Here is a 72089-nt window from a genome sequence, read left to right on the forward strand (position 1 = left end):
GTTTAATTCAGCATTTTTTTCTCTGCTCATCATCTTTTTCTTTCCTACAAATGCTAAAAATCCTGCAAGTCTAATCCTGCAGGAGATACTGATGTTTGAATTCTGGTTTGAGAAGCACCAAAACCAGAGACAGGAAGAAGGAGGAGACTGGCAGGCTCAAAGCAGAAAGGCTGCTGGAGTTCTTTGTCTAAGCAGTTTGAGGTCTCACCATGTCCAGATACAGAATCCTCAAAAAAATCTATCTTCTGAATGTTTACATGAAGGGATGTTACTGATGATCTCTCCAATCTAGTACAATAAACCTTTGGAGGTGTAGTGTGTGTATAGCACAGGTAGTGGTTAATGTGTTTAATATACAAAAGTGTTGTTGCTGATTTTGATTGCTTTCAAATTGAATGGTTGAAGCAGCTCCATGAATGCAGGATAGAGCAGAGTATTCAGAACTAAAAGAAAAAAGTCTGAAGTGTCATTCCTGAGCTCAACATTTCCTCAAGTGTGACTGTGTTGCCTCTGACATGTGGGGTCTGGAGCTGACTTCTCTGTCAGGGAAATAAAATTCAAACTTTTCACATTGTGCAGGTCATGAAGCAGCTGTCAAAGTGAACCTCCAGTATGTGACAGAGGACGTCCAAAGCGGTTTAGCAAAAAGTGTCAAACCATGGTTCCATGGACTGCAGTGTCATTCTGTTTATTCAGCAATTTCAGTCCAAACTTAAATATCTTAAAACTACTGGATGGTTTCCTATGAAATTTTGTACAGACATTCATGTTCAATTATCGTCAGAAATGTCTGTTTTCTGTGTATGTAGCACAGATAGTGTTGGTTTCTAGGTGAGGAGTCTGAATGACTTTGGTCATTAGCTTTTATTCCAGCGCCACCATGAGTTTGACTTGTGATTTTGAATGTAATGGCCCAACAACTGTTCAATAGAAACTAATTAATTAACAATCATGTTAGCAATGAAAGACGTAATGTTGGAGCTGTTACAAATGTTGATCCCACCACTTTGGTGATTACCATCAGGTCAGTCTCTCTCAGTAACTGCCGTAGCAGATGGACGCTTTTTCCAGATGAGTTGGCAGTTTTTCCACAATGGACTTTTGTGTGGCTTTGTCTGTATCATGTTCCCTCTGTTCAGCTAGCTAGCAGGCTAATTTACTAACAAGTCAAATTAGCAGAGGGCAGGAGTAAAAATTCACTCTGTGTCAGGTTCCTCTTCAAAATATGGTGGAGGTGGTTTAAAATATCAGTGCTCCTCCTAGTGGCTGAAAGTGAAAAATTCTCTCCAGACTAAACAGCTCAACTATTGATTTAAGTTTTTCAATGAAAAAAAAAGAAAAACACCCCACAAATGTCTTCTTTAGACCCACGAATGATTATTTGATTATTCTGTTTTAATGTAATCGTAATAGTAAACTAGAATTAATGACAGAACATTATGAAATTAACTTGTGTTTGTTGACCACAGTAAGGTATTTACATGTGAATGTGATAATGCAAAGTCAAGGCCCAATACATCTTCACCTCCTGTGGATGTAGCATGATTGTCTGTTGTCAGTAAAATGGAGAGCTTTTTATAGCTTGATTGTATTTTTATCTTTGGGTTTTGTAAAGGATATCAGTATTTTCCTAATTAAAGTCAGTCTTTTTTATGATTTTGTTGGTATGTTGCATGACAGAAATAGGTATATTTATATAGACAGATATCCAACAACTAAAATCCACCAAAAGAATCTTTCTCGTTTTGATAATAGGTGGTTTTAATCTATCAGATAAAGCCAATCAAACAGTTAATAGTGATAATATTAATGGTAAGACAAGGAATTTTGATATGTCATATGAAATGTTTCTCTGGATGGTAATAGAAAATGTAAAGTGGACGCCAAAACAGATGGATACCTCCTACACTGAATCCACAACAAATTATTCAATGTTTTTGACTTGACTTGATTTTGACTTGAGATGATAAACATCTGTATAACAAAATCCTAGATGTTAGGGCAACAGTAGTTGAGACATGTTGCTGTGGGGTTTGATGGACCTGCTGATCTTTGTGCATAATGATCATGATATGTATTTATTGCTATCTATCTAGTTCTGTTGAATGGATAATTACACCATGTTACCACTGTGTTCCTGCAGGATACATAATGCCCATGTAGCAGGTGTAATCCACACACTATATGCACCTGGACTGTTTGCATCATATGCTCATTTCTTCTTCACTTTGTCTCTTTTGCTCACAGTGAAGTTGTTGCTTCTGTTTTCTGGGCTGCAGTGCAAAGCAGAAAGAAAAAAACCTAATGAAACCTACAGCACTTAGCAGCAGCAGTAGACAAATGGCCAAAATTAGAGTTTAAAATGGAAACACTGATTCATGGGTATAGCTGCGCCCTGTCATATATTTCACTACCATTTGTGCCTCATTGAATATTTAGGACTATATTTTCCCCCTATACTATAGTGTTGTCTCTCCCCAGGAGATCTCTGTGCAGGCTGGGAGCTGGCAGGCTACCAGAGAGAGAGAAAGAGACAGACACTATTTCAGTGACTCCTAATGAAGCTTAATTAATGTAGAGTGCAACCCTTTATAAATGATGATTACTATTATATATGTAAAAGACAAGAGAGAAGAGTTTAGCATGAAAGCAAACTTAAACTCTGTGATGCCACTGTGGAGCACACTGGATGTCAGCATGCATTCAGAGCATGTTTCATTTCTCCAGCTTATCAGATCAGGTTTGAGTTCTGTTTCTGTGTCTTTATTAGTCAGCTGTAAATCTCTCCAAACTCACATTAACTATTCCAGTAATAACTTAAGCTTGTTTGACTCTCATATTGATCATTTTCAAGCAGCAGCTAACATTTTCATCCGTGATACTTATATAATGTACATTAATACTACATTTATATTGCATACTCTTGATTTTATTATGGGATTATGCTATTCAGGCATATTGTGTCTGGATAAGAATATTAACTGCATCAGTGCACACTAATAAAGTGCAGGTGCTGTAAGCTGCATTTCTAACACTGGCTTTTCACCTGCACCATTAAAGATCTCCCCTTTGACCAGAAGAAACCTGCAGTCTGGTTCTGCTTGAGTTTCCATTAAAGGGGAGTTTTTTCCTTGCAGCTGTAACTCATGTGGCAATGTTGGGTCTATATGAAAAGTGTGGTAACTTCTGTTGTGATTTGGTGCTATATAAATAAAATTGACTCGACTTGGCTTGACATGGCATCATTAAAATCCCAGTTAACATAAGCAGCATTATAAAATGTATGTAAAACTATACTCACAGCAGATTGGGGAGTGACAGTAACAACACAGGACATAGCTGTAGCCATCAAGCTTGCATGATTATGACTCTTGTCAACATTTGGGAAAGACATATGCAGAGGCCGATATAAGGATACACAATGGTCCTGATGTAGTCTGCCCTCCAGTGTTTACCAAGTACAAATTTAATCATAAAAAAGACTCTAGCTCCCATTTAACATTTACAGAAAACACTGCAGGTTAGACTTTTTGTCTCTTGATTGCACTTTTTTTGTTTGTTTTGCTGTCACCCATGTAGTGTCACGTAAATCGTGTTTTTCTTTTGGTTACAGTTGTCTGTATCTCCTTTTTTTTCCCTTAAACTTACAGTAAAAGCTAACAGAGAGATGTAGACATCAGGGAAACCGAGGGAGAAAATCTTCCATTACCAGCATTAGAATTCCATTCCGCATTACTTGCTAATTCAATTACCATGTTCAGATAGGCTTAAAAAGATGAAATATGACACTGTAAAGAGATTCATATCATGTCATGTTACTGCTTTTACCTGGGCCAATGAATTTAGGACAAGACATTTCTTTCATAAAATGGATATTTAGTTCCACACTATTTCCTGGAAATCCTTCACGTTAGTTGTGTTAGATAACATAAAAAAGAAATTAATTGCATTATTTGTCCTACATTTTACATTTCTATTTGACAATGTGGGTGTCAGAGAGCAAGTGATAACCATGTTGAAATATTTATGAGTTTGATGTAAGGCTGGTGCAGGTAGAGATGTTTTCCTTACATCAAGCCATCAGATTTTGGGTGATTTGATGAGACTCTTCTGCACTCAGCTGACCACCTTTAAGTTCCAAGCCTTCATCTGTAACCTTCACTTTAACTAACATTTATGTGTATGTTTGTGCTTTTCCCTCAGAGCTGAGAAAGCGGGAGAAATTGCCACCATTCCATTGACCAGGGTAAGATTCTACACTACTTTTGGTGTGTTTGTGTTAGTGGGAAAGATGCTAGAATTGAGTATATTGAATATTAAAGCCTCTTGGATGATGAGGAGCAAAAAAAAGCTTTCAACTTGTAGCTATCACCTGGATGACAGTGAATATTTACACTAAAGGTTTGTTTAATAAGAGAATACTTGAAAATGACATCAAAACACGACTTCAAGGTTTAAATGAATGTGTCGGATGTGTTTACATGACACTCAACAAGTCCACAGTTTAGACATAAAGTGTCTTGTTAGCTGCTATCAAAGCGGTTCTGTTGCATTTTTGATACTCGTCACTCGTCTCTCTGTCGGAACAGTTCCACTTTAACAAATGTATCAGTCCACAGAAACTCTGAGAGATGTGCTTCAAAACGCTCTGAGTCTTCTTCTTCCCCTCTCTCACGCTTAGTGAAGCGTAATCTCCACAGGCAGCTGTTCAAATCACACACAAAACGTATTAACTTTATCTATAACGATTGATCAAAGCCCCTCTGAGTTTTTGCAGTTTCACTATGAGCATGTGGAGCTGCAGCGGGTGAGAAATCAAATACATGTTTTAAAAGATTTTTGAAATGCAGTTTTGTTCTTCCTCCTCGATCCTGCTACACTATTTTTGTCCATTGAATTTCTGATATTAGTTTGAGTGGTCACTTGAATGGATGTACCACAGTGTATACACAATACTGATACTTTCTCATGGCCACAGGCTGCAAAATGAATGAAAAGCCAATCTACAGTAAATGTACATGTGTGTTGAAAGCCTAAATGTTCTCTGAGAGATATTAGTTTCTATTGAAATCACTGCTGTAAAATATAATCAGCCTGTATGTGGATTCAATTACACAGGAAGCAGTGCTAATACCCTGCTAACAACTTCCTGGGTTGCTAATGGAAACATGCAGCAATTAGTTGTAGTGGCTGGCCGAGCCTGGCTGACAGACTAATTGCTAGTTAAAGATCATACAATGGAACCAGCCTGGCTTGAACTCTTGTTTTCTGTAGCTCAAGATCAAATTGCACTAGGCATGATTTTTATATAAAATCTGATGCACAGGCACAGTTCACCCTCTGACCCGCTCCATGCACAAGCAGTGACAGAAACAAAGTGAATTTTGTTTTTGGATGGATAGCTGAGAGTCTGCAGGTCCTTGTTCCAACCAAAGTGGTGATTTCACTGATGAGCACAACTTCAAAGAGGGAGCTAATCAGCGGAAAACATCAGGCGCTTTGGTCCGAACAATAACCTGCATAATGGAAGAGCACAATATCAGAGAGTGATGAAAAATGAATTCAACAGGTCTTCTCTGCTTAAATGACATCAAGCGGCATTTGATCATATCAGTGGAACAAAAGTCCTTTCAATACCATGTGATAGGTAGATTTCATGGTAATCCATCTAGTTGGTGTCGGGAGATGTCATGAAATCGGTTTAAACTTTACCAAACTTTACCAGTCAAAGGATAAATTCTCCAGGAATCATTAATGTACCAGACTTCATGGCAGTGCTGTAACCTCAAACCTTAAGTATTTGCAACATTTTCTAGTCCAAACTCGTTCCTTCCTTCCTTATTTGCTTCTCTCATTGTCTACATCCGCCCGCATCCATCACCCTCCCCACCAATCCATTTAGATTATTAATGAACGTTACAGTGCATACTCCTGGGTGGCTCAGCTGATCCAGGTGTTCATCTCCATCAGCATCACTGTGTCCTTCCTGGTGATGGGATCTGCCATGAAGCACACCAGTAAGTTTACTCTGCTTAAATATATATATGCCACTCGATGTGTACTTGATGTTACTGCCACAGAGACAGATAGGGTTTAAGAGTTGGCTGTGTAGTAGTAGTTAGGTTAGTGGTACGACATTAAAGTTCAATCGTTCATTTAGGTGTAAAGTTTTATGAGTGTAATGACTGTTGTGTTTCTGTTGAGCCACTGTAAACGTCTAATATTCAGGCAGGAAAAAACAAGCCATAGTTACATTTACGCCATCTAGTGGCTGTAGTAATTATGAGTCATGGAAGACATCACTATAAAGTGACTTGATAAGATGATTTAGGGGTTGTTTGGAGGAGGCGGTTGTTTGGGTGGATGGATAGATAGATAGTGGACCTTGCTGCAGGAGACAACCATTTCCAACCTCAAGTGTCATGTGTTAGACAGTTCTTTTAAAAATGATTACATTGTGGTGTTTACTGTTGCCACTATGATAAAGAATGTGTAACTTTAAGGAAGTATAAACCACCTTCCAAGCGATCATTTCAATCCGAACCATGTTTCTCCAACTCTAACCAAGTGGGTTTTGTGCCTAACCCTAACCAGATGTTAACCACACTGTTGTCACATTTTAACATCATTATTCTACAGCCACTACAAGGCATAAACCTTAATTATAGGACATTTTTGCCAGGCTGAATTTTAGGCCTGTACTGTGGTTGTTTTATGACGATATGTTGTTCTGTCAGTTGATGGTCTGGTGAGCTCGATGTGGAACAGCAGACTGGAGTGGATGTCTAAAGCCTGGGAAAGAAACCTGCCAGAGAAACGACACATCTGCTCCGCTAGAAGGTGGGTCGTCACCATGTGTGAGAAGGGAGTGAAAGCCAAATGTTGATGATGGTTTTGTCACCAGAAGACACGATGTACAATGGAAAAATGTCAGCAAAGATCTGACCACTTTGAGCATGTATGGGTGCTAATTTGTTGTCCAGGTAGAAGCGACCAAAACTGGGTGTTGATACAGAGGGGAAGCAGTCTGTGACAGTAATTTGTCTAAAATGAACATCATGATTTATTTAATCTAATATAATTAAATGTAGTTGTGTTTTTATTTAACATGATTACATTTCATAGTTTTAAGAAAATGTTGTTTAATAATTCTATTTTATGTTGGTTAAATTCAATGACATCTAATTAATTCATCTACATATATGTAACTTTTACAAACAAACAAATTAATGTAGTTGAATTGAAATTATATTATATAATACATTTTCTTTCAAATTATTTAATTTAATTAATTGTATTAAATGTAATTAAACCTAACCTTTATTTAGTTAAATGTACTTCAATTAAATTTAGTGTTCAAATCATTGCATTTACTCCAGTGTATTTAATTTTATTTCAGATAGTTTAATGTAATTTAATCTATTTGATAAACTTAATTAGATTTAAGTTATTTAATTTTAGTTTTTTTCTACCCCATATATTTCCGTTTAATTTAAATTTATCTCTGTTGTCCAACCACACAGATTAACATAGGAGGTTTTTCTATATAGACCCCTCAAAAGGGAAAAGGCCCAAACAGCATGTTCATCACAATCCAATCATGAAGCAAACAGATTGAGTCTAAAATAAGCAGGATTTTGGTTTCACTAAGAAATACTCGGCTGCCTTAAAGCCATTTTTTAAATTACCAAAAGTCGTCATTGTACAAATCATGTCGAGCTCTAGCCAGTTATTACTTGTTTGACAAATGTTACTGTCTTGTCATAATTTTGGTTTAAAGCAAACATAAAAAGTGTATTACACTACTGAGGACATTTCCTTCAGGCACAAGACTGTAAAAGTTTCACTGCTCTTACACCATATTTCCACAAAAGTCAGTCAAACTAATTTCACAGTCTGTTTACTGCCAGCATCTCGCTTTGTCTCTGCCTACTACTCACTCTCTTCTCTCACTGCTTTATTGTTTAATCTGCAGTGTAGAAGAAGAACATCCCTGCATGACGTATAACTCATCTGAAACAGTCCTCAGATGTTTACTTTGACTAATTAAATTGATTTCATGCTCCTTCTATTTTTCTTTCTTCCAGCCTGGTCAAAGGATTCATGTCGCTGCTCGGATTTAGTGTCGTCTTTATCGTGTCAATGTGTGATCCCAGGGTAAATGACTCTCTCTCTCACACACACACACACACACACACACACACACACACACACTAATGGCAGTGACTGAGGAAAATGAAGATTAATGATAATGAACCATTCGCCTGCAATTCTGCAAATCAGTGTTTTGTGTCTCCTTCAGGGTTTTGTAGTCATGTTGGACAAAGTGGTGTCGTTCTCTCTCAACACTGAGGTGGGACTGTTTGTCTTCATCATGCTGAGAGAGTCCAGAGAAGATCGATTCCAGTGAGTCCAAATACATCCGTCATGTTTAACATTTGAGAGATATGAGTGTGTTTGAAGTCAGAGAGTAGATGTTCATTAAGATTAATTTTGTTTAACACAAATATAGTAATATTACTGTAATTACTGCATTTGTAGTACTGTGAGTTCTGCTACTACTTCCTGAATAACATCATCATGGTTACCCCACTTTGACCCACACAGGAGCTACAGCTTGACTCTGTGCTCATTTGTTGTATAACAGCAGCTCTGTGGTTTGAGCTTAAGTTTTATATTCAATCCAAAACAGTGAAAAGTAATAATAGCACATGATCATCTCCTAATTTGCATACTTATTTATAGAAGATTAATTTTTTAAAATAAAAAATCACTTAAATGATTTCTTACACTTTTTGGTGTAAGAATTTCCATTCATGCATGTACTTTTTCAAATGTTAAATGGAAAGCATTTGTCAAAAGGACAATTATTTAGCTTTTTTCTTTCACAACTAAATTCTTCTTTTTTTTTTATTATTGTAACATGAATTTTCCACGCTACATCAAAGTCAAATCACAGCACAGAAAGGCAAAGAGGTGTATTGCATTTCATTGTTGTCCAGCAGAGGGCAACGTAGAGCTGTCAATACTAAATCTAAACACATTAGTTTTCATGAGGAGGTGCAGAGTAGTGTTTTCTTTTTCTACATTAGACGTGTTGTCCAACAATCAACAGTCTGACCACCTGGTGGTCCAATATTCACTCTTTTAGCAGCTTTGAAGCTATCAGTGTGAAAGAGGAAGCTGCGTGTTGTGATGAACCCACAGAGAATTATTACCAACTGTGATGTTGGTATTGATGTTGATTCTAGCATCTATCAGCTCTCTGGTTTAATTTTACAGTCCACAATATGACTGTTCTGATTCACTGTCACGGCTCTCATCAACCTTGTTTTCAGTAAGAAATCTGTAAAAGGTCACTGAACACTACCTGCTTGACACCAGAAAGCAAACAGACACAGTTAGGAACAAGCTGTTGATCACAGTGGAGCAGATATTTAGTTTGTTGGTGGAAACCTAAGCAAAGCTAAAAGGAGAGTGAATGTTGGAGTTACATTCACCAGCTGGACAAAAACACGACTCAAATGAACACTAGTTCTGAATCTGCTAGATTTATAAATAATAATAAACACTTTTTTTATAACCTTAATGTTTAGAAGATGATAATGTGTCAGCATTGTGTTTACAGTTTGTTTCCACTGCACATAAGTTAACAAAAGAAAGAATGAATGCAGGTTTAACTTCTCTGCAGGTCAGAATGTGTGTCAGTTTGACTTGCACTTCAGAAATATAGGTTTCTTGTGATTCTAAATATATTGTTTTAATATGGATTTTATGATTGCACTATTACATCAAACGGAACAATTTGAGATGTTTTATATACATGTCTTCCTAAAGTCTGTTCTCATTTATAACTGTTAAAAAATAAACTTGATGGCAGAATGTGCACATCTGAAACTACATGTCTGAACATTTTGGAGACAGGAGAATTTGATGACTCAGATGGTGAGACGGTGAATTGAAGCAAGATTCTTTAATGATTCCTTTCACACATTTAATTTCACTTCAAATCAAATGTTAATACTAGATCCACTTTATCTCAAAACATTCAAGCCAGCAGCATTTCTTGTGCTTGTATTGAGTCATAACTATTCCATCAGCACCTTTCAATTTGTAAAGATAGAAGCTCAACTCAATTCTCAACTAATTACATTAGTGATTTATTATTAAACTATTCATGAAATATTGAGCACAATGCACTGTCTTACCATCACACTCAGAGGAGAGGGACAGTGTCTGGTGGTCAGCTGTGGAGCAGCACAGGATGCTGTCAGGATGTGGGAGGAAGCAGGATTCAGGAAAGCACATTCACACTTATTATCAGGGAAAGGTCAGACTGTTTCCTTTTCACCTCGACAACATGAACTAACTGATGAAATTATCATCATCAGTTGTATAAATCCAAGATGACTTTAAATGACTTTAGAGAAGTGCAGAACAGAGTGCTAACAGATTTTTAATATTGTCTAATAATATTTATCTGGCTTTGCACAGTGAAGCTCCTCAAGAGCACCAAATCACATGGCTTTAAATTGAAAACAGGTTTTCATTATAAAAAACTTCCTCCAGGACGCTTCTCTAAAATGGAGTCACAGAGGGGCAGTTCCAGAAAATGTGGGCGTCCACAGGACCTCCAGCAGACAGTCTGATCACAGTTAGTTAGTTTGTGCTGTAGAGTACAGAAGAATCAAATTACATTGTTCCAGCTGAATCCTCTCCAGGAGGGAAGCTGGTTATTAACCACTGCTGTCTGTAGATCCTGCCCCATTCTTCCACTGCTGTAATGAAATTACACTCTGCTTCACATCATGCTTTAATATTCAGAATATGGTCTCTTTAACTTTTGAAGCACAAAATATAATTCAAATATTACATTTTGGCAAATAGCATCTTTATAAGCTTTTTGAAAAATGAAAAGGATTTTTTCTCATCATGTTGTCGTATATGAGGAATTTCCATCCGCCCATCCATCCATTTTCTGCCACTTATCTGGGGCTGGATCACAGTGGTATTAGGCTGAGCAATAAAACCCAGACATCCTTCTCCCCAGCAATGCTCACCATCTCATTATGGGGGATCCCAGGGTCCTCTCCTAGTTGGAAGGGCCCGGAACACCTCTAAAAGTAGGTGTCCAGGAGTAAACCACCTCTGCTGGCTCGTGGCAATGCGAAGGAGTCTCCTCCAGATATCTGAACTCCTTACCCTATCTCTAAGGTTCATGGGTCAAGGTCACCAGACACTTGCCACCTAGCTCCCATCCCAGACCTGGCTTCTGGAGAGTATCCCAGTCTCTCTCTTCCAGGCAATGTTCTCACCTCCCTAACATGTTGCTTCATTGTGATCTATGAATTGTTTTAGTCTGCTCCTCACCTGGGACCAGTTTGCCTTGGGAGACCCTACCAGGGACTATTGTCCCCAATAGCATAGCTCCCAGGGTCACAGGGGCACACAAACCCCTCCACCACAATAAGGTGATGATTCTCTGAGCAGTTTTAGAGACTGCTTGCCAAATAAAACCTCTGATTTGTAAATACCTAAAGTGATCCTGATTCTGCAGATTAAAGTTATCCTTAATGTCCTGGAAGCTCAAAAGCTTCACATTAAATAGGAATTTCCATCAGAATCAAAAGTGTTTTCAGTGTCTGCACTTATCAGCACAGTTCCTGCATTTAATATTGATATATGATTTATATGTCTATTGGTTTGTAAAGATCTTCTATTATCATTACTCTGAACAGAACAAATCCTGTTTAGTCCATATTGATTATTTCCAGTCAAATTGTTTCAAGTCTTTTGTCAATGATTGAAGTAAACGGTTCATCAAGGTTTAGCACCCTGTTGATCTGTAGTTTGCACAGTCTCATTTATCTATCCCTCCCTTTGGTGTAACTGAAATAATCACTTCTCTCCATGAAGCTACAGATTTCCCTTCTGTCAGAGCCCGGTTGAAAGTTGTCTGTAAAACAGGTGTCAGATCCCCTTTCAGGCTTTTATATCACTCCCCAGAGATTTATTAGCTTTCAGTTCATCTATAGCTGAGTCTTCTGGTGTTATCTGTGTGATCAGTGCTGTATTTTCATCTTGTGTAAGGGTTGGCATGTTTAATGATTCAAGCAGTGTCTCCACTTTCTGTTCATTGTCGACCTGAGGTTGTGAATATCAGTTTTGAAACAGTTTCTTAATGTCCTTCATTAGGTGGTGAGTGTCCTTAGTTTCAGGGTCATGTATCTTATATATCATGTTATCTAAGCATTTTGAAGTTTATTGGCCAGTAGTTTTGTATATTTGCTACCACCGTCAATGTACTTTTGTTGAGTGTTGATTTCTGGTGGATTTCTTGTCATTACTTCTAATTGAATCTTAGCATTTATTGAGTGCTTATGATCAGATTCCAGGTTTTCCAGTTCACCCTGAAGGGTTTAGAGTTGCTCTGCTTTGTTTCCTCAGGAAAGCAGTAACCTTTCCTGTCATTACTGCTTTACAGGCAACCTGAGCACAGGCATTGAATTCTATTCTAAATATTCTGATATTTCTTTTGTGAATTGTTGGATCTTCTACTTATTCAATATACTGGAATTGAATTTCCATTGTGTAAGACTCAAGGTTATTTCCTTTATTTTTTCATGTGTTGTTCTGTGTGGTGTCCATTCTTCTAACGTTGAGGTTTTCTTTTGAGCCCCTGAAGCTCTCACACTCGTGTCTCCATTTTCCGCCATCCTTGTTACTATAGAAACACCTTTTGTATGTTCTCCTCCATACTGGAGCTGGGTCATCTCTAGCTGTGGCCAACTTGCAATCCCCACTCCCCCAGCTTTCATGCTGCCTCCTGCATGTCTTCATAAGTCTGGAGATCACTGCTCCAGTGCATTCAAATCCTCATGAACTGAGTTAGGAAGTGACAGTCTGTCTCTTTGAGTGCTTAAATTGTCCCATAGATTCTGAACTTCTCCATCACTTTGTGGCCATAATCATGGTTGAAGAAAATGTGTTTATTTATGTGAACCACCTCCTTCCAGCCCAACTTCAGGACGGGTTGTTGAACATCAAACTGCAGATATTGATGGACTCTGGACTAGCATGGGGTCTTTGCTTCTGTGTCAGAGCTCTATGACCATGTTGAATTTGGGGGGACATGCTGTTGTGTAACAGTGTTTGCTTGTGTTTCCACATCTGACATGTACTCCTCCTTGGGCTTTAAGCCTCTCCCCATCCTCAGATAGCTTCTGGTTAAGCTCGTGTTTTAGAGATGTCAGCTTCCATCAAGTCCTTCCTTTAAGCCTTAAGCTTAGAAACAGCCATGTAAACATCATTTTGAAAGTCTCAGAGGTCTCTAGAGACAGACAACATTTCACAATGGAGCTTGCCTCCAGGCTCAGTGGCTTCTTATCTGCTAGCGCAATGCCATTTTCTGCATCTGGGGCTCCATCTGGTCTTGTTTTAAAGGATAGTTGTTCAGTTACCTGCTTAATCAAACTCTTCTGACCTCTCTGTGATTTCCTTCTACTCATTTCTCTCCTCTCAAAGTTTGCAAGTTATAATTTAAAATAGTGGTTAGTTTTTAGTTAGTTGTGCAGGTGTGTACATATACACTATTGATTTGGATCCTATGCACTGTTTTATAAATGAGGCCCCTGGTGAGGTTCAAGTGGGTTAAAAAAAGAACCATTGGACAACATTAAGAAAAGAATCTGCTGTTTGGTTATTGTTATGCTCTCTGAATCTGCTATGTAATGATCGTCTGTGTTTTTGATTGACGTCTCCTCTCTCTTTCTCCTTGTCTTCTAGAAACCTTTCAGTCCCTCTCCCAGTAGGTGACTGTGTTTTCAGCCTCACTTGGCTGCTGCCCACATACTTCCTGTTTGCAGTCACCTACGACGTCCTGCAGACACTGGCAGACGTGGCTCATTTCCTGCCTCTCTACGGCCACAGTCAGAGTCCATACAACCACAGCGACAGTCTGACAGGGAGCTCAGCATCAGCCAATCTCTCCGTCCTGCTCTGATCTGCAAGCGGCAACATAACAGACGGACACATAGGACTCTATATTGCCAAAAAATTAGACGCTTAGCAAGTGCTTTTTATCTTTTTTATTCAAGCTTATTATACAATTTGAAAACTTGAATCACACATTTTATTTGTTTTTGTTTTTTCAATCCCCAAAACAGAAACTGTCATGTGCCATATGATCTCTACCAGACACCAGGGACCAGTTGTATAAATCATGCATAAGCACAATATCTCTATAAGTTATGTAGACATACTTATGAAAGTGATTGCTGAGATCTCAGAAAGTAGCATCAGTGAAAACTGCTCCAACGGGCCAACAAACACAGACAGGTTGTAAACTATGATGGATGTTCATGAAGGACACATTCTACTGTTTGCCTTCATTTCCTCCACAAACCAATTGGGCATGTTGTGGGTTTAATACCTCTGTGCTTGTACTTGTTACCCAGTTAGAGTATTCATTCTCTAAAATGCACTCTGACAACAGTTACTTTAGTGAGTGAATCATAAGTAATATAATCAACGACTTGAGATTGAAATTAAAACCCAAGTAGGTTGATCTACTTTAGTTTTATCAGTTCACATTGGAACAGTATTCTTGTAGTATTTAAGTTTTCATTTGATGCTTTATCATGAAGCACTTGGTGGTGTCTGTTTCAATTTGAGTGCTGTAAACTTAATCATTAATTATGATAAATGAATGCTACGTGATCTATCATCACTCTCACCTGGTCGGATTCTTGGTTTAACTCTACAGTCTGGTCCCAGTTAAGCAGGAATCTTGGTAATATTTTTCTTTTTCCACTATGGGTCTCAGTCACAGATCTATTGTATAGATATGCAATGAATTGATTAAGGGCATGTCTGCATTTATTTACACAGTAAGGCCAACTGGGAATGACAATCAGGCTTCACAAATGTGCACAATTTCACAGTGATCTGAGATGTATAAAATATAATGCATGTGTGTATGCATGGCTTTATAGATATATTTATATTTATATGTTTGCGTTTTAGTCTTGAATCTACAGAGTTTTATACATCTGGCCCCTGGTGTTGTAGAGCTCAAACTATAAGAGTATGAATGAACTGACATTTGTTTAGATATATATATATTATTACCTTTAGCAGAGCAATATTATCATAAGACTAGAACATTTAAAAGCCGTCAAAACTAATTACACCTTAAGAATATTTCCAAGCGGTCCCTAAAAGGACCTAGAGCCTTATGTTCTTGTTGTAAGCATCATTTGTATTCAGAATCTAAACCATTAATACAGTAATGAACTGTAATGTACTCTGATAGATGCTTTTCCTCTTAAATGATTTAGATTTACCAGCGCATTCCACTTCACTTAGTCTCATTACTCATTTGTTCTCATCAAATCCAATAAATGTATAATTAAAATGTATAATTTTGCTTATTTCTGTGACACAGAAGCTTCACAACTCTACAACCTGTGACCAGAGACTTCATTTAGGATACAAAAATCCCTTTTCTTTCACTTGAAATAATCCCTGCTGTGGAAACCTAGAATGAGAATGAAGCATGCTCATTAAGCTTCACGTAGTAGCTTGCTGTGCAGCACAGAAAGCACCAGCATGAGGGAGGGAGGGAGGTTCAACTCTTTGAATGTTTTATTGGTTTATTTAAAGCCATTGAAGTTGAAGATTTCTTTGTGTTCTGACATGAATAAATATGTTAACACGGAATTATGATTGTCATTAACATCAGAGTGACTCCATGGTATTCTTTCTGCACACACACACTCACACACACAAAAATAAAAACTCAAAACTCTTATCAAAATATATTTTATTCTGGACTTTTGTTTCACTGATCTGACTTGAACGATAACAGATCGATGTGATGCGGAAAAAGAAAAGAAAAACAAAGGCTTTCAAACCCCGTGGGAGAGATGCTGCTGGGCTGACATGATGCTCTGTTATGGCGGCACAGATAAAGGCTGACTCAGCAAACTTTGGCCAATCAAATAACATGACAAATTACTGAACTGTGTGTGGCACAGACTCAAGGATGGCATGAACACATAGGACATTTTCCCTGTGTGCATACACTCATTGAGGCTGAAGTGCTTTAAGTTACAGGAAGGAGAAAACAAAGGGTGCTCAGAAGGAACACATGAAATCTCCAATTTATTACAGGGGGGTACAGGAGAAGATCAAGTCTACTAAACAGGCTGATTTGAAGGCAAATGTTAGGTTTTTATGTACATCTTGCAGTTCAAGTACGGTGTTATATTTGTCTCAATTTTGAGAGCACAAAGCAGCATTTTGTGCACAATTTATTTTTGGAGGGAGTGTTTCCCTTTCCTTGACAATTAATGAACCTAATAACAGATCCATTTGGAGGCATTACACTGTAAGCAAGTGTCTAAAGGTTTGAGAGTAGACAGAGCATAGAATCTGAGAGACCAAATTAATAAAACTAAGATAGAGGTTATCATGTGTACAGATTAAATTATTCTTTACATGATAAATATGTTTCTAAAAATTATAATCCATGTTTGTGCTTAAAATGTGCCCTCAGAATTGTGACAGAGATATAATTCCATACGAGACCACAGAGATCACATCTGCCCTACAGAGCAACGTTCTCCTCAAAACATCTGTATGACTCCCAACTTTAACAATGAAAAAGGGGGGGGGGGGCAGAAAAATTCCCCAGAGTCTTGGCTTGATTGAAAAATTACAATTTTATTCAATTTTAAGAGTCACTTTTTTTGAATTGTCTTTCTATGTAAGCCAAGAGGAGTTTCAGGAGAAAATAATTTTCTCCTTTGCACATTTTTTGGGACAATGCTTCCCAAAAAGATTCAAGCAAAAGAAAAAGTAAAACATGTCTTTATTAAAACATAGACAAATTTAGTGGTAATTTTTCTCCTGGGAAATCCCTCCCAGTCAAGGTGCCTTCAGAATGACAGCTCAGCTCAGTGAGCTTTACATTACAGGGTCAACCTTTACTATTTGCAATAGCATCAGAGTATGAAAACAAAATCTTTCAATTTATAGAACATGTAAATTAACACTGCCAATAAATCATCAATTCACATTTTTTTTAAATCTACAAAGAAATTACAAAAATGTAACTTTAAATTTTTCTTTAAAAGAGTATAAAATGTCTCGTCAGTGGGGAACATCTGGATAAAATTTGAGCAGAACTCGGGTGGTGAACAATCGAGAATGAAGGTGAAAGGGTCGATGAATTCTAATGTCTGTTTTACTGTTTTTAATTGATCAAGACTATCATGTTGTGGGAGTAAAAGACTGTACAATTGACCCTTAGCTACTGCAAGTCTTTGTATGTGTGGTTTGTTTATTTCCTTCAAAACAGCATACATATAGTTAAGTTTTACCCCACATAGTGAAAACAAATCAAAACAGACAAAAACTAAAATGTTCCCATATTGCGTTAATGTTGGATCTGCTGCTGCGTTTGATTCCCAAAAGTGTACTCATGAAAATTCAGTTCAGACTGTAGTTTTGACCGTTTTGCGATGTAAATCTATCTCGACAAACGTTAGCCTGTTTGACAAACAGCTCCTCCCCTCCACTCCGCGCCAGATAAATTTGGGTGGCCACGTTATTAAAAATAGTAAAAAAGAGTTTCAATTATAAAAATATTTTATAGGGACAGAGCGATTTTAACATCGATCAAGCTATTGTTTGAATTAAACCTCAAAGAGGGCAGAGCCAAGAGATCAGGCTTTTCTAAAGCACGTTAGCATACTGGCTAACGGTAACATTTGAACAACAAACCCAGAACTTTGGTCAACAACAAAAAAGAGAAAACAAAGGCATTTTTAAAATGAATTCAAACATTGTTTCACATTCATTCATGACCAGGGTAATTGTGACATACATATGGCTCCTTTGAAGTTGGGAAAATTGGCTAGTTAAGTCAGCTAGCTTAGAACAAGTAGGCTGTGTCCTACAATACTCCCCATTTGCTATGTAGTGCATTATACTTATTATTAGTCATCTGAATTATGTATGTCCAAAATGTATGCTCTATTTAACGCCTTAACAAACGTGGAAAAGTAGTGTACTTAATGTATGAAGTAGTTTTAGCTAACAATCCACTAATAATTGCTAATACTTTCCCATTTGATCGACACATACATTAGTCATATTATTACATGTCAGTCATTCAATCAATCAATCTTAATTTATGGAAACTATACATTTTACAATTGATTCGCTATTATATAATAAATAGCAAATGAGGGAGTGATTTCAGACACAGCTTCACGCCATATTCCTGAATATTGCTCAAACGTAACTATGGTGGAAGAAGCTGTTTGGCCTCGTAATTGTAACTCAGTGTCAGTAATATGGTTGCAACATGACTGCTATATTAAATCAAATATTATAGTTTATTCAGCTAACAAATAGGAACCATTCAACTATATGTATTTGGTTTCACTTGTTAACAAACCACTACAAATGTGTAAGCTATACATTTGATTTAGCCTATCTGAGTAATACGTGAACACTTCAGGTTGAAATAACATTATGTTTTTAAGTTCTTCCAGGTCTGACATGATTGTGTAAATGCATTAACAGAGCAAAGCTTTTAGAATCTAACATAAGCTACTTCCTCTGTTACTCAGGGGTTTCTCTTTGGCTTTGCCCTCTGTGGTTTAACTCAGTATTTTTGCCTCTGAGAATATCACATCTCCAAAAACCTAAAAATAGCACAACAATTTTAATGGGATGATCAGTTGATATTTTTCACTGCCACGCTTCAGGGCATCATGCGCGTTTGTCGATTCGAGGCCTTCGAGAGTGTCGATGAATCAAATCACAAATATTTGAGGTCTCACCAAAGCAACGAAAAGGAGGACACTGTTCAGAGTTATTTATGTACATTTGTATATGTTTTACAAAGGTGGAAAAGCACTGCTGGCTGAGATGGGACCTGACTTCCTGTTGCATCATTATCTAAAAACACGAAACAGCCTCGGACGTTGGGCGAAGTGGAGGGAAAAGTCAGCTTCTTGCCAATCAAGATGGGGGGTCCAGAGAGAACTGCAGGTAAATCCATCTAGATCAAGTAGTGCACAAAGGAACTGGTTTTTAAAGCATCTAGATGTACACAGGTGATCCAGAACATGTCCTCTGGAAATGACAACACCTGAATTACTGCATTTCAAAGGTTACTTCAGAAGCCATTACTGGAACACGTGGAGAGGGAGAGAGAAAAAAGCCTTTAAGTTTGCCACATTGGTTTGAAATCATGATGAGGACACTGTACTTTTTGAGAAGTGTTTGGTGTGCATGTCCGAGTAAGTATGTACTTCTCCACTTAATAAAACTCTGACCTGACCGACTGTCACCCCAGCCCTCCCCCTTCCCCTCCCACCAAAGATAAAAAATATAAAAACATTGAAACAAGAGATCCGAAAATTTAAAAAAACTAAGTGCCATCCTATTTTTATGGTGGTGAAGTTGATATGTCTGCACAATGAGATCCAACTAGTAACAAAGATCAACACTTTTTTCATTGTTTTTCATTTTGATGACAATGAGCATGGTTTAAAGATCAAAAAAGCAAAATAGCTTCCAAATTTTGGTACATATACGGATCTGTAACTTTTTTTTTCTTTTTCTAACAGTTTTTTTTTTTCTTTTTTTCACTGCGTCCCTTCTGCATCTCTGTAAGAGTCTGCACAGATAGAGAGGGGCGCGTCCGTCCGCCCATTTTGTCTGTCCATCTGTCCGTCCATCTGTTCATCCCCGTGTCTGGACCTGCTGTGTCGGGTGCTTGCTTCCTGTTCCTGTTTCCTGCTTCCTGTCTCTGTCAGTGGGCGGGGCCATAGTCGTAAGCGTGAGCAGGCCGCAGGGCAGGCAGGGACAGTCATTTGGCTATGTACACATTCATGGTCGGTCCATGGCTTCCAACAGCAGCACTATTTCCGAAGGTCTAGTACACACACCTGAGGAAGAGGAGGAGGGAGTGCTGTCTCAGTTCTTCACAATGATATGTTTCAAAATAAATGTATACATAACTGTGTGACTTACAGATCCGTCTGATGCGCTGGCTCCCACTTTGTCCCCTGCTGCGTTCCAGCAAACCTCGAAGATTCCCCCCGTCCCTCTGTAACTGTGGACTAAGGCTCCTGTCTGCAGACACAAGATGGAGAAAGAAAACATGAAGGGAGAGAAGATAGAGGAGCAGTGAGGTATCAGTTCATTACTTTTCTCTCTATTTGTTGAGACCACAGCAGGAACCATAAAGTTACTGGTCTTCTTTGGCCACCTGGGGGCAGCACAGCAATCTGTAAACACTGATAGCTTATTTTATTACAATGTGTCCTGTGTGCTCTCAACTCTGAACAAGAAGCTCAAGTCGGCACAGTGTATGTAAATGTATCACAAAACCAGCCCATCATAGACTGGGAGGAAGCACTTCTGATTGGCTGCTTCCACAAGAGGCAAGCGAGGGAATTTTGAAAGTCATTCTTGATCAGTCATTTTCAAAATCCCTCAATTGTCTCTTGATTTGGATGCAAAACAGCCAATCAGAATGGCTTCCTCCCAGTCTGTGATTGGCTGGTTTTATGGCCAACTGAGATGAGTGTGTCTGCCTGTCATCACACAGAACAAATGATTGTTTCCTCAGATGAATTTTCTGTTCAGAATATAAAGAGTGTGCTTGTAAGAGTCCCACTGCATGCTCACTAATGAGGCACAAAACTAACACCATACTTTCCCACCATGTGTTCAAACCACCAGCAGCTAATACTCCAGAGGGAGTAGGTGGAGCTAATGTAACTGACTCAATCTTCAGTTTATGTGTTAGTGAGGTCACATCACTGCCTTCATTTCTCTGCAGCATTCTAGCTGTGTGTTGTAGTTGTTAAATGGCTGCAGGTCTCTGTGGCTGGCAGTCTTGAGCTGTGGTTGAGTGGTCAGTGCAGTTGTCTGTGATCTGGGAGATCCAGGTTCAAGACCCAGTGTGGGAACACTGTTTTACACTTCTCATTTTAAAGTTAACTGGAAACAAGGTTAGTGCTATTTTCTTCTTACCTGTGTATTCCAGATGTGCACGCATTTGTCAAAGGAGCCGCTGGCCAAATGCCGACCGTCAGGACTGAAAGCCACGCTGTAGACTGGCTCTTGGTGTTTTGTCAACGTGTGGATACAGATGCCTCTCTCCACGTCCCAGAGACGAACGGTGGAGTCAAATGATGCACTGTGGAAGAGACACAGACAGACAGGTTATATTGCTGCTGTTATGACAACTATGACAACATACATTTCAAACACAGACCCATGAATGTTTAACATATTGCAAGATTAAAAAAACGACAGTATACCATTTCTTTTTTGTTTTGTTTTTCTAACTAGTGTTACACTACTGATGCTGTGTTAGTCACACACCTGGCTAGCATGAGGTTAGCGCTGGGATTGTTGGTTCCAGGGCCGGTGGGACTCCATTTGATGGTGTAGATTTCTTTACTGTGGGCCTGCAGGTCATGAACACACGAGTCCTGCTTCATACTCCAGATCTGAAACACACAAATACCCAGATAAAAAGTCAAACACTCTCTTAAAACAATCCAAGTGACAATTTGGTGATGACGGCTTTCCTTGATGCTCACCTTCAACGTCATGTCGTCTGAACAAGAGGCGAGCAGGTTCCCTGTGGGATCCCACTTGATTGCATTTACTTCATTCTGGAGGGAAAGAAGAGAGAGATGAAGCGTTGTAGATAAACCTACAAATATACAGCTAATGAAAGTATGTTCTCACCTACACTGGATTAATTAATTAATTTGTATTTATTATTTCATCTCAAGTCCGGCCTGTTAAACTTTGGGAGAAAGTACGGGGGTGGGACATTGGAGGGAAGAGGGGTTGTTGCTGTTCAAGTTTTTTCAAAGTGCTGTATGAAATGCAAGAAAGGTAAGAGTCGCTTTAAGAGGACCTTCAACTAAGAGCTGAACATGACGATTCTCCCTTCATGAATCACCTTTAAGTATAACATATATAGTGTCACTGTGGAAAAACTATCACACACACACACACACACACACACACACACACACACACTGAATTTTAGCCATGCTGAATAATATGTTCCTGATTTCTTTCCATGAAGTTTTAATAGAAGATTGTTACTCACAAAAACTCAATTCAAGTTTTTTCTTTTTTGCCAGAAAATAACTCACTGCACACACACACAGCAGAGCACAATGAGGACAGACGTTTATTGTCTGATCTGAGTTTCTAGTATTGAATTGCATAGCTATTATTTGCACTGCCAAGTTTTGTGCAATACAATATATCATCTGATTTCATCAAGGATATGCTTAAGAGCTCCCAGAAGCCTGTTAGTTGTGTGTCTAATAAAATGTTTCCTATCCATCTCAAGGTTCTCCATACCATTACAAATGGAGCAAACAAAAGGAAGCACAATTGTTAAATAGCTTGCTCTTAAGGTCATATGGATTCAACCTAATGGCTGATTTATACTTACAAACACACTCTTTTAATTCTCCTATGGGTGCTCCGAGCCACCCACCCACACACACACACACACACACACACACACACACACACACACACGACTTACTGTGTGTCCCTGGAATGTTTTGATGGGTCTGTCTTGTCCCAGTTTACAGACATGGATGCACATGTCTGTACTACAAGAGGCGAATGTATTGTTGCTCTGCCAGTCCACATCTAGTGCTGGAGCTGTGACACACACACACACACACAGAGAGATAGATGTTAGCACATAAAGAAGACAGCTTCAGCCTGTGTGAGAGGAGGAGAGAACAGTGAGGATGTGTGCATACCTGAATGGAAGGGAAACTGCTGCTTGGCTTCTCCTGTGTGAGCATCCCATATGATTGTTGTCTGTCAGGACACATGTAAGAACAGTTAGAGATATATCCTCAAATGTTTAATGACAGCTCTTACTACAACTTATTCAACATTTACACTCTTTTATAGTTATGATTGACAAGTTTACCTTGTCTACTCCTGCACTAAGGATGAAATTGCCTTTTTTATTCCACTTCAGGGCAAAGATTGGACCTTTGTGTTGGCCAAGTGTGCTGGCCAGGTTACCTGCAGGACAAAACACACAGAGAGGGAACAAAGTCTGGATTAAATACTGAGTAACAACTACAACAAGCCACAAAGGGTCCCAATTAAACAAGATGGGCAAATCTCTGATAGAAAATACAGTTGCAATATGCAAACATGCCTCTAGGTGGCAGCATTGCCCAAGGAGAAAACCTAGCCACACTACAAGGTATTACTATGGTTCCCAAGCAAAATATATGTTCATTCTGTAATATATATCATTTATTATGTTCCCATCCCAAAATCTGATATTGCAGTTTTCTCACTTGCTTCTATTTAATGAGATAAAGTGAGCTTACCATCTTTCGTCCATATTCTAGCAAAGCCGTCATATGAGCCTGTTGCTAACAGTGTGCCCTCGCTCTGTCAGAGAGAGAGAGAGGGAGAGAGAGTGTAAGCATGTCTCAGAGTGTGTGTGTGTGTGTGTGTGTGTGTGTGTGTGTGAGTGAGACAAATCCAATTTCTACTAGTTTAGAGCTCCACGTCCTCTCACAGGCTGAATGAACAGAGTTAGATTTGCTGTGATGCAGCTGCTCTTATAAGAGGAGGCCTGTGTTCTCCATCAGCATGGAGGCTTTCCAGGAAATTTTTGCCTCTGCCCTTGGCTCAGGTTCACAGTCCATTGGCTCAACTAAAGGAAAATTCCACTCCCTGATACTCTTCCACTGTTAGATATCATCAGCAGTTATGTTCACATCGCTCGAGGAGTTATTCTCTGATGATGAAGCATTTGCTGTAATTTGCCTTTCTGCTGCAACTGTGTCTACATGCAGAATCTGCTGTTTCTGCTTTTTCAATGACATTATTAAACAGCAGTGTATCACTCACTGGATGATATCATTTAAAACTGTGAGATGATGCTTCTGCTATTCCCACAACTTTCACCTGCTCCTGTATTTGGAGTGAATACACTGACTCTGTGTGTGTGTGTGTGTGTGTGTGTGTGTGTGTGTGTGTGCTTACATTCCAGTCTAGCGAGGTGACGTCTTTGTTGCTGGGAACGTCCTGTCCTCCCTCTCGTATGCAGTGTCTCAGGACCAGCTGTGTGGAGCTGCTTGTACTGTTCTCACTCAGGTTCCAGATCCGAGCCGTCGAGTCACCGGACCTGAAGGACACACACGAACACACGCGCACACACACACACACACACACACACACTTTAGATTGTCGTAGTGGTCCATCTGGCACAGACATCAAATGAATCATGTTTCCATAGAGATCACTGGTTAAACTGATATCACACAGAACTGACAACTCATACTCCAGTTGTATCTTCAGTGTGACATTACCTCCACTGTGACTGATTCAGTGGGGAAGGTGGAGGGGGTTCAATTCAATCACCAGTAAATGCTCCAGCTGGTGGTGACGTGGTGGGTGACATACTGCTATGTTTGGTTTTGGCTCGTCTGTGTTCAACATGGTGGCTGGATCACAAGTTTCTCATATTACAGAAACATTGGGAGGACACTAACAGGCAGTGTGGTAGCAGAATTTTGATTCATATTGAATCTGTACTGCCACAGCTTGACAGCTGTGTTAGTTCCTCCTGGATCAATCGCTTTTTCAACAGAGAAACTGCTGTTTAATGTCATGATGTCAGACCAGAATCTGTCAACTCTGTTGGAGTGGGTGGATTTAAAGATCTGGACCCAGACTGAAGGATTATTCATTTGTTTTTTATTGTAACTTAATAATTATCACATTATTAATAACAATACTTGTCTAATATCCATATGTGGCAAACGTATAAAAAGTCCATGCATTAAACTGTGTATTATATGTATTACAGGTATACAAGTAAAGCTTAAACATGTCCAAACTTTTTATTGTAATTTACTTGGAATTAATTTAGACAATAAGGTGCTACTGAAAGTCAATCAAGCGAAACAACTGATAATAATGTGGTTTAAATAATTACATTAAGCAATTTAACCTGAACATTTGCAGGTTCAGGCTCCTCAAATGTGAAGATTTGCTGATTTTCTTTGGCTTAAAGGGCAGTTTGGACTACATGGAGACATCATGTCAGGCTCTTTTTTTTTTAGTAGTTTCTGAAAAAAATAATCAGTAGCTCAATGAATAATCTCAAGCTGTAGCTCAGTATTTGTGTCAGACCTTGTTTACTAGAATGTAGTAGTAGTGTGTTTTCATCATGGTCATAAACAGAAGGTGACTCACCCCGATGCCAGCAGGTCACTGACTGGGTTCCAGGCACAGATGAAGACCTCTGACTCGTGACCCCTCAAGACCATGGCCTTGTTCTGAGGGATCTCCACATCTCCGTCCACCTCCATCAGGTCTGCGTGGTTGTCTGAGATTTTGAGGAGTGAAAGGCAGGATGTCAAAAATCTAACTTCGACCAGGTTCAATTCTTTGCTATTGTAAATGAGTGATGACTTAAGTAGTAATGATTCATGTTACTCACTCAAGTGTTGGGACTAAAGACTCTTTCAGTCAAATTAATATTTCAGAGGTTAACAATGATCTTTCATACTTTTAAAGGTCTTTTTACTCACTAGCTAAGGCATGGGCTCCGTTCTCCTCCCCGTTGGCAGTATTCTCTCCATTCTTGGCGTTGCCTGCAATGTTGCCTCCGGTCGCTGATGCCGGCGCCGAAGCGGCGGCTTGCTGCTGGGCCATTTTGTCCCGGTACGCCTGCTGCCTCGTCTGAACCACGTCCGGCATCACCGCGTCGATCAGGGAGAGAGACTCGATGGGCCGCCCGTCAAATAACGTGCCGTCCTGCAGAGGAGAGAGACGTGGACAGTTAGAGGAGACTGAGAAGAGAAGAGATAAAGAGTGTATGTGTTCCTGTTTGTTTCTCACCTCATTGATGCTGACTTCAGCCTCGACATACTGCAGGCCCTTCTGGATGATGCTGATGAGGGCAGCAGGGGGAACCAGAGCACCGTTGATGTTGGACTGGCTGATGTGACTCTCTATACCGAACGTAAACGCTGAGTGGGAGAACCCTGAGGACAGAGGAGAGGATGTTTTGAACACTGGAAGTTAACCACACACTGTAATTTCAACACATTTAAAAGGAGTAGGGTATACAATCTGAACACACTCCCTTGCAGCCCTAACAGTGTGTATTCATAGTCACGGTGTGTGTGTTCATGTAAGAACAGGCACTCTGCAGCTCTGTGACCAGCTCACATTCTTGAGCATTTCTCACTGTGGCTGCTGTGTTTGTCTCTGAGGTTATAAAAAGCTTCTGGCTGCAGCTGTCAACAAGCATAACATACATAACTAAGGGCTTTATCACTGCCAGCTCTCACGTTATTTCAGCTGCACTACATGTTTAATCAGCTCAATGAACTAATGACAAATCAATAAAATGTTGGACATCCCTTCTGCTGCTCAATTTTTCATGATGGAACATGATCTGTGGAAATTTTGCCTGCAAGTCAAAAATCAGGGCTTCAACCTGCTCTCAATGCTTTGTTTATGACGTTTTTTTCTACTTAACTGACGTCAGCTCATTTATACTCCTTTTTGCAGAAGTAAAAGAATGACAAAGAAAAGTGAAATTCTATTGCTGTAGATTGTTTATGTAACTGGGGGGGGGCAGGGGGTCTTAAAGAGCCTGCCTGTTTCAGACAGAGGCTGAACTGAGGGTCTGTGTAAAGATACTCTGCTGGAATAAAGATAGAATAAAGATATAGAGCTCTAGATGAATAATATAGACCTACAAATGTGCAGATGTCTCCTTTATTAAGTCATTGCACAGAGTGAGTGCAGGCTTCTGTATGTCCTGTTTAATTGTCAGTCAAAATAATAATTTCACAACTACACCAGCTGATCACAGAGCCAATTTCTAAAGGTTAACATGTAAGAACCCTTCTATGATAACCCAGACCAACACAGAAAACAAGTGCAATGCAAGTGCTTTTGTGTTTGAATTAAAGTTATAATACAGGATGTTTGGATTCACATGAACTATCACGAGCCTTAAACAATGATATCAAATACAAAGATGCAGCTGGGCCATCTAACAGCTCCTCTGCACTGATACGAGTGTGTGTTTGCATTCCTCACCAAAGTTACAGTCACACCTGCACAGAGAGCTTTATTAAGGCTTCACTAATGGCCGTGAACATCTATCTGAATGACCTCCAATGTGCTGATGTGCAGGTGCGTGGGTTCGGTTAAGCTCTCTGTGCTGCTGTCAGAGAGAACGGTGTGATATGAATGCACTTATTTACCGTCTCTGATTGATGAAACGGTGAAAAGCCTCCTCTCACTCTGTCCCACTCATTCTGGTTAGTGTGACTCACTCTGATGTACAGAATGCTGCAGACATACGCTGCTGTCTGTCCATGTGTTCCATACAGTGTGTGTGTGTGTGTGTGTGTGTGTGTGTGTGTGTGTGTGTGTGTGAGTATGTTCTGCCTTTCAAACAGCAGGAAGTTGTGTTTACACTTTGTACAGATTGACCTAACAAGCTGACATACAGCTGTTATCTACCTGCTGGTGTTTTAAATTGCGCCTGAAGAATGAGAATGTAGTTTTGAATCATAAAACTATCACACATTTAGGAATACATAAATCAGAGCAGTGTGTGAACATGTGAAGATAATAACAATGTAAACATGATGATTGGAAGGATGTGAGAGGGTTACCTGACTCCTGTAAGTATCTGTAGACCAGGAAATTGACCTCATCACTGCTAATGCTCATCTTTACTCCTGTTACACCATGAGGTCAGCACGCACACACCAAGCCTGAAAAACAGACACATTTATCAGTTTACACATTGAATATGTCCATAAATACATTTAATATGTCCACAATACAATAGAACTTTATATAGACTTTTATACTGAAAGGATCAGTTTGAACATTAGGAGGTCAGCACTTTTTATCCATTTCAAATTAAATTGGAATAACAAGATATGAGCTATCTATGTGCTTCTTAATTTCTGTACCTTTGTTGCTAGGAGACGTGCAGCTTTAATAGGGCACATTAAAACACAGCCTTTATAAATAGAGAAAAATGGAGACCAGCTTGTTACATAACTCAGAGGCCGCTGTTAACCAACTACTCAGCTCCACTCCATTTATACACCTGGTGTGAACATGCAGTGTGTATCTGCTTATTGTGTCACAGCATGAGTAAATGCAGACTATCAGAAAGCGATCCGATTGGCCGGACCACATCTGAAGATCTGCGTGCATTCTGATTGGATCTCAGCCAGCTGGATAGTTTGGCTGCATTCTTTAAAAAAAGTCACTAACATGTTGAAAGGTCATGTGACTCCGCCTCTTCCTGCTAATCTCAGGCTGGTTTCTTAAACAGCTACAGACGAGCCAATAAAAGACATTTACAACTGGTAGTAACTTGTTATCTGTATCTGGATAAGAAAACACACGAGTCAATGTCCTATGTGCTAGGGCCTGAACGTTTTAGGGGCCGATATTAGAGAGCAAAAAAAAAAAAAAAAAAAAGAATTGAAGCAATGACCCCGCTTCAACATTTGTGGCAAAGATATGTAATGGCTGCTGTGATATTTTACAGTTGAACTATACATTTTGTTGTGTAAAATGACATTAGTGAAACTTCATTATTATAATTACCTAATTACTTTTGAATAAAAAACATATTAAACTTGAATTAAGTAAAATTATCAAGTATACATAAAATGCTGCTTCTATAAAACTCGAAAAAAAAAAAATATATATATAGGCACATCGGACAACATATTCGCCAATATATATATATGAGCACAGTGTGACTACATGCATTACCCAACAAGTTGAAAGGTCACTAAACTCCACCTCTTCATGCTAGTTTAAACTCTGACAAAAAGCTACAAGTAGTAGCTGAAGCTAGAATCAAACAGCCCCACCTAACTCATTTGCTTATTGACAACACTGCATAAGGAAACCAAGAATGCATTTTAATAGCAGGTGTAAATACAAAGACCTGTTGACATTTCACTACATGTTTCACCTCGTCTGAACAACATTTCACACCACTGTTGTCATAGCATCAAACTGGTGGCTCACTATTATGCTGGCAAAACGATGATTGGCAAATGAGGTGTGTTTGCACCCTGCTGCCTCACTGGACTGCTCTCATTCAAATAAATAGGAGAGCTGTGCTGGTCTGAGTGTGGTCTAGCTGTTACAGTAACACCAGTATGCGGTACCAGTTGAGCTTACACTCCATCGAGATTCAAGAGCTGCAAAACACATGAACTCCACTCAATGTATGACTTGAATATGTTCTTCTGTCACTGTTCTTCTCACTGTTAATTCATGCCTACAGGAACAAGCTGCGTCTCCTCCACTTGTCTACTTATAAATCATTTAACGTGCTTGTTTGGGTTCCGATCCAAACTACTCAACTGGAACATAAAAGCAGGACAGAAATCAACGGGACTATGGGTCTCCCGGCATGAATCGACGTCTCTTCTCCCTGCGGTCTCGTAACAAAAAAGACTGAGAACCACAACTCTGCTAACTCTAAGAGCCACAGAGCCCAGTCCAAATAAGGACCAGCTCAAAGCCTGTTTCCCCTGAGAATAATCAGCCACGTAATGCCTAGAGCTCACTGTCTGCACCCCCCTCCCCTCACTTCTCCCAGGAGGAGACATTCTGTGTGCATTTAAGAGGATGAAACACTGTCTCCTGGGCATACAATTCATTTCCCAGGATGTTACGTTTTCTTTTTTTGCTGTCTGGCACTGCAAAACATTTAACATGACCTGTGGCCTTCATGTTGCATAATATTAAATCCAGTGAGGCAGAGCTACGAGCAGCCTCTCCTCTCCTCTCCTGACCACCTAACACGAGCAGCTGACTGTGGAATCTAACACAGCGATGCTATCGTTTTCTATACTCCACACTGCTAATTAGGAGAGGAAGATGAGATGAGATTAATCTTTAATGATAACCTGAAGGCAAACTGCAACAACAAACAGGACACATTTTGTGAGTACACACAGGCGTGGTTGGGAAGTTAAGACTGTGACCGCCGATCAAGTTAAGTCGTTTTTTTTTGTTTTTTTTTTGGATCATGCTGAGCCAACACATCTGTTCATGAACACATCTCAAAACAGGTAACAGCTCTGTGGCCCAGACAGCAGCAGAAGGAGGTGATGTAGTTTTGTGGAATGTTGGCTCAACGGTGTTTATGTGTGGGAGAGGATTGTGTTCTCCATGGAGACGATGATTGTTCTAAGGGTTGGATAGAAAAGTGGAGGAGAAGAGAAGAGGGGGGGTGGGGGGGTAGACAAAATAATGCACACCCCTACCCTGATCGCTCTGATGTAACTTCATCACATTACAAACACTTGCTGGAAAAAGTGGCCCGATGCTAATAGGCAGCTTTAAGTCATGGTGAAATGAGCTGTTAGCATAGCAGACATACTGTCCTCTATAAATCAGGCCTGTTATTAAGTCATCGGCAGCTGCCGGCCTGCTCTCGCTTCTCACACAGCACACTCTACAACAGTTGCACACGTTGAGTCACCTAGTAGATTTTAAACACAGGACACACCCCTGTGATTAGTGCTTTATGTGTGTGTTTATGACTATTTACAACTGTGTGACAGTAGAAAAGGCCACGGTCCGAAACACCGATGGTTCAGATCAACTGGAGATATCTCGTGTTCCACTGCAGAAATATAAACACCTGCTCACTGTAATGCAATACAACAGTGCTGTAATTAATACCACTCAGACTTCTTTGTTGATAACATTGTATCAGAGAGGCTCCATTTATTTCATCTGTTTTCTCCACGTACTAAACTGGCTAAACTGGCTTAATGCCTAAAGCGATCAGGTTCGATTGACGTGGCTAAAAGTTTGTCACATTTGGCCACATCCATGACAATAAACTCCAGTAGTTTCATGTTCCCTAAAGACTCTTGTTGTTGGAGGGTTGGAATGCCCCAAACAACAGAACCTCTCTGAAACAGATGCAAATGATGTTAGAACAGTTAAGCTGGCAGCTGCTCCACACACAGTGAAGCGCAATTTACTGCAACACCATGACTCACTTCATTTAACCCCAACATACTACTCATCATCATACACCACTCACTAATTACCACCAATCTGATATAAATGTGTCAGACGTAGCTAAAAGGCTTTTTTTCCAATGTTCTACTAAAAAGAAACAAACAAGACACGAACTGAGAGAGTAAATCACTTTTATATTGTTACCAAGCTAGTAAATGAAATGAAGACAACATGCTGCTAACCAGTCTTCACCCAATGTCTCTGTAGTTAACTGAAGGCACAAATCAACCAATTCAATTTACAATTGTACACTGTCATTTACAGCAACCACTTCCATACTACATTGGCTAGTAACTTTTAGACTGACAGCACAAAGTTCACTTCAGTAGTTCCATTAGTTTCTACACCACCTCTAACTGAGAAATATGGCTCAAGAGATGCTCATTATTCCAGGATAAAATAACCAAACACTAAGATAAGCCAAAGAAACTTTAGCAGTCTCTTAGACAAACAGGAAAAGACTCAAGACTAAGGCAAACCAAAACCGATACATCAAAAGGGAGCAGATAAGTTCAATTTTTCTTTCATCTGTATCCAAACTGCTCATAGATAGGCTGCCAGGCAACCTTGGGATATATGATAGAAAATCAATGTTTAATCATTATTCACGACCGGGAGCAGTAGCAGACTCATTTGGCCTTTCTGTGGTTCCACAGGACGAGGTGGTAAAGCTAATGAAAGGTCTTAAATGCTGTGAAGCAACTGGTCTACATGCAACGCCTGCCAGGTTTCTAAAAAGACACTGCTTTCACCTTTATCTCACTTGTGTTTTTATATCTCCATTAAGTCTGGCAGAGTCCCAAAAGATTTTAAACTTGCCAGCATTACTTTTGTATAAGAAAAGGAGCAAATTGGAAGACTGCTTTCTACTTTAGGAAATGCATCAAAGGTATTGGAGAAATTAATAAATGATAATATAATGAAAGAGATTGATTTCAGTACATTTTGCTGCGTGGTACTGTTAGACCTCCAGAAAGCCTGTAACACTGCTGACCATCAGATTCTGCTCACTACACTAAAAGGTCTGGGTTTTACTATTTGTGAGTGAATTCAGGGATATTTGACTGGAAGGTGAGTTGATATGAATAGGTGGTGTGCCCCAGGGAAACATCTTAGGTCCTTTGTTATTTCTGTTATACATTACTGACATGAAGTCTGTAATGTAAAGTAATGCTCTATGCAGACGACTCTTTTACTCTTAACTGGTTTCCTCTGTTAAATAGTGTTGTGATTATGTACATGTTTTAACAATCTCTGACCTGATTTTAAGTATATAGGGGAAATCCATTTTATTGCCACACCATTATTGGTCATAAAAGTCAATTAGAAACTTTCCTCAAACCATTCAAGTCAAATGGAGTTCGAGTTCATCTAGTTTCCAATACAAATCAGCTTTTAATTAAGTTCTATTCAATTTTTATTTTCTGTTGACTCGTCTAAATAATTCTCGTTTTTCGTTTTAACAAAGATAAATCTTAAAAACTAAAACTGACACTGAACCTACTGAACAGTCCAAATACATCCTCTAGCAGACAGCAGCTGATTTCTTTGCATGGGAGCACAGTATTATGTAAAGTGAAATCACTTTGCTGTTGTGTTTGTCTGAAATAAAACCTACAGACTGTTGTGTCACAGATCAGTCAGACCCTCAGTCAGAACCTCTAAATCCCAGCTGACAGCAGCAGCTCTGCCTGCCTGGGGATGACCAGAGGTTTGTGAAAGAAAAGAAGAAAAAAAGCAGGCTGCAGTTCCCTCCACCACCATCCCACTGCAGTGGTGCTGTTGAGCCATCAGCTCTAGCCAGATCCTCTGTGTTGACAGTGTGGGAGAACAGTGGGGGGATGGGAGAGGAGAAGGGAATCTCTGTCTCTGCATTTCTTCCCCCCCCCCCCCCCCCCCCCCCAGCCTCTCTATCTCTCTCTCTCTCTCCTTGTGACTGCTGCCAGTGGCAAACTGGCCTGTACAGTAAATCTTCAATCAAGTCAGAGAGAGAGAGAGAAAGAGACAGAGAGATAGAGAGAGGAGGAGAAGGAGGGAGAAAGAGAGCAACAAAGACAAACAATCACACCAAGAGAACTACACACATGCAGCAGAAACTCTACAGTAACGTGCTGCATTTCTGACAACACAATTCATATTGATGAGTGAGGGAGCATCAGTCCCTCACAATATGAAATCAATATCACTGAGTAAATCGCATTTGTGCGAGTTATCAGCAGCCATTCATATTTCATTCACTTAAGCATAGCTAATGACACATCCAGTCAAAGCTTTACCTCACTCAAAGAGCCATAATAAATACATTTATATCGCATATGTGGTAACACACTATTTCCTGTCACAGCAGGTTTAAATACACATCTATCATCTGTGACACATTTACTGAGTCCCAACTAGGGCTGCAACTAATGTTTATTTTCATTATCGGTTTACCTCTCAATTATTTATTGATTAATCAATAAGTAGTGTAATAGGGCTGCAGTGAACACCTTTGTTGAGCTGAAATACAATATGAGCCATGACTACTAATTAAGATAAATGCTTCACAGCCTTTTTATTTTACACAGTTAACTGCATTAATTAATGAATTAATTCATTTGAAAGTCTGTATGGGAATAAATGAGGAGGTGGAGAGCTCTGCTGTGCTGTTATTAATGTTAGTAGTGCAGGTCCAGTGTTTGGCCTGTGGTGTTGCTGTGTCAATGCATGATGGTGTGAATATGACACAATAACATTCTATTATACAAATGTTGTCTAGAATATCTTGTTTAAATACAATTAAATAAGGGCAGCATTTCAAAATAAAAAACTGTATTATAACATATAATGGATGGATCATATTGGGCTGTTGAATGGTTTATGTTCTGTGCATTCAGTTAAGATTTGGGTGAGTACAGGCTCAATAGATTAGTGCTTTGTGTCACTTCACAACAATCACCACAGTGTAAGACCATATGAGACAAACCGGTTTTGACCATGAAGACTGACTACGTAAGAGTTTTAACACCTCTTTAGGCTTTATTTTTAGATGAATGAATTCAATGACTTTTATGACTTTAAGGAACTGGGGGAATCATTTGTGGTAAAATGTCAGATAATGAGGAAATAGGTCAATCAATCATCCTCAGATGTTCTTGTTTTCTTCCGACCATCAGTCCACAACCTAAAGACTTTCAGTTTACTGTCAAAGAGGACAACAACAAAAAAGACACCTAATCAATTAATTGAGTAACTGCTGCAGTTGTAGTCACAACCAGGGAAGCATGACTCCACTCTGTCTCCACACTTACCAATTGTGATGCCAGACCTCAGGACAGGCTAGACTGGAATCACTGTCAGTATGTTACAGTCCACTTGCAGGGAAATTCATGTGTACACACTATGATAAAAGAAGAAGAAAAATATTCTCCTCAGCATTCTGTCTTTTTTTTAACTAGAAAACTGGACATAACATGTCTGAACTACTGAGTACATGCAGACATAACGGGAAGCCTCACAGTCTTTCTTTTTTTTTTTTTTTTAGAGGAAGGGCTGAGACTCTTCACTGCCTGAACATGCATTACACTTTTAGAAATGCAGGTCTCTAAATTAAACTGGACACAATGAGACAGTCACTGCTCAAACAAACTAAAGCTGTAAAGTACAGTTAATTAGGACTGCAACTAATGATTCCTTTCATTATTGATTTACCTGTTCTTCTATAAAATATCAGAAAACAGCAATAGTCCTGATTTAGTCCTGAACAACAGTCCACAACACAAAGATAAAATATTTACATTCAAGAAGCTGGAACAAGAACATTTCACCAATTAATCATTGTTGATTCATTTTCAGGTAATTGACTAATAAATAGGATAAAATTTATTTAAATACAAATTCAAATTGACACAAAAAAAGCAACGTTTTTTACTACCGTATTATGTAACCAAAAACTGTGACTAGCATGCTGAAACTGTGTGTTCATATTTCTTTAAACTAACTCAGTGAAGCAGTTACTCGTGGCAGTGTGTGAATGGTCATTTAGTTTTAAAATAACAAAGGCATTGTTAATAAAAGAAGCTGTTGACTTCACTGTTACAGTGTGACTTCTTTATTCTAATGTTACAAACGGTGTCTTTAAATGGCAGGTGCATGCTCTGACACACTGCTACACCCAATGACCTCATTGTATCATGTGTGTGTCTTTGTGTCTACAGCTCTGTGATAATAATACACATGTTTTTTAAAGCTTTGTTTCATCTTAACATACAGGATGCCAAAGTACACGTTTTGGGTCAGAAAGTAGCCCAATCAATGCAGGATATCTGGGGGTCTCCCATACTGATTTTTCACTCCTGGGGTACTATGGAGCCTCATGCAAGCCTCCCACAACTAGCAGCCAGGCTAACAAACTAACCTGGCACGCAGCTCTCATAACAGAGCCAGGCTTAGGATAAGTGCTGATGCTTGGAAGTTCAAATATGTTCTACAAAGTCACTGTGCGGCTGAGCAGGCTGCCATTTATCCAGCAAGGTAAAGTAGTTTTCTACCAATCATGCATTCTAAAGGCACGTCCAGCCACGCTTAATGGGGCTTGACTGTAAGCCAACATTGTTTCCTGCCACAACACTGTTTAAAGTGTTTTCCATGTTCGTCAGGTACTGTTGATCCATTCAGCCGACTAATACTGCACTTTATCTTTAGGTGAGTTCTTCAAGCTACATGATTTTACCACCAACACCTGCACATCATCTCCATTCAACCCATTGATACGGTGTTGTACCTGACATGGTATCAAGTGTCATCATTACTAAAGCAAAAATCTATGGAAGAAGGTAATTACCTCTTGTCTATCATTCTGTTGGCCATGAGAAATTACACTCAGCCTACTTAAACAAGTCTTGCTAACTGTATATTAAACACACAGCATTGTCTACATGCTACAATGACTATCAGCAGCAGCTCTGCTTTTATGTTTTGTTTTCCACAAATTCCGCCATATACCATACAACCTGGTGTAATGTCACAAATGAAGGTATAAAAAAACAGATAACACAAAAGCCTAATTATAATTCACTTTTCTGTCACTTGATTATTCAGATAATGTTTTCAGCTGCTGTACACTGTAAACAAAGGCCAGACATGCTTCATTGTCAGCGTGCAATGATCCATGGCTATGGAAAAAATCCTTTCAACAGAATTGCTATGTGCAAAACACCAACCTTGTTACACACACTGCTAACATTAGCAGCACACCACATTTTGAACAGCTGGAAATAACATTTAAGGTTTACAAGCTTTCATACTAAATGACAGCACTGTCAAATCCAAAGTTTTTTAATCCCATAGTACAGTTGTGTAAGATGCAATGACAACAGACATGCCTGCCCCCCCCCCCCCCCGCAGGGTTTGCGGGTCTCTTAAGAGTGACAGATTGCATTGGCAAGCCAAGCTCTGCCTCACATGGCCTATGAGAGGTCAGTGAGGCTAGCTGTCTGTCGGTGACAGATGGTAGCATGTAGGTCTTGCCAGCTAGCTTCGCTTGACGGGCAGTTAAACCTGCTCTAGGCAGCTCGTGTACAGCTGAATGCAGCAGGTCAATGAGAGTCACTGAATCAGAGGTGGTTATCTTGCTGCGAGCTGCCGTGTTGGTTGGGATTAGTAGACCTCGCCCAAGTCCCAATCCCAATCACTTTAAAAAGAAGGTCATGTCTGCTGCACATAAGGGACAAGTCATGGCTATTTCCTACTGGACCTCACAATGACTACAGTACAGCTGCAAGCAGACCTGCACTAAAAAGCACAACCATTGTGTCCAGTGTTATGTAACCACTTAATGACATGACATGACATGTTTCTATCATCAAACACATTATCAATGCTGCAATGTCATCATCAAACACAACATCCAAGTGCAACTTTCTGTCAACTGCAACATCAATGTTCTAGATGCATATGTGCACAAGATCGTCAAAACACAAGATCAAGGTTGCCACGTGTTTCTATCGTCAAACGCTACGTTGTAGCTGTAGATCTACTATTCTCATCGTCAACACATAAGATCAGGGGTGCAACATGTTTCTATCATCACGCGCAACCGTAAAACTAACGTTTTCCACGTTCCAACATCAGACGCACACGCACATCAGACACATGGAATATCATGGAATTTACCAAAATGCATTATAAGACTTAGGCACAATGTCTACTCGTTTTATTGACAGCAGCAAGTTAAATGAATTTTAAAAAACAATGCTGAGAGTCTTTAACGCATTGTCATTTACAGGCGTGTTGATTCTGTCCTCTGCTGTTTGCCTTATGCACCTTCTTTTATTTGAACATGTTGCATTACATCACTACAAATTCATAGATATAATAATTTCATTCAATGTATGATTCAATTCGGTGGATGAATTTCTGTATGTAAAGCGTCCTTGGATCTGTGAAAGGTGCTATATAAATCAAATTCATCGTTATTATTACTGACTCATCCACCACATGATCTGACACTATGTGCTCAAAACGTAAAACACTGAATTCAGATTCAGAAAAATGGAAACTACAAAATTTTGGGAAAAACAAACGTAACCTGGAAAAAATACAAACAGGAGTTATGTTAATACAACGTCTCATCACACCAAACAGATGCGACTATTTAATCTATGCAGAGTTTCTACAGGCTTTACACATCACAGATTACAGTCTTGTGTTTTCTGTTGTTTTAAGTGGTTTGGTTGAAGTAAGCCGTTAATCCATACATCCTTACCTAAGAACCAGGCAAGCATCTATTTCTAGTGGCACACTGAGGAAGTGAGGGTAGTGCCACATACAAACAGGATGAGCCAACTTATTGACAGTAGAGGGTATTAGGTAGTGTTGGTATGTGTGAGCAAGGCTGAATAGTACCTGTACCCAATGAACTGCATGTGCACCATAGATAACTTTTATACACACAAACAATTATAGAGGACTTGGCAGCCAGTTAAAAGCGTCCACCTTTTGCAGCAGCTTTTGAGTCACACTCACTCACACACACACACACACACACACACACACACACACACACACACACACACACACACAGGATGTTAACTGGGCCATCAGACTGAGAAACAGAAAGTGACTTGCTGACTTCAGGGATTAAAGCAAGAAAGGATGTGTGAGCCTGAAAATGTGTCCAGGAGAAAATGTGGACAATGTATTGAATTAAGTGTTACATTAATTTAAACATGCTTTATTCCTGAATTTTAACTTCTGTGACGTTCTAAAGAAACTTCCAAGTGTAAAATGTTTTCTACACCACTGCAGTCAATGATGTTGCTTTCAAAAATTAATTATTTACCTGACAGTCACATCTAATGTTCCACCATCAAATTTCAGTTCAAATGATTTCTGCATTGATTCTCAATTAGTTGATTCATTGCTTGGTCAATAAAAATAATGAATTTCCTACGAAATAAAACAAGGCAGCAGATCTTCACATTTGAGAAGCTGCAATTTTGTCATTTTTGCTTGAAAACCAACAATCGATTATGAAAACAGCTGCAGTGAAATGGATTAATCTGCAGATTGGTTCAGCTAGTCTCTTTCATGTGGCATTTGTAAGATAGCTTGACCTGACTGAAAGGAAAAGAAAGAAATGCACAGAGGTCAGTGAGTTAGTTGTGCACTATTTGTACTATAGGACATTTTATTTCATCAAAAAATAAATGATCATTTTAGCTCTGAAATGTCCAAGTCTGCCAGAGATGGGACGAATGAAAATAGAGCAGTGGCACCTCTAATATCACGGTCACCTAGGCCTGATCTTTCAAACCATTAGCTATCCCTCTCCTGATTCCTGTCCCCTCTCTTCCACTCCATCACTTCTCTCACACTAAAAAGGTTTGGAGCATCAAGGTTAAGCAGGGACAGGCTCTGTGTGAGAGGTATGGAGTTTCTGTCTTTCTTGAAGGATATTTCTGGCATATTTGTGGTATATTTGGAGAATCAGGGTATGTTCTAGATAGTTCCTAACACACAGGCTCATTTCCAAGCAAACTGCTCCACTGAATCAATACTGTGGGCTGAATCATTTTAAAACAAAGACCTCTTTCTCCGCTTGTTGCCTTGTGGGAGCAACACAGTCTTCCTCAAGACTGCATCAATAAAAATGGAAAAAAAAACAATACTACAATCAGATGTTTCCCAAAACACTTTGCAGCAGCTCGGATCTCGATTGGACACCCCGCAGCCTTTCACTATGAACTAACGCAGGAGAAATCAAGGCTCTGTAATGGTATTCTGTCGTTATCATGCCGTTGTTTGTTTTGCTCCTGGGATCGCGGAAAACATTTTACCAGTGTGAAAACAAAACGAGGAGTCAGAGGGAAATTTAAGACGAAGTTGAAGCTGAAAGGATTCTGCGGGGCACAAACAAATTGGGGAGCGTTGTTTGTCTTTAACTCCTGTCCTACCAGCTCTGTTTCAAAGTCAGCAATAGCTCAGAACAAACGTGTTCCAAAACACCAAAGCTGCGTGCCTGTTCAGCTCAAAACACACAAAATAAGACATTCGTGAGACCAATATGCTCCTCAGTGTCAGTGTTCATCACATAGGTTATCAGTGTGTTACATTAGGATTGCAGCAGGAAATGATGTCAATGAATACACACTGTAACCGTGCTGTGTGCAAAATGACATTACATACATTTGACTTGCTGTTACTGCATTGAACTACATCACAATATCAGCCTCACATTTTTACAGTTTTTCTATGGTGTGGTTCTTTCCAACTTATTACCACAGCTTTTACATATATATTTTTTGAAATCATGGTCAAAAGGTATTATACCTCATTTTTTTGTAAAGTAGTTAGAAAGGTACATTTAGAGACCAAACTGGTTCATCGTCAGCTGGTGCCAATGTTCCTTTTTTAATATTAAATGACAATGGTTGGTTAAAAAAAAAAAACTTTAGTGGAACATCCCAAAAAGAAAAGGCCCACCTGCAGTGTAGAAGGTTTTTTCTATGAGACTATGTGAGTGTTATTTTTTTGTAGTATTTTTCCCCGATGAGAACAGCACCTATCTGACTCGGTGCCTTTAAATCATCTTCACAGCTATGATAGCTGCTTGCAAAGAGCACACAGTAGTGCTTTTGGTTTCTGAATTCAATTTCTTGGTTTCTGGTGCTGACTGCCCTGAAAATGAGAACCGTGCGTCGGAGCTTATAGGCTTTTTGGGTAAATAAACACACGATGGATGACTAAGAACTCCTGGTGCTGACTTCCAACATTGTGAATGAAATAAAGCAGCAGAACTGAGGGCTCTACAGTGAAGGATACAAAGCCTTGCCATCAGCCTGACCTGACATTAACACAACTAGTTGCCAAAATGGGTGAGAGCAGTAGCGGAGCTGTCACAACACATCTCGGTTCAGCCAGAGAAGCAAGTGAACAATGTCCTTGGGTATCCCATTGAAAACAAACATGACCATCACTAAGCAGACTGACATTCTCTATGGCTCCTATCCTGCATTTAACATGGTGTGCTGCTAGATAGAGTTAGCAGAGTAGAGTAATTGCTGTTCATCTGATGGAAATGCAACTAAAGCTTACAACACTTCTAGTCATCACTGATGGTGGAAAAACTGAGGATAAACTCAATTGATGTTTGTTCCCCTCAAAGAAATACAAAACTCTGGGGAGGGGGATGGGAGCAGGAAGTGACACGGTTAACGGGAAACATGGTTTCAATGTGGGGAAGCGGTGGCACACCACTGGCACGTGATAGAGACTGCTAATCACTGTGTTGCTTTCTTTAGTAATCCCAGTCAACTACATTAGATTTTGTGTCAAAACCCTTCACTTTATATCTTTATACTACAACATGACCCTCTGTACCATTAACTCTGTGTTCCATTTGGAATACATGAAAACCTTGTTTTACTCAAATAATTAAACAAGTAATACAAGCCATTAAAAATTCTAATGCAATTAAAGACAGAGATTTAATGGCAACACTACCTACTTAAGTTTCTCTAGTAAAACTTCTAACCAGGCATCAAGCAACAAGAACCAACATAATTAGGGAATAAATGACAGGTCCTTCAGATGCTGTTAATTAGAGAACTTTAGAGAAAAATACAAGATCCAGGTGGCCTCGTCTTTACAGAGTTGTGGATATTTCACAAACTGATAGTGAGCTACAGTGTTAGAAGGCAGGTAGAAACATTTTACAGCCAAGCCTGGCTGTAAGTCACTCACCACAGTAGTAAGTCTGTCTGCACCACCGGTATGTTCAGTGACAGCCTTGTACCATGTACTCAGGACCTGCAATAACAAGGGGTTCAAGATTTAGGAAGACCATTTTAAGTTAGATCAAAATGATGTCACAACTTTCATCCAAACATGCATTATGTTTCACAGAGTTTGTAATGTTCACTGCATGTAGAATATCTGTGAAGAGATCAAGCAACACAGGATCCTGAATGCAACTGAGAGATTAATTAATAGCAGTAAACCCCATGAACACACCATTATATGCCATTTTAATTGCAAGTGCATAAATGATCATACTGCACTTCAGGAGAGCATTCTTATGGCATGAACAGATAGAATAAAAAAGAAATTAAATACTTGTACAAAGTATGTAATTACATGGCCAAATTTTGCAGGAAATTGTTGGTGACGTTAAAGGTACCTGTAAGACTTTTGCCCCCTAGTGGTTCTATGGGGTAATGCTGATGAGCACTGATCTTTGTTCTAGCACAAGCACAAGGACACTCATGAACGTGCACTAAAAGTGAAACATGATAATTGATTATTCAGTCAGCAGAATTAATTGGTGTATATTTTGATTATTTTCAAGCAAGATACATTGAATATTATCTAACTCCAGCTCCTCAGTTTTAGTTTGTTGTTGCAATTTTTTCTTTCAAATGTGAAAACGAGCAATGTGCTGGCATCATTTAAGAGACTTGAGAAGATGCAAATATCATATTTTTCACAATTTTTCTATATTTTATAGACCAAACGCATAAACTTTAATAATGATTGTCGGATGAATCAATAATGAAAATAGCTGCAACATGCATCCCTAATGTGCATTCCTGCTTTTCACACATTTTCATCCATTGTGTTTGGTGGCAGTTAAGTGCCAATAAATGTGGTAATGTTCCAAGGCGAGGAGGAAGCAGAGGGCTAAATAGAAAACACAGATGTAAATAATGCAGGTTCAATTATTGCTCTTAGAAAACCTTTTCATTCATGGTTTCTTGAGGAAGGAAATGCATGTTTATTATGCCTAAACAATTCACACAATGCCCTTTGGAATCAAATACAAACCGTGTATAACTGTGTTTATTTTCAAGACAACTCTAAAAGCGACCTTTAAAGCATGTTTTTCTTTCTACTGTGGGCGCTGTAACACTGAAAGAAGGTTTCTACTATCCATCATATACTGTATCTGCACTGGTAAAAATCATCAGAACTCCTGCCTAATCCTAAAAGCCCAAAGCCTCAGCCGGCAGTACATGGGGACTGAACGGTCAGACCATGTGACTGACACTCATTCACAAGTCTGAACAATGCTTCACCTCTTTGGTGTGAGAACAGGGAGACAACAGCGCATCATTAGAGCGTTCACTGCTGCCGTTTATAGCAGGGTGGCCGTCGTAAAAAGCAACACCTGTGTAATGTAAAGCAATGAAAAGGCCTCGCAATCACCACTTCACTGAGAACACTACAGAGTTTCGTTTCTGTTCTGACTCTTAAATTCTGTGGAAATGATAAAGTGTGCAGACTGACGCAGTGCTAAGTGTGTTTCTAGATTGCATAATACAGTGAAGTGCACTGGAAATGACTGAACATGAACAACTCTCCTCCAGCTTCCTTCTCCTTGCTCGCTGCTTTTTTTCCCCTCGACCTTGATTCCTTTCGTGCCTCTTTTCCTTTACTCATCCTTTCCCTTTATATTCCTCTGTCTTTCCCTTCCTCCCCGCTTCGCTCAGCATCGGTGAGGCTGTGGCAGAGGCTGCTGCAGAAAGGAGCAAAAAAAAGGGGAGAGATAATGTTACCAAAAATAAGGCTAGAGTAGTTTGGGGTGTGGCCAGAGGAACGCAGGAGAGCTGAAGGTTGCTGAGGCCTCGCTGGAGGACACGGCCCTGGCATGGCAGGAATGAGGTTTGTAAGCACCACGAGGCTTTTAAAGATACTTATTTCTTCCATTGAACATAAAATATGAAACACCTGTGCTTTCAGCCTTGCTAGTAAAATGGCCCTTCGGGAAAATAGACAGGAATATCTCAGCAACTGAAAATTAGTACGAGACATTCATGACTTGACACACACAATAGAGGTTCAACGGTCAACACAGATACACTGCACTTTTTTGTTGCGTTCCATTCGTACTTAAACGTTGGTATTTCCGAATACCCAGTCAGAAATTTCAACCGGAATGACCCCTGAAGTGGGATTTCCAATTTGGAAGGCTAGAACCTCACCAGCACCAACCTCAAAATCCAAGGTGGTTGCGCTGTGCATCAACAGTGTCAAAGCTGTAGTAATATCCTGTTTATTAGCACTTCTGTCTTCCTTGTGTCTCGTTAAATCAGTTGTACAGTTGTACACACAATGCTATCTGTGGATGTGCTGCTACGGTATTTTGTATGCGGAAAATACAGCGAAATGTGTTTTTTATCAATTGGTATTGCTATCAATGCCCAACGATGGCTTAACCGGCTAGAACTGGTTTTCTGACTTCTTGAACTGGAATGCTTGAAACTCTGGTGTGACGTCATAAGACTTCTAATTTCCAAGTAGGTAAATGGAACACAGCATTACTAACTAGGGACTCCATATGTAAATAAATACCAATTAAACAAAGTCAACATGGCAGAAAAAAATCTTTACTTCCACTTATTAAGATTAGAGAACTGACACAATAGATATGCAAGTATTAGCATTGTAACAATATCAACAAATGAGTACAAGTCAGGGGGTGGATTGGTAGCCAAGGGTGTGCTGATGACAAAAGGTTGATATGGAGCTCAAGCCTTGTATATATGTCAGGCTTTTGATTGTCTAAAGCTGTCATACCCTGAGCGCTATGTTGTACAATTAGGAAAGGATCTGAGTGGATATACGGTTCATAGCCTGAGCTCATACTGATCCGTTCAAAATGCCTTGGTAATAATAGAAATTGACCAAACAGATCATGCCTGATAGATAATTGAAATACAAAGCACCTTTATGCTGTAAATGTCAACATTCACAGGCGTACAATAAGGTTGACAGACTAACCCGATACATTAACTTCTTAGATCGTCCTGATGTTTATATAATTGTCAAACTTTTTCAATTATTTCTATTCCATCTGGTCCTAAAATGTGGAGTATGAGCCCTCAGGTTTGAGCGAGACGTTCCAACAGCTTTGGTGGGAGTCTAAAAACACACCAAGAAAAGTCACCAATAGAGATGAATTTGTTCTGCCATTTGACTTTTTCATTATTCAGCTTTGTTGTTGCTCTTTAAATAATTGTTCAAGTTTATTAAATCCGTGGCTTTTCACAGTTATGATAACACTGCCTCACCAAAGTAATTACAGAGATGTGACAACACTTAAGATAAGAGTGATTCAATTCTCGTGTCTGTACAGTAAATATATAAGGCTGCAGCAAGTAGCCAGTTAGCTTAGCACATGGACTGGAAACAGGGAAAAGGCTATTTCATGGCTGTACACACTAATTTTCCAGAGCCTCCACTGGTTGCCTGGCAACCTCGCAGTAATGACAAAACTCCGATTGAGAATTTGGAATTAAAACAGGTGATTATAGATCAATTCATTATTTCCCCCCTCATTCAAAGGGTAGTCTGAATTTCAAAATAAAAAGTGACAGCAATACAACAAGAATTAAACACAACAGCAGGATACAACATTCAGCTTAAGCTCAATATTCAGTTTGATAATTAATTAAATTTCACTTCACTTCTAATACAATTTGCTTCTGCCTTGACCATTCGCTTTGCATTAGACAACAGTCAGTGTCATCATTGAGAGACATAATAACAAAGTAATCCACAACTGTAGCATTACACCTGTCAAAAGACAGTGATCCTTTGTATATATAAAAGGAGCTTATCGAGTGCAGGCATTTGACTTCACTACAATACCACATCATGGGTCATATCACTAAGTACATGTTAGCACAACAAATCCACGATGAGATCAGCCTCCTTTTTATACTTGCCAATCCACGGTCATAGGAGACGGGCTCGACCAAAGCACAGGCCCTTTAGATTCAACCCTGGATAAACACATCAACCTCTGATGCAACGCGGCTATCCCTGATAATAATGCAATACATCAGAGAGCTGCAAGGATCCCATGACATTTAACCAGAGTTTAATACTCTACTTTCTCTCTCTCATGAAGTACACAAGCAAAGCCTCATCGGAGAACCCTACCTAGTAAAAGATTCAATCAAACTCACTGAGGTACTTTGAAATGTTTTATTTTGGATATCCATAATGTAATAACACTAGAGTGAAGGAAGGCATCCTCGTGATCTGTTATTATGTCATCTGGTGCTCAAAATTAGTTCACTGGTATGTTACGTCATCTGTGTAAATTTAACACGGTGTGCTCTCTCATCTACAGAAGTTGGGCCTCTCTTGCTAAATATAAATGTGGTAACTTATTCTATGCAGTTAGTATCTATGAATACTAACAAAGACAAATTTAATTGTGTCTTTTTTAAATGAACTTTCTAAATCCAAAAACGTAACTGTGAGCAGGGTTTCTGCCGACAGAAGTTGTCAGGCCTGGCAAGGGGAGGACGAGCGTGGTGGCAGCATAAAGTAGCAGAGTGAGCCGTCTGTCCTCCCTCCTGCTCTCTGCTGTTAACGCTAGTAGCTGTTAGTGAGCAGCTGCCCTCATGTGTCACCAGTTTTCTATTCTTTAAAAAAGGAGAGGGGGGGTCCACTCAGGCTCAACGGGAAACACTGGTGAAAACCCTGTGTAAGGAATTAAATACACTATTCTATCATTACATTTGCATGTATTCAGTTTTTCCTCCTCTTCTAAAATTTTTTTTTTTTTTAATTATAATGTTGACAGATGGTGTTACGACTGAATAGCTACCCCGCAAAAATATAACAGTTCATCATGTAGCTTTAGCCTCCGTTTTGTAGAGAGTTTGTGATATTTAACTAGCTACTACCTGCAGCTGGTAAGGACTGCCAGCAACAGCCAGAAAAATCAAAGGTTGTCCGCTAAGAAAATGAGGCCTCCTTCTGTTTATTTCTGTGTGAAATCAAAGACCCATGTTTAAAAAGTGGTGAAGTGGTAAATCTGCCTCAATTATCACTAGAAACCATCCTGAATCACAAATTATGACGGGCAAAGCTGGGCTTAGCCGGCAGTCAATTGAAGTTACTCATTATAACCGCAATAAGAGGGGAAAAACATACAGCTTGAACAGAGGCAGCAGGCGTGCACAGATAACAACAGGCTAGTTGTCATATCTTCAGTTATCAGTGAACACTTCCTCTGCGCAGGCAACAACCTCACTAATCTGAACACACGACTCCTTTGAGCAGGAGAGGCTACCCAAGAAACCTATTTCTGTCCTTCTGACAAAGCTCAAGTTTAAAACAACTAGCCAGTTTAACTTATACCACAACCAGTACATCACCAATTCAATATCTACATTTACTTATCATGAATACACAAATAGTGCTGCTGCCGATTCAGTTTTGTTCCATAATGTTTGAACATTCATAAGAATAGGCTGCTATGTGTTACAGTTTCATTACACTAATACAGCAGCAGTTTCAGGAACATCTGCTGTGGAATATAAGTTTCCAACCAGATACCTATGAGATGGGGTTAATGCAATTATTAAGTTCATCAATCCAACATGCACAGGACTATGTTTCACCTCCAATTAAATCAAGAAAAACTCTTATGTTCAGCCACTTCAAGTCTCTACCGGTGTACAGACAGGATTGAAACAGACAAGTACATTTTACAAGTAACACTTGTTAGCCATTAACTCTGTGTTACTCTCATATTTCAGTCCCACTACACGTCCACAATGACATAAATGCCTGGGAAAAAAAACCCCATTTGATTAGGTCTAACAACCAGAGTCAGCAGCCCACGCTACAGCATAAAATCCACCCATAGTGCAGCTGTGGTGGGGCGTTTCTGTGTTGGCGGGTCAACCCCGTCATGGAAGCCGAGGAATGTCCACTGTCCCTTTGTCTTCTCTTTCTGGAAACACAGGGACACCAGCTGTATCGGGGTGTTCCCGTGCTACCAATCCACCGACAAGCAAAGCGAGAACTCCCGTCACAGTCTGCTAACAAATGTAATGCTTCTGTTTCAGTCGGAGTCACTTGAGTTGAGGCATTGGCCGTTTATTGCATATGATTGGACTGTAAGGTTCGGTAGAAAATACTCTGCTCTCAAAAATATCTAAGCAGTAATACAGATTGTGGTTGGAATACTAATCCACCATAAATATTTGTACACGTGTACACAGGCTTTCCCATAAATGAATTTATTTGTGGTGGCCCACCACAATATCAACATTGTCCGCCATCCAATGATTTCATATTTGCACAGACAGAATGGCCTTTGACCAGTAACATTTTCATTTTTGGGGACAAAGTATTCAAACAGACAAAAGGGTATGCTATCCTTTGTATACCTGGGTACATAGAAAGAAGATTGTGTTGAACCATGAAAGATTTCTGAGCACATTATCTGGTACAGACTTCACACTGATGGTGTCCGTTTGTTTGGTCAGGGTCCACGGTACACAGTATTAACCCAAATATCAAGCTGTCTATAGCTTACAGCAAGGACAGCATGCATTTTTAAGATCTTGCAATCTTTCAAAGACAATCAAGGGACTTTGCATAGATCTATATTTAGCAAACCAACAGACAGAAACAACATGTCAGGAGCTTTCATCCTAAGTGGCTCAAAGAGAATGCGCCTTGAGGGCCAGTTCCAATGACTGAGGAGAATGTGTGACCAGGAAAAGGAGGGAAATGGTGTCACGCTTTCCCGAACAGGGAGTATAGAAACACAACCTCATAGGAAGCATACACTAGAGTCAAATACCCGGAAATATGGTAGTATTTGTCACCACATACAGCACAGAAGCATAAAACATCAAACGGAATAGGAATTGGAGTCTTATAGAGAGTCAGTCAGATCTTCCCTGAACCACCGTCAATCAGTTACAGGAGATGCCCTACTCTACAAGATAAACTGGTACACAGTCATCTTCAACTAAACACCCCACAAACACAGTTGGGTCCAAAACCCAAGAGATCCTACAAGTGTAACCACTGTAACCATTGCAAAAATGTAATACAGACCAAGCCATTTAAGGATTTTACATCTCAGAAAGACTTAACCATTAATCACTTCATTAACTGTAAGACCTTGTTTGTTATTTAAAAGGCTAGAATGTCTCAGTTGCTAAAAGACGTCACTAGGACAGGCTTGTACAACACAAACATACCATTTGCACAGGGAATGTAAGCTACCCAATGGCTAGAGACTATCTGGACTTCCCTAGCAGTAACCCATCCACATTACAAGCCTTTGGCATTGACCACATCCTTCATACAAAAAGGTGACAGACAAAGGAAACCTAACCAACGAGAAGCCTTTTCAATCAGATAAGGGCCAGGTGATTCATGACATATGTTGACTCCCTGCTGAACACTTGATGCCGATGTCAAGGCCTTGTAATTGTTTTAAAAGAGAGTCTTTGACTTTTCTTATATTTCTTTTACTACCCACCAGATATTGATTTTCAATTTTTGGTGCTGTGTGCCCACCTCTTGCTCTCCCTCTCTCAAACACATAACCATAGCATCATAGCATGATGTTCCATGCCTCAGTACAATAGGTGGCAGCATGCATCTTAACACTGGTTTATACTCCGCTTGTAAAACCAAACGAGAAGACAGCTGGCCGAATCAATCCGATATCTTTTCTGAATTTTTTTTATTTTGGGTTAGGTCCTACAAGCAACCACACAATTTTGTGCAATGTGTCACTTAAAGCAATGAATAACCCAACGCTCTGCTGATGAGCAGATGGAAAACCTAATCAGCCCTTATAGCAGCAACTAACACCCTTCACCCTGACTCACACTCAAGCTGAAAATATACTTTACACATACTTTACAGAATTCTGTCATCAACTCATATATTGTGAATGTGCACGCCTACAAGTGTACACTTAATGCACAATGTGTGTATCCACCCTGCTGTCTGCTATCTATTTAGAGGTATAGACAGTGGAATTACAATACTACTCTACATGGTATAGATTTACTATACTACCAGAGCCATCTGCAACAGCACCCCTGCTGCACCAACACAGTGGTCTCATGGAAATAAATGAGACGCTTTTAACCAGTGGGTGTAAAGCAGCCTCAATGCGAAAATGGTCTGGTCTGACTTCAGTTGTACACAGTTATTAACAAGCTCTGTGCTAGTTAATTACTGGTCCACAAAGCACAAACTCTGGTACAAAAAGAAGTATCCAGCCTAGTAGGCTAGTAATAGCACTTGGAAAATAAAATTATTTTGCCCAAATGTCAATATAGTGAAAATTGCAAGTTAAAAAGTGGGTCATTCATAATGTGCTTAAAAGCATTAATAAATACAAAAGAAGAATCCTTCAATGGTTACATAACATTATAAAGGCAGATGAATCACTATAACTGAGTAGCAATTCAGTGCTCATATTGTATCCGCTTTATATTAGCTCTGACAACCTGAACTTACCTCTCTAAAATACAAATATAGCTTTGTATTACATTTAAACTGTGAACTGGGGCTTTCCCAGAGGTTGGGAAAAAGCTGCAGGGTACAAATGATCAGCCTCAGCCTCTGCAGCAGAGGGGAAGAGGGGCTGCAGGCCTGTAAACTTCAAAGCCTCGTGGGTAAAGAAGGGGAGGGCCACCAAGCACAGACGCATTCTTCACAATGTTGAACTTGACCCCTGGGGTTACCACACACACCATGTGACTGCTTGTCAACTGTGTGTGTGTGACATTGTGTGTATGTGTGTGTAATTGACCAAGGAGTGTGAACGCCTACACTATGTGTGTCCTCAGTGCTTTAAACCTGTGTGAGTGCTTAAATCGTCCTAAATTATGTAACAGTTCTACATCTCCTCTGAATTAATACATTACATTACCTAAAATACATGAAAAAGCATACAAATATACAGCAATTGTGCATGCGTTTTTGCAGGACTTTTTCTGCAATGTTAGGTTTTACTACAGCCTTCACCTCACTGTTTGCTGTGTTATCGATCACTTCTCAATCCAGCAACTGTGGTACTCTGAATTGCAATTCAGAGAGAAAACACAAGCCAAGGCCACAAAACAAAGCACAACTTTCAGTGCAAACAACTTGCATCTGACAGTCTTTCAGCATGCACAAGTACTGTACCAAGACTGAGCAACCTGTCACATAAACACACAACTCTCCTGCAGACTATCACATACAGAACTAAGTGGCTGTTATCAGTTATATATATATATATATATATATATATATATATATATATATATATATATTTTTTTTTTTTTTTTTTTTTTTTTTTTTTTTTTAAATAAAAGAATCACAATAAATTATGCACTCATGGAGGTTGACAAAATTCTCTCAAGGTTCTTTCTCTCAGCAGAAATAAATACTTCATTCTTTCTTAATCCACATCAAACTCTGTCATCTACCCGTGTTTGTGTATACAGATACATTATGTAATATGAACAGAACCACACACCTGCAGTACCAACACTACACCACCACAGCACACTGGTTCAACTGTATATATTATTATTATTATTATTATTATTATTATTATTATTATTATTATTATTATTATTATCATCATCATTATTGATTTGTTTTTTAGAAGAAGTTGTTCACAGATTATGATAATGACTATCTGACTAATGACCAACGTTAAGTACATTTTGTAGTATTGTTTCTCTAGTAAAGCCTCCCCAACGTTTTTCAACAAATACGGGATGGGATACAGTGTGGTATTTACTTGAAGAAACCATTTTTTGGACCCGTTTCAAGAATTCAATTTTGTAGTTTGGCCAACTTGTGGAATTTACATTAATTAGTGACAGATTAAATCTGCCAGCAGAAATCGGCGGTTAAAGCTTTCGGGCTCTTAAACCTGGTTTCGGATGATTAGGATTGTTAATAATGTAGGATATTATTACTAGCACGGCTCTTCATGTGGGAAAATTACCCTCATAATCCTTCAGCTCTAATACATAAACAAGCTAGTCTTGATTCTTAGGGATTTATGCAATGACCTCCCAAGACATCACGTTATCAGCACACACCAAAGGATTTTTTCCAGGACTGTATCAGAGAGGTTGTGACTTGATAGTATTTTTCTACCCTTCCCCCACAAACAGCATCACTACCATATATAACATTGTCAGTCTAGACCCAGACCTAGACTTAAGTGCAGCTTTTGACACAGTGGATCACACCTTTCTAATTGACCATCTTAAAACCTGTCATAGCGTCAACGAAACTGCACTCAGTTTTATTTTTAACTTTAAGAAATAACCTTCTCAGTCACTATAGGTGATCATTCATCCTTTACAACTCAACAACACTACATGTGGAGTACAACAAGGCTCAATTTTGGGCCTTGTTATGTTTTTTTATCTACATGCTTCAACTTGGCTAAATCATCCAACGTCACAATGTCCCTTCAATGCCAATATTACAGACATACCTTCCCCTATGGCCTGGCAACATTCTACCATTGTAGATCGTCTCAGTAATGTCAATTGTTGGATGGCACAAACATCTACTTCACCTCAATAACACAAAATCAGAAATCATATTTTTCATTCCCCAAAAGCCTGTGAGCTTTATTGGGAGTAGCCTTTGTTCCCTTGTCTGCTAATGTAAAGCACACTGCCAGAACATTTGGGAGTATTTAATTCAGATTTAAGCTTTGAACCATAGATCAGTTGTCCAGACATCCTTCCTTCAAATACGAACTATGCCTGTCATGACAACTGCTTTTATTGGACTCAGAAATAATCGCCATAACAATATTATTGTCATTTGACAATCATATTATACCACTGATATAATAATGATAATGCAGGGGACAGAGTAATTTACCTTTAATTCTTCTGCAGTCTTAACTCAGGGTGTGCACAGTGAGGAATGGAGTACACTATAGCCTCTTAGCTGTTAATGTCAATGACATGTTGAGGTCAAAAAATGATCAAGGTCATGTCCATGTATCATACAATGAGACATGATGACACATAGACATGATGATGACGATAATAACGTTATTGTACGATAAATAGATAACGTAATTATTGTGACAGGCCAAATAAGAACAATCACCGGAATTAAACAAACACTTTCACACTCAGACCTGGGAAAAAGTCTTTCACACACTTTCTTCTCCCAATCAGACACTCACCAAACTGACTGTAAATCGTGTTATATGAATAAAATTATTATTTGTATAACATCACACAATTTGAATGTAAAGTAATTTATTCAGTCAGTGATGAGTGTAACTAACAATGTGCATAGAAACTACACAAGACTCATCAGGACTACACTGTTTAAAGGCAGATCTAATACTGTATCGTGTAAACCACAAGGTAGACAGTCTGACAAATCCTGTTTGATAACTGAATCACAGGCTGGGCTTGTCTCAACACAGTATTAAGGACACAATGTGAGGTATGCATTTGGCACTATTTGGCTCATTGTGAAGATAAGGCTGAATAATGGCAAATATGAATCACTCATCTCTGCACATGTGCAGGATTCAGGCCTGTTCCATATTTGTGTTGCCTCTCTCCGGCTCATGTCAGGCCATTAACTAAGGAAGACATTTTCACTCACTGCACTTCTTGGTCCATTTTGTCTTTCCCTTTCTCAATTCAAAACACTGACAAGCGCTGGTTACATAACTGTACAACTCCACATCTCTTCCTCTGTGATTTAATAAGGCCAACTAATCAATGTGTTCTGTGTAGATAACATGACTCAGCTGCCCACTCTGTAACTAACCATATTCTGGTGTCCTGCGCTAAACATTTACTCTAGGGAAAAAAAAAGCGAGATCCGAGACTAATAAGTCCATTATATAATAACTGTGTTCACATTATATTTCAAAGGCCGTTCTGGTCACACAGAATAGCTGCTCTATACAAGGTTTGAATGTACACGTCTTGTCTTTCTCCTCAGTCTAAATGACTGAGTGAAAAGAAACGAGTGACTATTTCCAGACAGAGAAACCATATATTACCCTCACTGCCCCATTTTAAGCTCTGGTGTCAGGTACTGTAGCCGTTACAAGAAACTTTGCTTCCAGTTCAGGCAAAAAAAAATAGGCCACTGTGTGGATGACTGACCAGCTTGAGAATTAAGAAAAGGTGACCATAATCAGATTTCCAAGCATCTTTGTTTTCTAATTTGTTGTCATAATTCTGCCAATTGTATAATGTATAAGAAGGTAATTTTCACTCATTTTCCTGATCACTCTCATATATTTTCTCCTTAAACTGCCTAATTTGTGCATGCTGCACCCCCAACCCTAACCTGTTTTTACACCAACTAATGAAAAACACTGTGGCATCATGAAAGGATACAGAAGCAGGAAAATGCACTGCCAATTAACTACACAAAATCTCAACATATGTTCCTCATCTATCTGATACCTTGCAGAATAAAAGGTATTAAAAAAAGTATCACAGGGAAGGTTTGGCTATGTTTTATTTCTCTTCTCATTGTTGTTCTCTTATATACTGACTAGGGCTGAACTGTGTCATTTCAGCATTGTCATCAGGGATGTGTTCATATGCCATTATCACAATGCAATTAATGCAGTGTAATAAGGCAAATTCATCCCACCGTGGTAATGTTTAGACCCTTTGCTTTCAATGACTACAACAGATTTATTCATCTGATAGATAACGTAATTCATTCAGGTTTTATTTTTGCTCCTGCTTCCGTACATGCTGTGCCTGCACAACAAATTACCACCATCACCACAATCACAACAGAGAGCGAAGCCAACATGCATCTTCTGTGCATGTAAGAGATTTTTTGTTTTTTCAAATCTACCTTTGAATAACTAAAAGCTATGAAAGAAACCAATAAAAAAGAAGGCTTGTTGTGCTGATCAGATGTGGTCCACTTAGAACCAGAAACAAGTAGACAAATTGAATCAACACCTTTTGTGCTGTTAATAAAAAAATAGATATGATAGCTTAATAAAAGGTAGAAATTGTTATTATGTGATATTGACCTACAGTACAGTGATGTACTTAATTTGGTGTATATCTGGTAAACACATGCTAGATTTGAGGCAATCAAATCATGTAGGAGGGGGTGTGATTTTTTTTGTTTGTTTTTTTAGGATGAGGATGCTACTTGTTGTCAGTCTAGTCCGCTTAGGTGTAATTAAAGATCAGGACCAAGGCTTACATTATAGCTAGTCAGCGTAATTCAGATGAATGTAAATAACTAAAATCGAGTTACCTGCTAAAAAGGGGCTCAGGGGTGGAGGACGAGGGGAGCCAGACACATGCTGCATGAGGTGAACCAATTAATTTGCTCAGACCTCAAACAACCCGCATTACATGTGTATGTGTGACCCTGATCTTAATGCGGGTCAGCCATGATGGACACGGAACAACCTACATCAGAATGTGAATTGAGAGTTAAGTGTAAAAAGAATAAGCTCCGACAGCCCAGTGGAGAGTTGTTTTCCTCCTGTAGGACACATCAAAAGTACTGGTGGAGTAAACAATAGAATAAAGAACTGTTAACATTTGAGCAGAAACAGGTATTTATAGAGAGATACCCGTAGCCAAAAGTATCTGTTTTTTCAATACTTTACTTACTTCGTAATAACACATAATATGTAATAGCAAAGTATTACAGAGAGACAATATGTAAACCCTTTCATACATTTACATAGGATTAGCATACTAAGCTAACGGTATGGCTGCATGACTTTATATCCATACAGATACAGGCGCCTGAATTTCAGTACCGCTAGCTAACAGTACTTTTTGTATCAATACTTTACTCGCTATGTAATAACATATAATACGTAAAAGCCGAGTAGATAATGTTTAATCCATTTCGTGACTTCTTTCAGAGCGCACACACCGTCAACACAGGAGTTAAACCAGAAAAACCGGCAGCTACACCTTATTTTTATAGGTTGTAAAAGCACAGTTCGGCTATGCTACATGCTACCTATGCTAGCCGCGCTAACTAGCTACATCGCAAGCTGTTAAAATGGTACCATCACATCTCTTAGTATGCGAAGGTTGGTGCTCATGTCAGTGTTCGAGCCTCCGTGTGAGACGCTTCAGTTGGTAAATGTGTGTTTTATAACTTATTTTGGGGACACACTTCCTCAGTATTTAGTACTGCTTAAGCTAACGTGAAGCAATACTCGGCAGTACCAATGTAAGTCGGCTGCTACCATTTTAATGAGTGCAGTAGTAAACAGTAATTTATCAGTAGGCTACGTAAAAGATAATAATCCTGCGACATAACAATGGCCAATATCAGACCAATTATCTACTACAACGGGAAAAGAAGTGAGGACACACTAAAATAATAACACCAAAAACCAAGAGGGAGTGATTCTCTCTAGTAGTTTAGATGGCAATAACATGTCTCCTGAATACAAAGCAAAACTCACACTCCACCTTTGTACCAGTTTCAAATCCACTAGCATCCACTCCATATTGTATGAATTTGCTGTGTCTGAACATCCACCTCATTAACACACAGAAAAGTTTATTTTACTAGCGTTCATCAACTACAGATTAAACACGTCTGTGACCACGAATTGTACTTGTTTCAAACTGTTTGCCATGTGTCCTCGCTTGAGACATCAAGCCGACCTCAGTGCACTAGTGCAATCAAAGAGCGAGGGATGTGTTGCCTCACATCTTCTGTTAACAGTTGCACTTGAAAACACCACAAAGACTGACAGCCAGCTGACACGCACATATGCTGAGCACCTGTGTGAGAGGAAATAATGAGTAGTTTAAAAATGTATATCACTTAATGACTTTTTTTTAAAATCCACACATTTGAATGTATCTATATGTTTGAATTTGAATACATTGTCTGGTCATATGGTTGGAAAAAATGCAAATATATGAGATGTATTCAACAAGCTGAACAGGTTGAACAGCATATGATAAGGATCAACTAGTGCCTGTCAATAATCCAGTATCTCCTGGGCTCTATCATGTTGAAAAATTCAATTGTTTTCCTAGTTTTCTTTGGTAATGTGGCATATATTTGATTTAATTGACATTACATTACTGTTTATAACCATACATTAAATATAATATGCAAAAATAATGTGGACAACAGGAAATATTCAATTACAAGTGGAGGGAAACTGTGTAATCAAATGTGTTCCATGATTTAAATTTAAATGAGCGCCTAAAAATACCTTAACCCAATTAGTCTGTGAATCCCAACTCTGGCTAAACAGTCTGTATTACCAGACTTTTCCTTCCAAGCACAAGACACTGAAGGCTTATCTGGGACTGGTACATTGTGTCATTGAGTTGAGCTTCACAAGGTTGGCAAGTGGCCCTCCTGGGTGTGTGTGTGTGTGTGTGTGTGTGTGTGTGTGTGAGCGTACGCACACATTTGTATGTGAGTGTGTGTGTTGGTGTTCATCCCCTCCCCCACACCGCCCATGGCTTTGGAGCAACCAGCTGCACAGCACTCTAGTAAGCTTTGAATAAGACTGACATAAAAGGTAGTGAAATAAAATATTATAGATAATTCAATTGACAGAGGACATACCTGAAGATACTGTATCACATCAAACTGGTATTAACCACAAAGGGCCTGTAAAGCACAACACCTCAAACTGGTATGTAAAACTATGGGACTAAATTTTAACTGTGCTCAAACTACAGTGTCAGTTTTGACCTGTGACTGTTGTTACTTTCACTACTTAATATAACTTATTGTAACATTTAAGTGTTTTTCATGAGAGATACAAAGTTAACTGAGAGTAACTAAAGTATATAATAATTAATAGAATGTAGCCTTGATTTTTTTTAAAGTATTTGAATGAACAAAAATAAAATAAAAACAAAGCAGATGAGTAAAAGGTAAAGTAGTACAAAGTGCACTTCCATGCAACTTCTACCAGCATGAAATATACGTTATCTATCATATCTTTATGGCTGAGATTAAAAATCAGTAAAGTGTCTTTAATACAAAGCTAGCAGTAGTTGCAGGAAGGAAGGGCGCGCTCACCAACACAAACCACGCACGAGAACTGCCCTGCGAACACATGCACAGTGCGCGCGCGCCTACTCACGCGCTGACGCTGCCCATCCCCCACCCACGAGAGAAAATATAAAAATAAAGGTTCAAAACATCGCAATAACCCGCCCAAACCTTGTATTCACAGCCATATGCTATTATTCTATGCGAGGGTATCATTTATAACGGCAATAATAAGGTAAAAAGACGATAAACACTCACCAAAAGCTCCAAATCACACAAGGGGGGTGCCTTCTCCTCTGTGCTCCTAATATGGAATCTCCTCCTCCTCCACCAGCGTTGTTTCAAGCTCTAATTAAACCTCGAAAAAAGCGTTATAACCGCCCTCAGACCCGGCCAACCGGTGCTAGGAATCCCCAATGACCGATGTGTTTTGGATACACGGGCATATATGTTGATAAATCCCCTTAAAAATGAGCTGGATGGACAGTTGGGTCTAGATTGTAGGTTTGCTCGCTAGTAGAGAAAAGAGCCAAACGGTTCAGTAGCAGCCAACGGCTTCAGACTGAAACACAGAGCAGCTGACCTGCCAGGCGAAAATGAGGTAGGCCTGAGCTCCTCTCTGCAGGAAGCACACTCCACTCACATAAACATCAAAATGGGTGTCGCAGTATGGAAAAGGGTGGTAGGAAAGGAAAATAGGGCTGGAATTTGGCGGTAAATCTTCAAACGCTACTTAGAAATATGAACTTAAAATATTTTTTTTAACCAATGATTTTTTTAGATTCTTAGATTAATACATAGCTGTATTTTTGTATTGTAGACATATACATGCAGTCATTTTTTTGTTTATTTACTATAAATGTAACATTGTATCTTATTCTAAATTAAGGCTGGTCAAATTATTATTTCAAATTGTATTTTTGTACGTTATGTGTAAAATGTTTACATTGTGAACACTGAGTTATTACATGCAAATTAAAGTACTGTTGATGATAGGAATATACACACATATATACACACACATACATATATATATATATATATATACACACACACACACACACACACACACACACACACACACAATTGCAAGTCGTTGCCACCCTTGTAAAAGATGTGATTCTTTGCTCTATTTCGTTGCATATATATATGGCAACAGCAGTGAGTGGAAATGCTTAAAAATAAAGATGCAATGGCAGGGAGGGGACTTTAAGGTTAAAGGTTCAGTCCCGTCAAACTGTCAAACATGTCACCTCACCCCCACAGATAACTGAAACGATTTCTCAGTCATGTTATATAAAGTGGATTGTAGTTAAATGATGAGAAAAAAACCTCTGCAGCTGCTATGTGTAAAATAGATGTATAAAAGACATATAGAGTGAGATATAAGGGTCTGTGTTGCATATATTTGAATGCACTTTATGTCTGCTGATGCACTATAATTGTATGTATTTTTCATGTGGCAGCCTTTATGTCCAAGACAAATTTCCCTGTAGAGACAAATAAAGTAATCTTGAATCTTGGAGCACCCTCATTTTCTGCAGACGTAAACAATGAAAAATAGACAACTATTCATGTGTGCCTGTATGCATTAACTGAAAGCATATGCTCATCAGCATGCACACACGTGTATATACACAACAGATAAAGCCCAGCTGAAACAAACAGACACACACACACACACACACATACACACACACACACACACACACAGACAGAAAGCCCTGGGGTTGTGTATAGTGAGCTTTAGCGTGGCTGGAGCAGTAGAGTGGGGGATGGGTAATGACTGTTATACAGGGCGGGCGGCGGCGGTGGTGGTGGTGGTGGAGGAGGGGGGGCTTCAGTGTATTTCCTCAGCCTGTACTTTCAGATGCCTGGGGAGATTTGTAGAACAAGAGGGACCCTGTACAATTTTGATGGTGGCAATCATTTCACATTCCTCTCATCTGAGAAGAATGATTGAAACGATTTCACGTTGTAATGCCTGTACTTGTCTTATATTGGGGGGGATGAAATGCAAATAACCAAGTAGCAGTAAGTAATGTTGGTGCTTTTGTGGTCCATCACTGCTGAATGAATAGTGAGTAAACAGCTCCAGTGTTGCAAATTGTGAAGTGAGCCACCTCAGGGCGAAGCAGACCACTGTCAGGGTAATGACTTTCTGGGAAACCACAACACACCATCTATATGCAGCACTCAGCCACAGTGTTTTCTTCCTCTCTGTTCATTTTGCAGCAAACAAACAATTTCCACGACTACTAGGGATGAATTTTTAAATCTAAAAATAATTGCTCTTACTATACTGCTGTATTTGAACACACAGTATGATGATAATTAACATTAATATGATTGGGTTCCATGCAGCAATCCACAGGCCTACCACATTACCCTCAACTTTTTTTAGACTATAAAACATAGTTGACATAATCTCAATGGAATACTAGAACAAATAAAGGTTAGCACAGCTTACATTACAATGGTTTTGGCATGAGGCTATTGCATTTAAAGTAGTTCATGGTTGGAAAGTAATGTATTTTCAAACAAAATATAGGTGTAACATTTTAATTAGTCAAATGTAAACATGCTGGTGGGTGGATTTTTATAATTTGGACAAAGCCAGGCCAGTCATTTCCTAATGTGGTAGGGAATGCTCCCTTAGTGCAGATACATACAACACCATAGGTAGTGAACGCAGCCCCAGGCTTGACTCCTCCTCTAACCCATCTAATCAGGACTAGATCATTTAAGACACCTGGTGGTCTTTGTTCTTTCTCTTGCTCCTGCCATGGGCCCTGGTCAGAGCCAGACAGGCTGATATTGCCACCCATCTGCTAGCCCCAGTCTAGTTACGTTTAGTTTTCCTTTGAATTATTTGTTAATGTTACAAGATTTTAATTACAATTTCAAATGTCCCTGTAGTGGTGTAGTTGGTCTTCTATTTAGTCTGTCAGAAACACTAAGCTAATCACCTGCTACCTCTAGCTTCTTGTTATGAGAGTGCTGTCTATCTTTAACTTTTGGCAAGAAAGCATATTTCCCAAAACACTGAAACCACCTGAGAAACATCTATGTAGTTATCAGGTTTCTTAGAGGTTGACATGGTTATGTTTCATCAAGGCCAGTTGAGTCTAGATTGTAGGTTTGCTCACTAGTTGAGAGAAGAGCCAAACGGTTCCCTTTCTTCCTAAATGGTGGTTATGGGGGAAAGTAAGCTGATGGCTGAGGGTAAATTGAGCAAGTGGTTCAACTTAAATGTTGTATAAATACTATCATGCCAAGAAACTAATTGAGGCTCAACACTCCTTGGAGAGAGAGAGAGAAGCCAATGTCAAGAGTGGCCAATCCATCAGATCAGTGGCTAAAGACAGAGGAGGTAGAGAAGGAGCTTGTAAACCATAGCAAGAAGCCGGCTGACCAGTTTCATGGCCTTAATCCAAAGAAATGCTGTGAACTGGCATTGAAATTGGCAGAAAGAAACAACATTCCTGTTCCAACTGGAAAGAAGGGTTTAGCAGTTGGGTGGACAGGAAATTATATGACTCAATAGTTCAGCAACTTCTCTTGTGTAGTTTAAGACAGTACCTTGATAAAATAAATTATAACCTACTTCTTTAAGGTTGCGATTGGTTCAAGAATTTAATGGCACACCAGTCTCTCCTGTCTTATGCCTGATGTAACATGGACTTAAAGCTTTCATTGATGGGAAATGATCAGGCTTCTTTCCCACTGTGTGATGTCCTGGAGAAGGTACCTCAGCTGGAGAAACTGCTATATAACATATTCATTATTAGTCCCACAATGGGAATTTTCCCATTGTGGGACTAATAATGAATATGTTATATTAACAACATAAATTGTAGTATTGGTTCTTTTTATTTACTATAATGTGCTTTCTTTCTCTGTCTTTTTTTTCCAAGATGTGTCCTTGTGGTCACACTGTTTGGAAGTGGGCCTCCCAACCAATGTTGAAATATGGAATGCTTGTTGGAGACTTCATGCTTTGCAGTAATATCCTGCTGTCGGGCAACAACTACGCCAAGATCTCTCTACTGTTCAAGTATATGAATATAGGAATGGTAGACAGGTCAACGTTCTTCAGAATCCAGGACTCCTATTGTGGGAGCAACAATTCATATTTCCCTGCAACCTTGGTGAATTAAATATTGAATAGTATGTGGGGGGTTTTGATCTAAAAAGAGTCAGATGGTCAGTCTACCCCCAGATGGCTTAATTTACCCACTCACTCATATCAATTTACCCTTAACCGGAGGCAAGTTAAGCCACAGGGACACTTTTTTATCATTTGATAGACATCCTAAAATAGTTTTCATTCTATTTGTGTCTTTTTTTCCTTACCTAAAGGGCAATATTAAAAAAAACCTGGCTCTTAATACACTCTTACTTGCTAACATACAATGATTATGGTAGGATTTTTAAAAGGCATAATGTTTATCATGTTCACTGTATTAGTTTAGCACTAAATACTATACAGGTAAAGCTAATGGGAATGTTTTGCAGGTACTGGACATATTCAAATTCTGACCTGATAATGGTGGTAGATAGGGCCATGACTATGTACACCAATAGTTGTTTAGTATGTCAATAAAAACCTGATTGTGGTACAGGCCAACCAAAGTGGTTTGATCTTTAGTAGGAGGCAGACAGAGAAGTCTTGATCAGTTATCCAATGGTAGTTTATTATAAGTGCCACCATGTTACACAACCAAAAAGAAAGGAAAAATTAAACAGTTACTCATAAGCATAACTGAAATAAAGTTAAAGTAACATGTACCAGAGCAGTCTCACAGCTACTGCTTATATAGAGCCCTCCATCAGCCTGCACTCTGAGTGAAGCTGGACTATACCACTCCTCAGGTAAGTCCTGAGCCCCTCCTGAAACAGGTAAGTGACAATGAGATTATCAGTTAAACAACATTCAAATGGCATCACTTTTATACAGCCTGCCTCCATTACATCTGCAACTAAACTTAATCAAATCACAAACCCCTTAATAATTTATGCAATAATTCACCGACCACCCCTCCACATGGTCCTACCCTAGTGACATCACTAATGATATTACCAGTCTATAAATTCAGGAAGGCTGCCTCCTCCCTTTGTCTCCTGAGCACATGGTAAGTATGGTGAGTAACAAAGAAAGAGAATACTAAACTTATGACCTCAAACTAAACCAATAAACTCTAACTAACCTTAATACAAGTGTGTGTGTTTTATTTTAACCAAAAGTCTGCTGAGATGTAACTTATAACCAAATATACTGCAAAACACAAACAAACCTGAGATAGTAAGTATCTGTAAAGTTTGATTACTGACCAACTTATGGTCCAAACAACAAACAACAAGTATAATTAAATGAATAAGTTATGGTACAAATGTAGTCCATGGGGACAAATGGTGTGCTCTCACCCAATTTGTCACACTGATATTGATTAAACCTATTCTAAGTGCTGTACTGTTGCTTAGTTTGATCTGTAACAATACATTGTTTTATGAGCTGATATATTTTGTATGTAAAAGCTTGAACTTGAGGTAGGCACTGTTGCTTTAATTTCCTTCTAAAGTGTAGCGTAGTAGAGGTACAATTTACCTATTCCCATAAGCATAACTTGAAGTCATTTGAACACAATAGGAACTGTGGTAAAGGTAACAAAAGAAATGTAGGTGACAACCAAACCTATAGGATTTGCTTGATTCGATTCATTGAAAGAGTTCAACTTCAGTGTGTTTTGTGTACACGTGCACATGCAATTGTGTGAGTTTTGCAGCGCTGAGTAAAAGGAATGCGGCAAAGCTAGTTACAATGGAATGACAATTGTATCTTTCTGTCACAACCAACAAACATGGCATTCTTGTCATGCAGTTTAGCATGGAGGTCACACCAGTGAGTTTGTCTGGTTCTTTCAGTGTGTGAGACTGGAAATCTATGTTCACCGGTGAGTCACTAATTTGGCATTAAGGCCAACAGGAAACCAGGGGGGGTTCCCTTGCCAGACTCAAACTAGGGACATTGTGGTTATGTGGCATGAACTTTAACCACTTGGCTACAAGGCGCTCCAGGTAGTCACTAATTCTGTCTGCCATTTGCTGCTGGGCAAGTAGTGTAAATTTTACTGGATATATCTGTTTGCTACATTTTGTCATCTGTCCTTGTCTGTGAAAGTCCACATGGACATCTACATCCACCCCATACAGGTTGTACATGTGGATCGTACATGTTGCCTGCACATATGATCAAATCTGCGTTCCCAATGTAGGATAAACTCACCCATGAGTCTGTTTCAGAGTGTATCTAACCATATAGTGTGGGTGTACTTTTATTTAACAGTGCTCTCACCTCCCATTCCCTATAGTCTCCTCTAGTTTCTCTCTAACTAAGTGGAGAGCCCATACTTCTATATCCTACACACATGCACACCTTTTGTTAAGCCACCTGTTTAGGTATTGCACATCAACCAATAACAGTAGTGGCCTTAAAAAAAAACTCCTATCAGCATTAAACTATGCCCACTTCAAAGGACATGTAATACTTCACTCCCCCTCTGGCATATTTAGTGCTTTGACAATGATAAGGTCTCAACAAAGCATGGCTCTATAATACATCTTCATAAGGCCTTACAGTAATGGCTGTTCTCTACCTCCAGAGCTATAATTTACCCTCTACGGTGGAGACTGGAATAGCATGGTTGGCTGTTGCTGTTAAGTGATTAAATTATTTAGCGTGGCATAGATGGAGACAGAGGAAAACAGATATTGCATGAGTGTGTGTGTGTGGGTTTTCATGTGGGTGTGAGGAGGAGAAAAAGTGAAGGAAGCGACTTGCACCTTTTTATGTATGCACTTGTGTTTGTGTATGTGGGAGTGAGAAAGAGAAAGAGAGTGTCCTGCCTCATCAGGCTGATTAGACAAAGAGAGACTGGTCGGTTTAATATTCTCATCGATCCCAGCTCACCTTGTTACACACGAACATTTACAACTAGGAAATCCAGCTCAGGCGGTTAAAGACTCTCCTGAGTGAAAGGAAGATGAAAAGACAGGGGAGCTATCTGATAGGGAGGAAGGGGAAAACACCAATAATAAATCCAAGAGTGTGTGCAAACACACCTGAGTTATAAAATCTACCCAGGAAGGCATTATGTCAATACTGGTGGTTTTATCTTCTTAAAATGAGATGTTGTCTTCCACTGAAATGCAAAGCACCTACAATTCCTAATAACAGAGCAGAGAAATATTTCAGCCTTGGAGGTACATTTATGGAGGTTGTGGTGTATAAATACCATAAATGAAGAAAGTGCAGAAAATTTTTATCCATGTTAGCAGTGTGGCTGTGGTGATGGTAATGCCAGTAAATGGACTGTACTTATATAGCGTTTTTCTAGTTGTTATGACCAATCAAAGCATTTTTACATTACATGTCTCATTCACCCATTCACACACATTCATACACTGATGAGAGGGGTTACCACACAGAGTGCCAACATGCTCATCAGGAGGAAACTAACCATTCATACACATTCATACAGGAGCAATTTGGGGTTTAGTATCTTGCCCAAGGACGACATGCGGACTGGAGGAGCCGTGAATCGAACCGCCAATCTTCCAATTGATGGACGACCGCTCTACCTTCTGACCCACAGCCGCCCAGTCAGTCCACAATTTTGGTCCTATCAGTAATATCTTGCCAACTCTTGGATGTTGCACAGATATTCATGGTCCCAGAATATAAATCCTGATAACTTGGTGATCTCCCTTTGCACCACCAGCAGGTTAAAGTTCTGTCTCATTCAGCAATGTAGCTTGACATCTACACAGTGTATAAGACCAGATAGATAGAAACACTGAAGGTTCGCAGTGGATGAATCCTTATGAATTTGGAAATCCTCTGGATTTTCATCTGATACCAACAGCAGCTTGAAATCTTTGGTTCAGAGCAAAATGTCCCCACAATTATTGGATGGAATGGCACAAAATTGGCGAGGTAGTTACAGATAGTAGCGAAAGAAGTCGAACTGCAATCAACTGCTAAAATAATGTATACATGGTAAAAACAATGCACAGCTTTTTCTGTTTAAAATGATAGTGGCAATTCAAATCTAAACATCCATAATTATATGTTTTGTATGAAAGTAGCAATACCTACTTTTTCTAATAAATACCGTTGAATAGCATTTATTTAAAATCAAGTCATGTAAAATGAATTCAGTTGGAACCTGAGCATAGGCATGGTAACATTTAATTAATTAGATATTATTTATTTCTCTTACGTTTTTTCGTTTTATTTCAAAATAAAGTAAATATCTTTGTGTTTTTTATTGTTCATTGAACAAAATAATCCTTTTGAAGATGTCACTTTGAGGTATGCGAAACTGTGATGGACATTTTTCACCATACTTAATTAATCAGTATATCAAAAATAAGAGCTTTGTTTTCTACATATAATCAATAATCACAACCACAGGGGAATGAAAGGCATTTCTGGTACTGCACACAGTGTAATCTGTAAATATTTCATGCTAATAAATCTGTCTCCTATATCCTGAAATAGTCCAATAATCTCTGGAACACCAGCTCTGGGCGCCGTCTAACGGAACCAAGCCATGTCATATGACAGATTATGATTGACTTCCATAAATAGGGCTGCTCTGTGGGGAACATCTCGACTAAATGGAGTGAGTGGCTGTGTGTGACGGCTCACACCACACACCGCTGCTGTATCTCCTGAAAGACAGGCAGACTGTTGAAATGCATGAATCTAAGGCCACAATGGAGCAATAATATCACACTGGATAAACCACGCGTATAATTCTTTTCTAATTTTCTTCTAAACAAATCCAATTATGTTTTATCATGTGTATCCTCAAGGTCTGAGAAATGTGTGCAGTACATTTGCCGCATCATAAAACATTTGGAAATCCAATTTTTGGGGATATTTTGAAACCTGCATTATTTGCATGTTTATATTGGCTAGCAGTCTTCTTCTGCTGCTGTTTTTTTGATGTATTGCTAAGTTTCTGGGCATGTTGCCGCCACCAACTCTCAATCACTGAAATTTGCTGATGCTGCTGATTAAAGTCAAAGCTCCAGCAACACTTGTAGTATAGCAGAACTTTATTAATAGACCAACGAGTTTTGGCTTGTGGCTTTCATCCAGGTCATCACAAAACACATTACCAACAGCATTTATGTAGGGTTTAAAAAACAAAACACATTCAAAAAGGTAAAAAACAATATATACAAAAGATAACAAATAATGTGTATTCAGATATGCATCAGCCAATAATGGTAATCCACCAAGGTGGGTTGGGTACATGGTCATGTGATTTAAGGCCAATCATTGTTCCAGACAGGCAGGGAAGCAAGGGGAGTATCCAATAAATGACATGGGTGAAACCATTTTAGTCCATGAACCAGAAAAGTACAGCCTAAAATCTAAACTATGTCTCTTTGATGTAATGCAATGCAAATGCAATATCAGCTTACATGTATAAATATACATACATACATACATACATACATACATACATAAATATGCTAAATGTGCTGCTGATTGAAAACCAATGAAGAGTTGGCTTTTACCCATGACTCCACTAGTATTAACATCTCATAATATCATTGATCGCAAAAAAATGAATAGTGTGTTTTCAGGTAGTAGGTGTAACTTTATCACTATATGGTGTCAGAGCCAAAGCCAATGAAAGTGTGTTGAAAGGTCGGTGACGCTGGGTTTGAGAGTTCAGTTTATTTTTGCATTGTTCATTGCACAGTAGTATGCATGATCCTGGCTCACAAAACTCTTCTCAAAAGCCAAGGGGCCCACAAACCCTTCATTCTGAAACACAAAATGTTATTTAAAGCAGTCTTGTGACTTTTCACAACAACGCTATTGTAATGTGGGCTGCCATTCATATGCTTGATTTTTTTTAAAGAGATCTTCAAAGCACACAGCACTCCGAAGATGCATCTGAGATAAACGCCAGGGGATGATTTAAATCTGTTGAGCTTAACAGACAGACAGTGTCAAGTGTTTATGTGTAAACAAGACCTCAATAACTGAGCTGTAAAACTCTATTGTTGCTCTATGAATCACACAGTGCACATCTGCCCATTTTACTGCAGCTGACATTTACACATTTTCAATAATACTTTACATCCTGGACAGTGACACATTGAATATAAATGTATAGTATGATATATAAATATAATCTAGGTGTCTTTCTAAGGTGATGATTGATGTCTTTTATAATTAGAAATAATACATAATCTAAAGTTTAATTTATAAGCAATAAAACACACCATAGCTCAGTTGCTCAATTCTATACACTCAGTGGTTTTGCTGGTTCAGTGTTACCTAGTCTGCTATGATCAGTAGCTTGTTTGCATACTTCACATAGATTTTATTAAGTTAGGTTTTACTAAGCCAGGTCTCTCACTTTGTCTCCTCTCTACTTCTGTTGCACCATAACAGATAAAATGTTCAGTGGTTTTATCGCAAAGCAAACACAATGTACCTTTGCAGAAGACATGCTTGTGGTTTCCTGCTTGTGGTCCTACACCACCCGCTCTCTCAGTCAGGTTTCCTAATGATGACGTCCTAAAGCAACTGACTTGAGTGCATCTGGGAAATTAAGGGAAATTCCATGTCCTATTATCCTGTAATAGCCACTTGTGGCCACAGTGGTCAGCAATGATTTCATAAACAAGGTAATACTATAGAGACTACACTCATTGTGCAATTTATTAGGGATACATGTGCAATCTAATGCAGTCCAATAGTAATGCTCCCCTCATGTATGCAGAATTATCACCTTTCTGACAGTGTCAGCAAAGAACTGAAAATGTCTATGACTTAAATGTCTTATGGCAGAGCTGTTGTTTTGGATTGCATTAGACCAAGAAAGTGTCTTCAGATGAAAACCCAGAGAGGGATTATCAAGGCTGGCTTCTATCATTCTGCCATCATGGCTGCCATCCAACAAAGACTCAAACAAACAGGACAAGACAAGACAACAACACGAACAGTTAAATCATCGAGTGGCAAGGTTATTTAGAGGGCCAAAACAAATGTATTGCATATGATCACTTCCAGCACAGAAACAAAGTAATTTAACTTTCAGTGCCAAAGAGATCCCACGTCTTTCTGTGTTTTTAAACCAAATTTAACCTTGATGTCTAGACATGTTTTGACTTGCAAATGACCAATTCAATGCTAACTGGGATACTTATCACAGGGGGAAAAAACTGTACAGTTCTACACCAGCAGTAGCCTTAGTAGGCATGATGCAGCCACAAGATACTTTATGTTTTAACAATTTTTCTCAATTGAACCAACTCCCACTCTCCTACCACTACAGCCTTCTTCTCCTACAGTGCAGGTTTTAAACCCAAGGCTCATTTCGGAGATACAAAAAGGAATTATAGAAACCCACATACAAAAATGGAACTTGAGGAAAACACGCTGAAACTCTTTGTGAAACAATACAACATCTGAACTGTCTTAACTGTATTCTGTGAGTGGATTGAACTCATCTTTGTTCTGAGAAATTGCTCTTGGTACAAGGTCTTTTTTTCCAATTCCAACTGTTTTGTTTTTTCTCTTATGTTCCCACATTCCAAAGACGTTTGCACAGAGACGACCTAAACAAAACAGAAGTGAAGGTAATGCCTCTGCTAAATGCAATAAAGGTGAAAACTCATTGCAATGGAGAGCACAAAGGGTTTGAATAAATGTGTGGCAGGGAAGTCATGGTGAAGAACCCAAGGATGATCAAATAGTGTGTGGGAGTAGCTTGATTGTGTGGATTCTTAGTCCCATCTAATTCACGGCCTTTTCAGACATTAAATACATAACTTTGCTGACTTCTTCTGTCTTCTGGGTTGTCAAACACAATTGTGTTATGTAAATGTGTTGTAATGGTTCTACTCAGACATAATAAGACTGTTAAAGAGACACCATCTACATACAGGGTGTCAAATATCGAGCAACGTGCTTATGTTTTGTGTATTTCTAAGAATAAAGATTTGTTTCTGCTAATTTAAGTAGGTTAATGACAACAAGCATCCTAAGTTAATCAGCTATACTGGCATTGAGTGATTGATGAGAAAGTTAGCAATGAAGGAAAGTTGTTTTTGCAGCTTCACACACCAAAAGGGTTAGATGTTAACCATTAGCCATTTAGCCTGGCTTTTAACTATTAGCCATTTAGCCTGGCTTTTAACTATTAGCCATTTGGCCTAGCTGTTAACCATTAGCCACTTAGCTTAGCTATTAACCCATTAGCCATTTAGCCTCAGTAATCTGTCCTTTTACAACATTCATTCAACTTTCAGAGGAGCTATCATTCTATTCAGTTTATTCAGCAATATAGGGGGCGCTATAATTCAAGTTTCTTCTTTTTGGTAGAGGAAAATAATGATTTCTTTCCAAAATTAATTTTAATTTCAGTACAACTTGAAAATCAATGAGCACACTCGACTCTGGAAACATGTTGGCGTTGTGTAATCAATCAGTGAACATCTAGCTGACATTTATTTTAGCCAGTGTTATATTCATGTTCTGAAGTAATGCAGTTTTAATTGTGCATTCATTTGTATGTATTGTATTACCTCACAATGGTAATGTAACTTTGGCAAAGATTCAAAAGCCTGCTGATTGGATGTTGAAAAGAAATTAGCCTAAGCCCATGATTGTCTACAACAGTGTTGTAAATACATGAAAATACATTCATAGTTAATCATCATGTAAACTATATGGAATTTGTGGTAAACAGTGTAATCATACAAAATTACTTATATGCCCTAACATAAAACCTCAGACATGTTCAACACTATGACTTTGTAAACAAGGTCAGTTTACCTCAAGTGGCATCTAAGCCTCTATTCTTCCTATCCTCTCTCATTGTTGCTCTGCTCTGCTTTTTCTCCTCCTGCTTTACTACCCATTATGTCCATCTCTCTGCCTCACTACTCCAATGGATCTCCACACAAGAGGAGAGAAAGATAGAAGGGGTGGTGGGGGGGAGGGGCAGAGAGAGAGCGAGGGAGGGAGAGAGAAAGAGAGAGAGAGCATATTGTAAACTGTAAGAGGTGTGCAGCAACTGGGACAGATTATGTCTGCGGAAACGAGGACTGCAGGATCCCACCCATCCCCCACACACCACACAGACACACAGACAGAGACACACAGACACACACGCATACACACATACACACACTACAGCTCATTTGTGCCTGGCTGGTCACCTCACTGCAATAGATAGATTCCACCCCTCCCCCTATCCTCTGCTCAGTCATTCAGACCTGGGAGAGTCAATAACAAGCTGACATCATCATTGGTTTTGTAGGATACAGTGCTGCCTTTATTCTAGCAGCCATATGAGAGAGAGAGAGCAGCATCTTCTGTGCCACTGATGAGGCTTGGAGGGGGGCGAGCGACGGAATGCAGGTCAGAGAGCGGAGATAGAGATAGGTGGACATGAGAGAAAGAGAGAGAGAGAGAGAAAGAAAGAGAGAGAGAGAGATGGCGGGATGGGGGAGGGGAGGAGCAGCATTGATGGCCTATCTAGTCTGGCTGTATCAGTAACTAAGATGCATATCACACACACATCCGCTTGCGCCCAATCAAAGGCAGAAGTTCAACCCGGTATACTCACGTACACACAACCACACTTGCCAGTAAACACACCGACGCACAGACATAATCTCAAACAGAGAAACACACACTCAGCAGTTCAACATTTTAGGAAATATGGTTTGCTTTCACTTTCCGAGACTCTGATGAAAGGATTGATATCAGTCATGTCTGCATGTACAGTAAAAGCCAGGAGACCATATCCTGTTCATCTTTTAGTTCAACAAGACACATTATGTACATTAGTGAGATTTAGAAGTGAAACCTTGGAGAGAACCAGACAAGCTGTTTCCATCTGCCTCCAGTCTTAATGCTAACGTAGGCTAAACACATTCAGACCCACTCGAAGCGTTAAAGAAACCCTGTGGAGTTTTTTAACGCTATGGAGCAATGTTTTAACGAGTGGGTTCATCGTCCAATTTGCATGCAAGCACGCGGTTGGGCACATTACACACTCCTGCCCCCGATTCAGGAGTGAATCAGCTGATTGACAGTCGGTGGCGCAAGAGTGCCAGGAAATGTAGAAACGTGCCAACAAAGACAGTGAAGGAAGAAGACGAAACAAACATGGACGTAAACAACACAGGTTTTGGACGTCTTTTTGACGAAGAGAATGCATTCAACACATTTTGAGTTGGGCCTTTGAGTGTTCCCAATCCAGTTTTGATGGGAAAAACTAAATTTAAATGTAATGTGTTTGTTAATTAAAAGACTCCACAGGGCACATTTAAGTGTGGCTATTGTTAATAAGTTGAAAAGACATATAGAAAAGCAGGATATCTGTGTGATTTAAACAGCGGCCTGGTCAGATTACACTAAATGCAATAGAAACAAATTTGGAGTGTTAAAAAAATACAAGGGATTGAGACTGTATCAGTTTCAGTGTAGATTGATACATTAAATAAAACCACCAATCAACAGCTGCTGGAGACTGGAGACTGTCATTTCCTCACTGACAGCTGCTCTGATGACATCATTTTGCAAGTACAAA

At 39.2% G+C, this 72089-nt stretch overlaps 1 protein-coding gene across 2 annotated transcripts; it reads right to left on the reverse strand.

The window, feature by feature from the left end:
- Positions 1-16522: 16522 nt before the first annotated feature.
- tbl1xr1a (TBL1X/Y related 1a) lies at positions 16523-57986 on the reverse strand. 2 transcript variants are annotated; one of them, XM_053321929.1, is made up of 16 exons: positions 57712-57986; positions 41383-41448; positions 27753-27854; positions 25954-26099; positions 25644-25869; positions 25306-25438; positions 24091-24232; positions 23427-23490; positions 23012-23109; positions 22836-22896; positions 22610-22731; positions 21636-21710; positions 21415-21542; positions 21061-21226; positions 20053-20154; positions 16523-19967 (listed from the first exon to the last, which is right to left on the reverse strand). In XM_053321929.1, exons 3-16 carry the CDS (start codon positions 27808-27810, stop codon positions 19941-19943), a joined length of 1548 nt encoding a protein of 515 aa, XP_053177904.1. In that variant the 5' UTR covers positions 27811-27854; positions 41383-41448; positions 57712-57986; the 3' UTR covers positions 16523-19940. The 2 variants fall into 2 exon arrangements, with proteins under 2 accessions (XP_053177904.1, XP_053177905.1); XM_053321930.1 differs by lacking the exons at positions 41383-41448; positions 57712-57986 and adding an exon at positions 28059-28349.
- Positions 57987-72089: the final 14103 nt, after the last annotated feature.

Source organism: Scomber japonicus, chromosome 7 (genome assembly GCF_027409825.1).
Source record: "Scomber japonicus isolate fScoJap1 chromosome 7, fScoJap1.pri, whole genome shotgun sequence".
Taxonomy (NCBI): Eukaryota; Metazoa; Chordata; class Actinopteri; order Scombriformes; family Scombridae; genus Scomber; species Scomber japonicus.

Excerpts from the sequence above, each read along its gene's own strand:
- tbl1xr1a (XM_053321929.1), bottom strand. The coding sequence starts at position 27,810 with ATGAGCATTAGCAGTGATGAGGTCAATTTCCTGGTCTACAGATACTTA. Across the intron at positions 22,732-22,835 it reads GCAGTTTCCCTTCCATTCAG|CTCCAGCACTAGATGTGGAC; the intron begins GTATGCACACAT and ends TGTGTGTCACAG. Across the intron at positions 20,155-21,060 it reads TGCACATCTGGAATACACAG|ACAGGAGCCTTAGTCCACAG; the intron begins GTAAGAAGAAAA and ends TTGTGTCTGCAG.